Genomic DNA, 53608 nt, shown 5'->3' with positions numbered 1-53608 from the left:
TTTTAATTTAATTCTTTCTGTTAACAATGTTGCCAGAAAGTAACGGTTTATTCTTATAACCAGCTACGCCTTTTTATGTTGACCACTTCAACGTCCTTTCACGTTGGTTTATCTATCGTCATAATAATTATTTATCATTGTTTATTTTCTGAATAAACGAATAAAACACATACGATAATTCATAATTTATGCTGATAAATAGTTTAGTTTAAGAATTTAAATTACTGTGTACTTTGAAATAAAATGGCAGAGATTACGAAATGAGTTGCAAAGTATTGTAACAACATTACAATAATCTATATTCATAAAAATTCGTGAGTAAAAAATTTGAAGTTTTTTACTTGAACGAAGATATATTGCGGTCACAGGTGTTTATCGTATATCCAGTAAAATTAACAATTTCATCCACGTATTTTTTTGTGACGTCTAAATTTTGGTTCAGTTTCGCGTAACATATATTTTTGAAAAAAGAACGAAAAAGAACAAGTGATCATTTTATTAAAAATTCATAGAAATAAAGTTACAATAAGTACATTTAAAAGATACATTTTATTAAATTTAATAAACAAATATACAAGAAAGAAAATAATTCAAGATATCATAGCTTGATAAAAAATTAATATCTAAGTTGTTTTATTTAATAAAAGTGCTAAAATTATGCTGTAAGGACTAAACAATTTTACTTAAGCTTTCTAGACCTATTTCATTCAACTAAAGTACTGAAATTACGCAATAAAATTGAAAATAAATGAAAGTTAATTTATTAAACAAATATCCATTTTGCAATATGTTTTAAAACCAATATTAATAAATGGGCATTTTCATAGCAGAATTTCGGTACAAAAGCCTTATTAAAATAAGATTCATTATAAAACTAGAGTGTACTATAAAATCAACAAAAAATGAGTTTATTGTAACAATAAAAAGTGTATACATTTGCAACAATATTCTATGCATAAGTTTTTTTTAAAAATATTTTAATATGAAAAAAAGGAAGGGTATACAAACTAGCAATCATACACTTCGAAGACAAAACGACTGTTGATTATTTATGCAACACAGATAAATGGAGCTTTATTGATAGAAAATTTTTACGTAAGAATTGTCCCAGGTAACATAAACCACCTAGAATACAAAAAGAAACAACATATTCATATAAAACCACTGGAATACCGAATACCTTTAAACGCAGATGCACGGGATTTGGGACCAATAATCCAATACGTTAAAGGACAAACCTGTACCTTTACCCAAACAAACAGATTATTATGTACTAAATCGACGAATAGTCGAATACCAATGCAAAAGATGATAAAATCAGAAAAACCACCTTTTCAACAATACATTATACATATATCCTAACAAATTCAAAGGCAACATTTGTAACATATGCGGACAACACACTCATACTTACACATAACCAAAAACAAATTATTATTATTCACGATAATAATGGTTGCAACAAAGGATCAGGAGTAGCCATCATACTTACAAATAAATTATACTCACACGTTGGCGAATTCTAACTATTACATTAGGATTCAAAAAGAAAAATAGTTAAATATTATTTCCCTGTTACTTGCCGGTTAACACTAAAGATTCTAAACTTCAAATCGATTGTACTAAAGAACTATCAAATATAATTACATCACAAATCATCAACAATAATAAAAATAATGACTATAACATTATCATTGGGACTTTAATTGCCACAACAAAGACAAATCCAATTTAAATTATATAAATCGTTACATCATCATTTTGAAAACGATCCACCGCTTACTCATCAAACACAGTACCAATTCTGCAATACATCTCAACAACAGAATTTTTAACGGATTATAAAATAATAACAACGCAAACCGACCGTTCCTTTTTCTTCAAAAACGATAAAAATACACTACCTAGACAAAAATGAGTAGACCTTATTTTTTTATTAATTGCTCGATAACATACATAACAATATTACTTGAATTTTAATCTATAATAAATTAAGCATTAAAGAATTTGCTAATTTTCATACAACTACAGTATATTAATTAAAAGTTATAGAAACATATTTTTTTAATGTTTATCTAAATTAATAAAAGGTTTATAATTTTCTCAATATGAAAGCAATTGTTTTGGAGAATAGGCATGTGAATTATTATATTTTTACCTTTCCTAGAAAATTAGTAATTAAAAAAATAATAAAATTATTAAATTTTTTTAAGCCAATATCAAAAATGTATAATTTTTTAATTTTTAATAAATATAATTATATTGAAGTTAGCAATATGAAACTTTGTATATATGTTTTTTAGTGCTTGTTTTATTATATATTAAAATTTGAAATAATATTATTATGTTTTTGAGTAATTAGAGTCCCGTTACTTTTGTCCAGGTGGTGTATTTAATTAGTACGGTGGAAGAGACAACTCTAACACAAACCAACTCAAACCACGTGACTATAAAAAAATGAATCATTCACTTGGAATACAAAGTACAAAAAACTCTTTCCTTAACGAAGTTGGTCGTTTATTTTACCATTAAATATAACAAAAACTTTCGTTTTCATTAAACTAGAAGGATTTTAACATAACTACAACATATTTTATGATTTTTCACAACCACCCACACTACTTTATATTTTCTTTGCCATATTTTTCTTCCTGTTGCTCTTCGTGCCTAAAAGTTAAGAACAATCTTTGACTTTCTCGGTGCTATTACCATTATAGAACCATTTCTTCTTTCCTAACAGCTACACGAAGTCCTCCCGAAGTTTCTTATGTCCGAAGATACCAAGTCTAAAGCCAACAGAGGCCTCCTTCGACTATATATCGTCACAAGACTTTGCCCTTACACAAAGTGTGATAAACGTGGAAGCGGCACACTGTATGACTTCAAAAAAGCAAGATATTGCCTTTTACATTTAACCATCACCACAGATCTACCCCTGTCGCATAAAATTAGTTCGCTGTCTGTACAGAATTATTATCGCTAATAAACCCAATCTCAATCACATAATAGGGACATCTGTCTTTTCCATCAATCGTCAATTCTCAAAAGAAATAGTTACCAAATATTTCAATCAAATACGCTATTGGGTTCTCAAAAATAGAACTTACATCTGAAGCAGATAATTACTGCAGAACTAAAACTTTTATCCGGTTCAGTTCTGGAAAGCACGTGATTTACCTCTGATTTTATTACCGTTGCAATATGAATCTATCTAGTGAATTTATTATTACCAGCGTGGTAATATTTTTATTTTTTATTTTTATTTAACAGTAATAGTTAGCGAATACAAATTTTATAAACCAGCGTGGTAATATTTACGCTTATTCTTTCAATACCAAACGAATCAACCCATACGTGGTTAGGGACACACGTGGTAGTGGCACTCTGTATAACACTAAGAGAAGTAGATACTTCCTTCTTCAGCTAGCACCAAATGCTGATCTCAATCTAACAAAGGAAAGTTTTTTCAACGTCTGCACCAATGATAGTGAAATGACTAATGATCACCAAAGGATCTTCAATTCAACCAGTAAAAAAGTGAACCTCAATTACTTAATAGGGACCTACCTCACCTTCGTCTTTGCTATTAATCGACAATTTGCACCAGCTGTTGTAAAAAAATATTTCAAACGCTTATGCCAACTATTATTAAATAAAATGTTGGCGATTAAAAATAGAATTTCTCAGAAAACTAAAAATAGACAAACTAAAACTTTTATTCGTTTTAGTTCTGGAGCTCACGTGACTTAGGATATTATTTTCCCTGCGATAGTCATTGTAACCAACTGGCGGCCTTTATTCTTTTACAAAATCGATGGAAATGCAATAACCATCTTGGCCTTCTATCAAGACATACACCTAATAAAGGCAAACAACGAGAAGGAAAACTTCCTCAAAATCCTAGTTTTTATTATCAAAATTTAAGTCACGTGCCTTATAATCATGGGAAATCAGTTTTTTCAACACGCTTAGGTATTACCTATGATGTCTCCATTAAACGATACAATGAATGGAGAGGGAAAGACCCTTATTTGAAACAAGTAATGGAACCTACCACCAAGACTACAAAAGATGGCATATCTAAAACACGCCTTTACTACAAAGAATATGACAACTTTAAGGTCAATGATGTTAGAACCCACAACAAGTGAAACGTTGGACTCGTTTAAAGAAACTGGCCACTGATTTAGAACAATATTATTATTACTGGCCTGCGACTCTTTTGTTAAAAGATAATTCTATGGTGTTTAAGAAATTAGTCCATTTAGTGGACTGTACCCCTTCCATAAGTCCGATTTGGACAAAAGGATTAAAAAACACACTCAGAAACTGGCCAAAAATTGGGCTCGCCACATTAAAAAGCATAATAAACTCAAGAAACATTTACCTGACTTACCACCAAACTTCAATGGAAACCCCTGTTCTTATTATCATCAAACATATAACATCAACTTATATGCTTACAAAGTGAGACGCCGATTTGACGTATCCAGTATCTCTCATTTCAATTACGGTTATTCAAAAGCCAAGAAGCTCTATAACAGACATCAAAAATATCTACGTTCTAATCCTCCTGTTGCGAATCTTCTACATCAAAAAAGATTTGACGACAAATTTCTTACCGCTCTTCCAGATAGCTAAGTAAGACTCTATATTAAAGAAATGAATGCTTCTTCTAATGTCATACTGTCTACTGATCCTAACGAATCATACAAGGATTTCACCTCACGTCCCATAGTGCGAATTCAAAAAAGAAGAAATATTTTCGCGCCTACATTTGGGCAAGTTCTAATTAATCCCTCAACAACTAATATGAGTACTTTGAATCAAGACAATACTCGTCTTTGTCTTGAGACTCCTCCACCAGAACCTATCAGACCTAATTGTGATTTTACTCCAAAGCCTATTGTACGGCCTCGATCGAGAAATGAGTATACTCCACCCACGCCTGGGCAATATTAACTTTTATAATTTTTTTTTTTAAACATATACATATAGTAGTATTTTTTGTTCGTCTTTTTTTTTATTATTTGTTCTTATACTTAAAAAACAATCATGGACCTATATATATTACATTATTTTGTATATGACAGTATTTACATACAATAACTAGTATTTGTTAGTTAAAAGAAAAATGGTGATAGACTTGAACTCCTTTTTTTGTTTTGTTCATCCTTGAATTCATCGTTTATTCCCATGTTGGTAGTAGCATAGGATTAAACTAGATACTTTTTATATAGAAGTTCGGGTCCATTATGTAATGGATGATAGTAAGAAGTAGGATAAAATCCCTTTCGAGGGTATATATCCTGTTTAATTATCTATCCAAACTTCACAAAAAATAAATAAATAAATCTAGTGAATTTATTAATTGTGGGGTGCAGTATTATATTTATTTAAGTGTATAAATTTTTAAGTTTTTTTTATTTACTGCAGTCCGGAATTGACCTTAAACTATCGTCAATACCATCAATATCATCAAATAGGGTTTATTTGGAATTAATGTGGTCCGCAATGACGTAAAACTATTTTTGTAAATTATTGGTTAAGTAAATATTTCTAATTTGAAATTATAGAAATAATTTGACATTTTATTTAGATCAGAAAGTTATATGGTGAATTGCCATACGTGAAAGGGTATAAATAGGAGTGTTAGACAAGGAATTAGAAAAATGCCAAAGAAATTCATTGTAACTGCCTAGGGATTAGTTACACCAGAAAATATAACTCTAGTTTAGGAGATCATAACTCTGAGTTAAAAAAAATTATAGTCAATCCTACTGATAAAGACAACATTAGAACAGGACGTATTTATTACAAAAAATACTCCAAACTTAAATTCGATATTGTTAGATTACCTTAACAAACAACACGATGGAACTGTCTCACACAAAGCGTACTCAAACAAGAAAACCACTGGGGAAATCTCAAACCCTATATCTTAAATAGCCCAACATCACATCTACCCAACCCTACTGTTTTAAACAGATTCAACATTTACCACAGAAATACATATTAGGCTACAAATGACAACTATTATATTATAGGTATTGGCTCGGTGAATTCAAAAAAGACAAACAACAAGCGAAAACTGGTTGCACCATATTGAAAAAGTGTAATAAAAAGAAAAAATCTCTACCTCTTTTACCTCCAGGTACTTCTGGCAACCCTTTTTTCTATTATCGTGATACTTACAATATCAATCTCTTTGACTATAAACCAAGATGCCGTTTTGACGTCAGCTCTATCACTCAGTACAACTACAGATATTGGAAACTATACAACTCAGACAATGTTATCTGAAACGTTCAACTCTATATATAGAAGACATTACGTGAGGGCAATACACCAGTTAGAACCTTTTACAAAATCTTACTCAAATAGAATCTCTAAAGAAAAAGAATATTTTATACATGGATCAAACTTGCGACAAGTGATGGATGTTACTTGCTTACATGGAAAGAAATCAAAATCAATAACAAACGCAATTATAAGGATAAAATCCCTTCATGGTTCATGGAACTTGAAGAAAACCATATTCTCAGCAACCACCGAAGATTATCAAAACCGCTTTGTGACCACCAGTTATTCGACTTCAAAACCACAAATCACCCAAATTAAAATCCAACAAAAACTTTATTTCCGACAAATGAATGGTCTCATCATGGGAAATCTCTATCACAAGACTCCACAAGTGATTTGTCAATCACACATATAGAACACAATCAAAATTATACTAATCCAAACACCACGCCGTGATAACTTAACCAAATGCAATGGTTGCCATTTAAACTCATACTATCTGCACAATTTTGCACCCTAAATGCGTGATCACTAAGAATTTATTATTATTTAGAATCTTCAACAGAAGTTCTACTGAATACAAATACTTCAAGCAACGAATTGACAAACCTTTCCAAGTCTCTGCAAACCTTTACACAGTCTCAAATTTATTGCATTCCACTCATACAAATTGAAGCACAGCATTATCGCACCTGTGCCTCAAAGACTGTATCAAACTCATGCGATGACAACAAACTACAAATTAAAACATACTGTAGGTTCTGCAGATTGTAGATCAGGTTTAGGATGGATACAAACAAGCCCATCGGCACCAAAAATTTCATTCAACGGAAGTACTAAATTCTTACCATCATCAACGAAATCTGAATCTCACCGCCTTAATTAATAATTACACTCCTCACAGGCATATATAGTGATTCCGCAAATTGTATACATGCATTCAACAAATATATCACACATCAAATATTAGTACCAGATGACAATTAAAAATTAATAATTTTTTAATATGGAAACTCATATTTTTACTTATTCAACAAAACAACCTTATCATATATTCATATCTCTATATAAAGTCCAAGCGCTCGCCAATGATAATTACAACAATGAAGCTGACCAACTGGCAAAAAAAAGAATGTCTAACTACAGACAATAGGACAATTTATATATTATTGACAGAAATGTCAGAACATGGAGTAATACCCTCTCTAAGCACGAGATTATCCAAGTTTTAACAAATACGAAGAAATATTAAAAAATATTTTGACAAACAATAGTGACAGCTCATTCACATCAGACATACCCTACCGAGTCAATAATTCATCATTGTTTAAGAATATTAACGAGGCATCTAATGAATGACCGATCTTTGATCACGATCACCCAGTATTCCTATTAATTCACCATATAATACCAACATATTATCTTTCTTATTCCACAACTATTTTGGTAAACACAAATTATGTACAAAGATTTTTCTTCAATATATCTACTTTTTTCACAAAGACCTACAAGAGGCGACATGGCATAAATGCCAGACAGCGTTCAAAACTAGGAAAAGAGTATGAATATCACAAAAAAAAAAATTAATTATGGATCTCAATACCCGTCTCACAAAAAAAGGATGCTGGTGATTTCCTCCGGCATATACAGTATTAAGGACCACGATAACTACTTCGACACACAGGCCCATATTAGATGGTACTCGTCAAATTTTTTGCATTCAGGTAGTTGGTTTTCTTATAGAGATGCATTGTTGTTCGACGATCACAATATAACAATAGATTCTTTTTCTTACAATGAAATTTTATCAAATTTTACTATTTAATTTTATTTTTTATACAATATATATAGGATTTTTGTTTTTTTATATATTTAGTTTATTTTTCTTTCTTTCTTTCTTTCTTGCAAACCGTCTTTAGATTCCAGTGAGTCAACTGGCACTTTATTTGGTATAAAGTGGTCTTAGGGAGACGTAGTTATTCAGTTTATACACTCGGAAGCATAAAAAAAATAATAATAATAAAAATAACTTGAAAAAAATCTGTAGATAACTAAATATACAATTTTGTATATTTACACTTAGAAAAATTATATGGGTCTAAAAAAGTTGTGCGTATTTTATATAAATAAGTGGTTTCAGTAATCTATACTACTTTATAATATTATACTATCATAAAGTCCTGAATATAAGCACATCAGTAGTAGGTTTTTTGGCATGCATTTGGGTCCATTAAATATAACAGGTATTAAAAAAAAAAACATTTTTCTTAGGCCTATTTATGTATATAATAAATACCAAAATACTGATTATATTTTAATAACCTGAAATACTTCATAATCATCTACATTTGTACAGTTCGGTATGTTAATTGTAGGATAAGATGATGATCCATCATGGTACCAATTGTAAGGATCATCATCATAATTTATATATAAATCATTTAAACCAAATACTGGACCACAATATGAATAACATTGAATAGAATGATCATTATTTTGACTGTAAACTACATTTGCAGTCTGAAGGTTACTTCTATATGAAAATGAAAAAATAAAACTATCATTTGTTTGCTTTCTACTATTACTTGAATCCCATTTAAGTGGATTATATCCTCCAACTATTTGTTCTGAATTAGTAATTTTTACTACAACTATAGTAGCTCCTTTATCATCACATTTAGCGTGAAATGCTGCAGCTGTATTTCCATCTCTGCTAGCTCTATATAAAAGATTAAATTTATAAGGAATATCATTAATATATGTGACGTTTTCTTTCATTTTATCAATCCAATTTGCAAAAATTGTAAGCTGTTTCCGATTGATCATAATGGAGTCAATATAAAGATGTCTTGGCGTATATATAGGTTTGTATTCAGAAATCATATAAGATTTTAAAATATCATCTCTTAATTCTTTAGGTAAAATTTCTTCGTAGGGTTTAACTTTATTGAAGTAATCTCTAGCGGATATATCGTAAAATCTAATTAAAGGAATAAATTTGTCAAGAATCTTTTTAAAGGTATTAATATCATTTTGGTTCCATCTAGTGACGTTTTTATTAAGAGTTTGTTCTTGCGCCAATCCCCATTTGATTAAATTATCCCAAATTTCAATTTCTTCTAATTTCAAGTCATCACGCTTTAAAATAATTTCCAATAAAGGAGCAGGTAATTGAGTGAATTTATCAGATTCGAATAAATTATTTGAATCAGAACAGATTCTATCCAAACAATATTTTTGCAACTCAACAAATGTTTTACGACAATAAATAATTTGAAGAATTCCGACTGGGTCATTTTGCAAAAATTGTTGTTGTTCTTTAACAATAAAGTCTTCGGTAAGTTTAGATAATTTTTCCAACATACATTCATCAGAAGCAATCATAAGATCTAAAAGTTCGGTTCCAGTTTCGTTAGTAATGTTAATTTTACCGGTATAAAAGTACCTATATGAAGTAATAGAAATAAGTCTATTATAAAAATTTTATTTTTAGAGACATGCAGCTACTCACTTAAGAATAATGTCAAAAGCTTGAGGAGAAATATTTGGTCTCTTAATTATATATTTTCCATCACTTTCTTCAATATTTTTTGTAGAAAACAGGTTATTGAAATATTCGGACCTACAGCGTAAGATAATAGAATGCGCATGAAATTCTTTTGAATTAGGTTCTTTTCCAATGTGAACAATAACATTATAATCCGTTTCTGTTACAAGTAATTGTCCAAGCGCTTCAGTTACTTTAGATATAAAATTATGCGACATATTTTTAAATTGAAATTCCTTAATATCAAAATTTTTTTTTAAAAAAAATTTTTTTTTTTACGCAAGAAGGAGTTGAGACAATGAAATTGAAGATCTATATTAATAAAGTTAAATCCCGGATAAAACTCTCCGAACCAATTAGAATGATTATAATAATTAATAATTCTATAATTTCCGATCGGCTTAAATTCAGCCTAAGATATATTTCTTTTGCTCTATCTAATAAAGTTTTCTTCGAAACCATAATCATGTGACTATGCGAAACCTCAACAAATCCTTAAAATTCTGAATCATTTAATTGTTGCACTATAATTGATGGAGTTATAGAATTATTCGCAAATAATGCAAAAAGATTTAATAATAATGTTTGTTACTTATATTTAAGTGTAAGCGTATCTCGCTATCGCATTAGTAAAAAAAAATAATAGTCTTACTGTATGTAATGCGAATTCTAAAATAAATGTTGTTATTAGTTTATTCTGAAAGTTTCTTGTATATTTTATTAAGTTATATTTATCATAATTCATTCCTAACAGTAAATTAGTAATGATCAAAATGGCAAAATTCAATGATAGTCAAATATTAAATGATATTCGATCATTTGGCATTAACTAATTTTTTGATAAACTTAAAGGAAATTTTTATAAGTCCATCGCTAAATTTGATCTTTCTTGCAAGATAAAAATTTCATTTTAAAAATTGTCCAAAGTAATTATTTGATTTATATTTTTGTTAATAGATTTATTATAACTGAATATATATAATATATATATATTAAATATTATAAAAGATATTTAGCATGAAATAAATGTTGCAGCTGTATTGCCATCTTTACTAAGATCAAATTAGTAGTTAAGCTTTCCTTTTTTCTATCTATACAATTTGCAAAATTGGCAGAGTCATAATATTTCAGGTTTAAAACAGATCGTTATCAAACAAAATTCTTTTAAATTATTAAAAAATTTAAGAGATTTGAGATAACAAACCTTTTGAAGAATTTCAATGGAAGAATCTTGACAACCTATTTTGAGATTTAAACTATTATATGTAAATAAAAAAAAGTTAATTTTATTATTATAAATTAAAAAGAAAATTGTAATTTCTTCTTAAAGAGGCACCGATGTACGAGATTTATATATCGAAATTAATTAATATTATATCATCTTAATATTATATCATCTTACATTATTAAATTTTTTATCCTCGTTGACATAAGGTACAGTATATAAAAAATTATGCCAATTTTTTTTTTTTGTAGCAAACCACAAAGTATTTCAAAATATAAATCTAATAATTAGTATAAATAATGAAATTCAAGTAGAATCTGAATTAATAACTAAATTTTTCTGACAATCACTGGTCGAAATGAGGGGATCTGCATGAAATTTACAACCGAGAAATTTTATATACATGGCCCATTTACCAGCAATTTCAATTAAATCTAATAAGAATTTATGTCATGGAAATTAGTTGTAAACTTGTCCAATTTCCATAGGATTTATATACCATTTGAAATTAGCAAATTTCCACAATAATAAATTCACTTGAAATTACAATAAATTTTGTTTATATGTCATTTACATTTATGGTATATTGAGGCGCAATTTTATAAATCATAAGGAAATATAAATGAAATTCAATTTGTATTTGCGAATATGTAGTTGATATATTAATAATAAATGTATTAGAAATTATTATTACACTATAAAGAAATGTCAATAAAATTCCATTTATATTTGAAATATAATTAAGGAATACTAACGAAGTCAATTAATAATAGATATAATAAATATACAGTATAATATATTCTCTATATATCAATATCTAGTATAAGTATCGTGATCACGAACCAATGCAATTGAAACTATTCACGGCGTAACCGATCAACTAATCAATCTGTGCGACTGAGAAAAAAATTTTAACTGGTGGTGGTATGCGATAATATGATATAAATCTTCAGAAGGATCCCCATTGAAATAAATGGCCTGTGATTGCATACGCCTATTGAATATCAAGAGGAATGTTGTTAATTAGCGATCCCAGCAGCTTGCAGTTTGAAGCGTGTTAACTGGTCCATTCATGAGCTATAGAATTAAACTGACCACTAAGAATAATGAAACAATTGAAAGTGATGTTTTGCCATTTTTTTATTTTTAAATACATTTTCTTGAGTGAGTGGCAAACCTTTTTTGTTTGGTGATCTCTTTTTGCGAAACATCTAATTCCTGACGATCTTAGAATTGCAAAGTTTTCATGTCTTCATAACAGTTTGATATTATTGATTGTTCTTAGGCATTTTTTCTCACATTTATTTTGGAAAAATAAATAGAGGTACCGGTTCATTTACTGTAGCAAAATAAAATGTCACACAGAGATCGCATTGCATCTGCATCATAGATGCAACTGGTGTGAAGAATCTTCACGATTAAAAATCATGTGAACGATAGAACAAAAAACAAAAAAAAAAGCCAAAATAAGTAAGATAACTTATCTTTTCCATAAAGACACAAACTAAAACTAAAAAAAGAATAATAGCGAAGTTCCACTTCTCACATTTGCTATTCTCCTAGAATCTCATGGCGGAATTAAATCTTAATTAAACATACAAAATTAGTATGAGTAAAATTACATAGTTTACTTTAGAACGTATTAAATTCATGAAAAGAAAAACTTACACTTTACCAAGCTACTGCATCACTAAAACAAATGATTATTCATTTCAAACCCAAGAGAAAACGAACCTAAGATATATTCAAAAGTTTCATAATTAAATTTAATGCGTTTCTGCGTGAACCTAAGACAGAGGAAATTTAATAAATAATTAGAAATCAGTAATACTTGGTAATTGAATTAAGAAGGGAAAAAAATTAATAATTAGTAATTAGTAGGAATTGGTTAGGTGTAGGAGTGCTTTGGGAACGTAAGAGTGACGATCAGGGAACCTTATTCTCAAGTCTCGTGCTTGCATGAAAAAATTTTTTCGAGAAACAAATTTAGGTGCCCTGTCGGATCTCATTGGTTTGGATGAAGAACGTAGGAGTGGATCGGGGAATTTACTAATATTTGATTTTATAGGTCGGAAGGGTTGCGGGTCCTTGAGGTTGGAAAAGGTCGGGCTACCCGTTAACGAGTAGGAATCTTTCGTTAGACTTAGTCAGTGTTTCCGTTTTACTGAGGGGATTCGCCTATATTGGTTTGGAGAGATTAGTTATAGGTTTGTAGTGTTTTTTGTGAATTTTTGTATTAGGATAGATTATTTTTTGTTATAGAGGCATTTTGTGTTGCACGAATGAATCTAGGTATTTCTGTAAATTGATGTGACTATCCTAAATTAATAAAGAAATGCGTTACAAACCCTGTAAAAAATCTGATCCGTGTTTTATCTTTCCATGTTTTTTCCATGAATGTATCATTTTCATGGAATTAATAGCCTTAAATCATGGAAATTTTCATCTCGCTAACACGGATATCTGTGAATGTATCATTTTCACGGAATTTTTACGAAAGACATGGAGAAATAATGGAAATATTCGGATAAAAATTTTTTATAGGGAAAAAAAAAATAAAAAAATAATTAGTAATTAGTAATAAAGGAAATAATTAGTTTAAATAAACTAGGGAACGGAAACTGTTGTTAAGTCCGGAGTAACCTACCAAGTGACTTTTTATGCAGCCAATCAGCATAGACTAAATTATCAAGTGGGCGGACATCTGGACATCTTGAGTTATACTGCGTAGAATTATATAGTCCTTCGCTATACCCCGGACTAATAAAAATCGCTAGAAATAAAATTAGTAAAAAAATTATATTCAACTTTGGCGCTACTTATCATTTCCAGGAGAAACCATGTGAAAGGACCTAAAAGAAGCAATTGTCATTAAAATCAGTCTGTACAACTGACCCGTGTGACCAAACTGAAGACCTAGAAAAGTAATTAATTAGAAAAAAGCAAAGTAATGAATTTTTCATGTGCTGCTTAATTATTTTGCGTTTATCTTTGCAGTAAATAAAGCTGATGACATCGTGGACTTCACAATAGAATAATTCTTAACGACAAAATGTTTTTCTTGAGACAAGCGCACTTTTGCATTTGTCACATAACTTTATAAATTTCAATATAAATATTAACAAGAAAGTTAATGTTGATATTTTATTATTTAATCAAATTTTTGTGTTTTTATGAGAAAGAGAATAAAAGTTTGTTTAATTTAAATTTTAAAAGATATATATCGATTATATCGTGAACGAATGCCGATCATTCCTATATTAATCTAACAATAGAAAAGTTTCTCCACTATTAAATACAATAAGTTAAAAAAGGAGTAAAGGAGTTTATTTCATTAATGAATTTATTGAATAATCTGATTGGCTAAAGCGAAGCAAAGGAGCCTACGCAATAGGTGTTTCTCTGTCATGTCACATGTACACACACCAATAAAAATTTGTGGTTCTCAATAAACACTTTACATAATAAAGAGTTATCATATTTAAATAAATGATGTTAAATTTTATTGTTAAATTTGTTAAAGATTTATTTGAAATTTATACACTATAAATCAATCAATTGGATTTCCACTTATTAAATTTACGATAAATTTCACCATTTCAATCCGTAAGTCTAATTTAATGGAAATTTCTTAATGGCGCTCAAAATGAGTAAATGTGCTGGCAATTTCCGAGCTATAAATTTCATGCAGATCCCCCCCACTTCGACCAGTGAATGATTCAAATTTAGTATATATAGATCATAATAATTGTAATCCATGGTGTAAAGAATGTGTTCCTCGTTGTTGATTGAAGGATGGACCAATGGGAATAATTATATAAATGAATTTATCAAGGATACAATTTATAATTCAAAATAGTTGTTATTATGTATGTTGGTGAGAAATACCCATTATTTCTTAAATTTAAACAAATTAGTGAATGTGGATTTGCCGTCAAAGTGTACTCTGCAACTTGGATTGAACAGTGAAGTAAAAGATGTTAAACAAAATGATAGAAAAAGAATCTGAACCTATAAAAGTAGCTTTGAAAAGATTAAATAATATTTCGGCTGATTATTTAAATGAGGTATATTAATAATAGTAATTAAAATTGTAATTTTTTTTTTAATTTTAATTAAAAATATTAAAAATGTTTTACAATGTATTATGCTCAAGAAACCTTTTTTTATTTAGTGCGTTTTATGGTGGCCGATCTCTAAGAAAATCATAGTAATTGTTTATATTCGTTTTTAATTATTTTACTGGTATACAGTATACTCAGGACAACGTGCTTTGAACTGGAAATTGTACAGGTTATATCTTGCAAATAATATTATGTTATATAAAATCTGTAGTATAATTTATCAAAAAATTCGAAATTTTATTATTAATTTAATGAATACTGACAATAATACCTTCACATTATTCACCTATATAATAAAATATAATTGTTATATAAACTTTACCAAATAAGAAATATGGTACACGCAATCAATATGGTTATTTTTTAATAACTTGAAATACTTCGTAATCATCTACTTTCATACGTTTTGGTAGGTAAAATGTAGGATAAGAACTATGTACGTGATTATAATAATGATTCCAAATATTCCGACCAGTATTATAATTTAGAAATAAATCTTCATACCCAAATGCTGGTCCAAATAGCGAATAACTTCGTATGGAATAATGATTACCATTGCTGTAAACAACATTTGCACCTTGAATATTATTCTTATCTGCAATTGAGAACACAAAACTATCTTTTGAAGCCATATTAGTGTCACTTGAATCCCAAGAAAATGGATTATATCCTCCAACTATTTGATTTGAGCAATTAATTTTTGCTACAACTATAGTAGCTCCCTTGTTATCACATTTAGCATGAAAAGCTGCAGCTGTATTACTATCCCTGCTAGCTCTATATAAAAGATTAAATTTATAGTTAACCTTTTCTTTTTTTCTATCTATCCAATTTGAAAAGAGTCTAAGATGTTCCCGATTAATCATAATAGAGTCAGTAGAGTCAGTATTAAGATTCCTTGGCGTATATATAGGTTTGTATTCGGGAACCATATAAGATTTTAAAATATCATCTTTTAATTCTTTAGGTAAAATTTCTTCGTAGGGTTTAATTTTGTTGAAATAATCTCTAGTAGATATTTCATAAAATCTAATTAAAGGGATAAATTTATAAAGAACCCCTTTGAAGATACTAATATCATCTTGGTTCCATTTAGTGACATCTTGATTACGTACTTGTTCTTGTGCTAAACCCCATTTAATTAAATTTTCCCAGATTTCAATTTCTTCTAAATTTAAATCATCGCGCTTTAAAATAATTTCCAATAAAGGAGCGGATAATTTAACGAATTTATCAGAACCGAATAAAATTTTTGGTTCAGCACAAATTTTACTCAAATAAAATTCTTGTAAATTTACAAATTTATGATAATAAATAACTTGGAGAATTTTAACTGGATCATTTTGCATGAATCGTTGATGATTTTTAACTATATAATCTTCAGTAAGATTTGTTAAATTTTTCAACATCATTCTATCAGAAATAATCATGAAATCCAAAAGTTCAATTCCGGTCTTATTAGTAATATTAAATTGACCAGTATAAAGGTAACTAAAGAAAATATAAATATGTCGATTTAACCGAACAAAGTCAGCTTGCAAAAAAAATTTTTTACTGTTTTAGTAATGTAATAACTCACCTAAGAATAGTGTTAAAAGCTTGAGGAGAAATATTTGGTTTCTTAATTAAATATTTTCCATCTTTTCTCTCAATATTTTTATCAGAAAATATTATATCAAAATATTTGGACCTACAACGTAATATAATAGAATGCGCATGAAATTCTTTAAAATTAGGTTTTTCTCCAACTTGAATAATAACATTATAATCCGTTTCTGTTTTAAGTAAATTTCTAATCGCTTCGAGTATTTCATATTCAAAATTATATGACATATTTTTAACCGGAATTTTCAATACTAATATACTCCTTTTTTTAAAATTATTTTTACATAAAAGGTATATAGAAATAATGATCTATAAGAAAAGAACGCTAAGAACTTGTACAATATCAATTTGTTGTAAAGTCGTTAAATATTTTTCAAACGTTTCAACAAAGATTTAAGCTCAAAATTTTCTTTATTTTTGAACAGCGAATTAAATATTATGTTGGAAAAATAGATCTAAAAAAATGAACGTGAAATTAGCGTAAGAATGATGTAAAACCATCATAGTAAAAAATAATACGTAAAATTGACGTAAATTATTTCATAATACGAAAAGTGATGTAGATCATCAACTGCACTGTAAGAAAGAAGACAATACAATTAAAAATTATTTATTTATATAATAGCAAAACTTAAGAAAATCTCTATAAACCCGTTTATGTTTGATTCAGGTCCTGTTGCAGAATAAGTACAGAGAAAGCAAATGCTGTTACTGAGTTTGTTGAGGCGTAACACAGAATTAAATTATATATTTAAAATCGGATAGATATAATGTATTATTTTTTTCCAAAATATAAAATATTTTTATATATTAACAAAGTTAGGCTTTACGATTACGGAAGAATGTTGAAATTTTACATGATTTCAGAATGTAAACATCCTTTGCCGAGATGTCTGTTTACAATGTTAGAAAAGTGAAACGGAATCGTTGTTAAGTCCGGAACAAAGACCTAAAATTATTGTGGAGGGACATCAATCAGCATCGACACGCAAGTGAACATCCGGACATTTTGTATCACCTAGCGTAGAATATGTAGTCCTACGTTATACTCTGACTAATAAGCGTGGCAATAATTATTATATAGTAGTTGAGGTCCAACGAAAAGTACTAGTTTTATATTCTCGTTACAGAAAATAGTGCATCTTCGAAAGTAGAAATAACTTAACGCAGTGATGATGGCCCAAGAAAAAATTTTTATTTTCTCATATCATATATATCTTTTAATAACATAAGCAGATCACGAGAAAATTAAATTTCGATCGCTTGTCCTATTTTATTTAAGTTAATTCGATACTGCTTACTAGTTTATTTCGTCGCACAAACCCGTGTGATCATCCAGAAAAGTGTTACACAATAAAAAGAATGATGGGACCGGAACAAAATCAGGGGTTAAAACTCAATTTACTAATTCAATAATAGGTAAAGATAGTACTTCGCGACGCTCCGGGCCATTAAAGCGAACAACTATAAAATATCCTTTTTATTTATTTTATCGAATTAATAATCAAAATAATCAAAATTAAAATTAAATTCAAAATTTTATTTTCAATTATAAATTTTTTTTTTTCCTAATAAATAACTGTTTACTGGCTGGTAAGTAAATAATTATAATAATTATGGCAATAAATTAAATTATAAAAACCTCATCGATTCGACTTTTTTTTCACAATGATATGCAATTTTGATTTCCCGATTCAGAAAATAATTTTGTATTACATAAGGTTACACATTAACTAATTTAAGACTAATTCAGCAATCGTGCATCATATAATTCCAGTCAAAATTATCTATAATTTTGGCTGAAGCCGGTAATCAGCTACAATGCGCAGTTGGTGAAACGAGACAATCTTGTACTTCAAAAAAACAAATTTTTTTATGTTGTGATTCATTGAGTCACTTGTACCCTTTGATGCTGTGACACTTAAGGAATTTCATACACTTAATACCTAAATAAAGAATTTATTGACGTTTTACTTACGTTTTACAAAGTTTCCTTTCTTAAAAAAAAAAAAATATTTTTTTTTAATAGTTTTTTTGTTTTATTTATTTATTTATTTATTTTTTTTAAAAAAAAAATAATTAAATTTCTGATTTTACTATTTAATTAAATTATGTCATATAATATCGAAACTGAAATAATCAATGTTATTAAAGCTCTTGAAGGAATCCTCAGAAATGAAACGGATTATAACGTTATTATTTATATCGGAGAAGAACCTGATTTTAAAGAATTTCATGCACATTCTAATATCTTACGAAGTAGATGCGATCATTTTAATGAAATACTTTCCGCTGATGATATAGAAAAAATTGACGGAAAATATATAATTAAGAAACCAAATTTTACGCCAAAATCTTTTGATGTTATTCTTGAGTAAGTTTAAAATATTTAAAAAAAATTTTTATTATTATATGAAATTTTTTAAAATTTTTCATAATAATTTTTCTTTTTTCTTTTATTTATTTTATTTTATTTTGAAAAGGTACCTTTATACTGGTTATATAAAAAATGAAACTGGAATTGAACTTTTTAATATCATGATCGCTTCTAATGAATTAAAATTGGAATTATTATCTAAATTCACTGAAAAATGTCTTATAACTGAAAATAATCATTTATTAAGAAATGATCCGGTTGGAATACTACAAATTGTTAGTGATCATAAAATTTTTGATAAAATAAAAGAAGTTTATTTGGAAACGATTTGTATTGAACCAAAAATTTTATTCAACTCTGATAAATTTACTCAATTATCCGCTCATTTATTGGGAATTATTTTAAAACGGAATGATTTGAAATTAGATGAAATTGAAATTTGGGAAAATTTAATTAAATGGGGATTAGCACAAGTTCAAACTCTTAATCAAGATGTATCTAATTGGAATCAAGAAGACACTAATATTTTTAAAGAAATTATATATACATTTGTTCCATTAATAAGATTTTATGGTATTTCTTCTAAAGATTATATTATTAAAGTTAAACCTTATGAAGAAGTTTTACCAAAGGAATTGAAAGATGATTTACTTAAATATTATATGATTCCTGAATATAAACCAACTCTTAATAATTTAAAACCAAGATATTCAAGAATTTTTATTGATTCTAAAATAATTAATCAACAACATACTATACTTTTTGCAAATTGGATTGATCAAAAAGGAAAAAATTCCAGTAGGTATATTAAAACTATTCCTTATGAATTTAATCTTATTTATCGTGCAACTAGAGATGGATGGAAACCTACAGATTTTCATGAAAAATGTGATTATAAGAGAGCAACTATAATTGTAGTAAAGATTAAAAATTCGGAACAAGTAATTGGAGGATATAATCCACTTGAATGGGATTCAAGTAATAATCATAAATCTACAAAAGACAGTTTTATATTCTCATTTACAAATAGAAATTCTCTTCAGAGTGCAAAAGTAGGTTATAGTAATGGTGATTCACATTCTATAGGTTGTTTTTCAAATAATGGTCCATTTTTTGGTGGTAATAATAGTGATTTGGTTTTCCATAATAATGGTAATTGGAAAAGTAAAAATCCGAATTCTTATTCTCGAGTTGATATACCATCAAATTTTCGTGCTGATGATTATGAAGTTTTTCAAGTTACAGATACTAGAAGATCGAGTTCTTTTTTAGAAAAGGAAATTGAAATACCTCAAATAGAAAATGTTAAAAATTCGGGCAGTGAAGAGATTTTAAAATCGGAAAATAAAAAAAGTCCTTTAATTTCTTTATTTAAAGGAAAAAGATAAATTTTATCTATACTTTATTATAATATTTAATTTTCATCTTTATATTTACCATATATTTTTATCCATAGAATTTTCATAAGACAATACTATAATATATTTTTATAGACAAATAATTAAAAGTCATCATTAAATTATAATATTCTTGGTGGCCTAACGTTTGAGATGTGTATTATTTTGTACGAATAAATCCCCCAAAAAATATAAATATCGTTAAAAAGCGAATTTGAAGAATTAGATAGAGTTTATTTTTTTTTTTTAAACAATTTCCTAAGAACGATCATATCTTTTACAATTAATAAAAATTTTTTTTTTTACTGATAAAAAATAATATTAGTATTAATTATTCATTTTCAGTTGCCAAAAGTGTTGTTTTCAGAATCCGGTATTAAGAAATGGAACAATCCAGAAACTGAGTAAAGATGGTGAAACAAACGAGTCATGATTTGAATTTATAGAAAAGAAAGACATTTGCCATGAGTAATAGGCGATAATGATAATATTAAGATAAAAATTATTCAAATAATTAATGGCATAGTTTGTTCCTTTATTTACTTAAATAAAATAAGAGCCAGTAAGATGGTTAACCAGTTAAGACATCTATTTACCCGTTTAAAAATGGCTAAGTTAACCGGTTAATTTATTCGGTTAAAAATGGTTAAAATGTAAATCATGCAGATTATAATCATTTTAATAGTTATTTATAGAATTAATGATTTTCATATTTTTTTACACTTCAACAAGTGAAAAAAAATTCATTATTAACTATATTGGATCTTAATTTAAAATGTATTAACTCCGGTCAAATTTTTAATTCCGGTCAGAATCAAGTTTTCCGGTTAAGAAACTCTTTAACTGGTTAATTGACTGGTTTTAATAACCGATTAAGGTTTTTCAGACCGGTTCCAAGCTCTAATTTCAACATCCTTTAATAAATGGCTTAGGCCGCTTAGCATTAACTGACATTGCAATTCACGTGACTTTCACGCCGCTTCTCCCCATATAGTGGGGCGTAATCGGAATATTCTTTCCGTTAATTTATACATTGTTAAAAATAGATTTTCAAATTTAAAATTTCATTGTTGTAAAAAACTCATTAATTCCATTATTTGCGTTCGTAAAAAAAACTATTTAAAGATCATTTCTATCCCTACGAAAAAATCATTTTTAAAAATTTTGAAAAAAAAATGCTATATAATTTTGAATCTAATTTATCTGAAGCTTTTGGCCAACTATTAAAAATAGAGACGGATTATAATGTTATCATTCAGATTGGAGAAGAACCTAATTTTAAAGAATTTCATACACATTCTAATATTTTACGTTGTAGATCCGAATATTTTAATAAAATATTTACAGAAAATATCGAAAAAAAAGATGGAATGTATATAATTAAGAAATCAAATATTTCTCCTCAAGCTTTTGATATGATCCTTAAGTAAGTAGTTATAAAAAAACGTTAAACAAAATTTATAAATTAATTTATTTTAACACTTTCGTATTTTTTTTTTAGGTATCTTTATACCGATCAAATCGATATCACTAATAAAACTGGAACCGAACTATTGAATTTTATGATTGCTTCTGATGAATTAATGTTGAAAAAATTAACTAAACTTACTGAAGATTTTATTATTCAAAATCAACAAAAATTCTTACAAAATGATCCTATCGGAATTCTTCAAATCATTCAATATTGTAAACCACTTATTAATTTACAAGAATATTGTTTGAATAAAATTTGTTCTGAACCAGAAATTTTATTCAACTCTGATAAATTCAATCAATTACCTGCTTCTTTATTAGAAATTATTTTAAAACGTGATGACTTGAATTTAAAAGAAGTTGAAATTTGGGAAAATTTAATTAAATGGGGTTTAGCTCAAGAACAAGTACGTAATCAAGATATCACTAAATGGAACCAAGATGATATTAATATCTTTAAAAGGATACTTTACAAGTTCATTCCTTTAATTAGATTTTATGAAATCTTTATTGAAGATTACTTCAACAAAATTAAACCTTATGAAGAAATTTTATCTAAAGAATTGAGAGATGATATTTTAAAATTTTACATGATTTCTGGATATAAACCACAAAGAAATCCAAGATTTAATTCTAATTCTATTATAATTAAACGAAAACACATCGCACTTTTTTCAAATTGGATCGACAAAAAAGAGAAAATGAATATTAATGATATTAATAATATTCCATATAAATTTAATCTTTTATATAGAGGTAGCAAAGATGGCAATACAGCTGCAGCATTTCATAATAGATGTGATAATAAGGAAGCTACTATAGTTGTAATAAAAATCACAAATTCGAATCAAATAATTGGAGGATATAATCCACTTGAATGGGATTCAAATAACTGTAGTAAGTCAACAAAGGATAGTTTTATATTCTCATTTACTGATAAAAATGACCTTCAAAGTGCAAATATAGTTTATAGTAATGGTGATCAATATTCTATTCGAACTCATTCACGTTGGGGTCCAGTATTTGGTAATGACTTACTTTTAAATTATGATAATAGCCCAAATATTTGGTACCATAATAGTGTATATTCTTATCCTACGCTTAATTTACCAAAAAATATGAGTATGGATGATTACGAAGTGTTTCAAGTTATTAAAAAATAACTAGCATGATTTATAGTATTTCTGTAGTTATTATTATATAGATTTTTAATGGGTTGAGAAGTTGAATTCAGGCTACTTGACAAAGTGATGAAATAAAAAATTATTAGATTTGATCATGATTTAAATGATTTTAACTTTGAAATAAAAATTTCACTTAAAAAATTTCACTTAAATAAAAATTGAAAAACTTTTAACTTGCTAAAATTCCAAAAAAATTATAAAGATTTTATTTATTTTAAATCCATTGTAGTATCATTATCGAATGAATCTTATTTATTCATTCATCTGAGTATTATTAGTAAACATTCTATATATGTTCGACAACTTTATCCTGCTGTAGGCCTTAAAATTTGTCAAATCAATTTTTCGTAAAAAGTAATAAATAATTTAAAAATAAAATTTCATTTTTTTCGATTCCATACAGTACACAACATGAGATTTATCGTCAATAATGTTGTTATAAGAATTTACCAAACTGCTTGTTATTTACAAATCCACGCACGGAATTACCGAAAAAAATAGTTTCGATAAATTAATCATTCCGATAGAGACTAATGAAAGTACTTGAATAGTCAGTAATTATTATTCGATCGGAATTATTTGTCGAAAATGGGTCTTGCACAAATACATGATATTACAAGATTATTAAGCAAAGGAATTTTCTATTAATAAGCAAGGGAAGATATAGAGGCATTTCATTCATTCTCTTATTTAATTTCTCGAAATATGTAAGAAAACGTCAAAAATCATCGCGCGGTTATCATCTCACCAACATTAGCAAATATTAATGGGCGGAGTTCCATGCCATTTTTAATTCTACCCATAATTATATTCTAATTCTGGTAAGGTAACAATCATTAGCGGTATGTAATTATATGTCAATTTCACGTGTCCACCTGCATGATATTATTATTAATATAGTATTTCATTTAACTATAAATGAAGGTTCATTTGCAAAATTAAATGTTTGTTACACTTCGGTAATTTTTGAATTAAAAGTCCGATCAACGTTTCACACAACATTTGGACATTACTAATTTTATCTACCTGAAATTTAAAAAAAATGTCATTTGAATATTCTCAAGAGATTAGTAATGATTATGAAAAATTATTTGAAAATAAAAAAGGATATGATGTAATTATATATGCTGGTGAAAATGAAAATTTAAAAGAAATTCATGCACATTCACTCATTCTACGTACTAGGTCTCAATATTTTAATACAACATTCTGTAATAATTTGGTCAAGAAAGAAAATGGAAAGTTTATTTTTAAAAAACCTAACATTTCTTCAAATTTATTTGAAATTATTTTAAGGTAATTAAAATGAATAAAATGAAGCGTTATACATATTAAATGCGATGAAAATTCAATACAACATTTTTTTATTTTTAGATTCATTTATTGTGGAAAAATTGATTTGAAAAACTTGCAAGGTCCCGAAATGTTAAAACTTTCAATGGTAGCGGATGAACTTAACGTTCCAACATTAATATTCTGTATCCAAAAGTATTTAATTAAAGATCATTATGAATTTTTACAAGAAAATCTTATGGATATTTTTCAAACATTTTATCAAAATGAATTATTTATAAGTTTATTGAATTTTTGTTTTATTGAAATTGAAATTATATTTGACTCTGATAAATTCACCAGTCTAGAAGCACCATTATTGGAATTCCTTTTAAAACAGGATGATTTGAATTTAAGTGAGATTGAAATTTGGGAAGGTTTAATTAAATGGGGATTAGCACAAGATCAAGAACTTAATAAAGATGTTTCTAAATGGAATCAAGAGGATTTTAATATCTTTAAAAAGATTCTTAATAAATTTATCCCTTTAATTAGATTTTGTGGAATATCTAGTGAGGATTACTTTGATAAAGTAAAACCTTATGAAGAAATTTTACCTAAAGAATTACGAGAAGAAATCTCAAAATTTCACCTAATTCTCGGATATAAACCGTCATTTAATCTTTTATTACCGAGATATAGTATTGATTCTAATTTAGCTATTCGAAAACACTTTACAGTTTTTGCAAGTTGGATTGATAAAGAAAGGGGTAAATTGAATTACAAGTTTAATCTTTTATATAGAGCTAGTAGAGATGGTGATACAGCTGCAGCTTTTCATGCTAAATGTGATAACAAGGGAGCTACTATAGTTGTAGCAAAAATTACAAATTCAGAACAAATAGTTGGGGGTTATAATCCACTTGAATGGGATTCAAATAACTGTAGTAAGTCAACAAAAGATAGTTTTATATTCTCATTCACAAATAAGAATAATTTTCGGACTGCGAAAGTAGTTTACAGTAAAGAAGATCAACATTCTGTACGATGTTATGAATATTGTGGTCCATTCTTTGGTTTTGGTGATTTATATACAAATTATGCCTTTTCTAATGTTTGGAAAACTGAATTTAGAAGGTCTTATCCTACACTTGATTTACCTGATAGTATGAATGTTGATGACTATGAAGTATTTCAAGTTATCAAAAAGTAAGATAAATTGTGTTAATTATATAAATATTTATTTATGTATTCACCGATGTAATTCAGACAATTTAAATAAAGTTATGTTTTTAAAAACAAAATGAAACTTTTATCGTTTCATTCGGGTCCCAAATCGGGTTTAATAAATTTTGATATATACTGACTAGGATCTGGACTAAAGTGACAAGAATCGATTATGGAACCGAACCGGTTTTTCGGTTTGACTCTGCTAGGACCCCGAAATATGCATAAAAGGGTCAGGTCAGAGTTTGCGTATAATGAGTCAAAAAAATCATGTAGATCATTCCTTTTATGGATAATCCCAGCCAAAATAATATTTCCTAATTTAGATAATGGCTGAAATTATCGTAATTCCGGCCCTGAAAGAATGCGTATTTTGGACCACTTCTGGACCTGACCTCTACATATATATTTCGGGGTCCTACTCTGCTTAACTCGATTTTTCAATAGTATCGATCGATTTGGAAACGAATTGCATTCACGGAAAATGTAAATAATTCGATAAATTCCGTGATATGAAATTATTGTTAATTCCAGAAATATGAGCCTTTTATGGAAAAAAAGATGGAATATAAAAAACGAATCGACTTTTTTTACAGGGAGATTCGTTAATCTAACATTTTCGTTAATAATAAAAAAGATTAAATATTTCAATTTTAATAAATAAATATAGAGTTTTAGATTTTTCATCAATTTCCTTACTAATATTATCTATTATTATAATAACTACTAAGTACATTTAATCGATAATATAAATCTAAATGTTTACAAAAACTAATATAATTATAAAATACAGGTTTTGTTTCCTTGACTCTTTAATTCATCTGGTAAATATGTAATAATTACATTCCGTCATTAGCACACTCTGACGTTTCTGGTATTTCAAAGGATTTTTCCATAAAATGGAACTATTATTTCACACCAAGTTTTATTAACCATGAGACATGAAAAAGGGCTATCATATCTTCTAATCCCTTTGCTATTAATCCCTATAAAAACGAAATGTGTTAAATTTATTTTAAATTCGTGCTCATGAGTAATAAATGTCTAAAGAAGACATTTATTACACGTGAGCACAAATATAAAACAAATTCAACACATTTAGTTTTTATAGGGATATAAGTAAAGAACATTTCATTTAATTTGATCATTTTTCACTTTAATATAGAATATTTTTTGATTAAAAAGCGGCGATGTATCTAGCATATTGTAATGCACTTGTACTACTACACCGTGCTTTATCAACAATAATTGGACGGTGTGTAGTGGATATCTGGTGTGTATTGTCCTAATTGATATTATTTATCATCCGAAAAAGACCCGAAGGCAAATGAATTTTGCAGTGATACGCTGTACAATACCAAAAATGTAAGATATTATTTGCTACATTCATTGTTACACCTATTCCTTTATTCTTTTATTTATATGTAAGAAAATGTCCAGAAAATCACCGCGCATTGATCAGCATTAACAACTTTACTAAAAATGGCCAATTTTTTGAAATATTTTTATAGACCTAGATACAATGGCTATCAAAACAATTGTGCAATTATTTTGTAAAATTTTTAAAATATATCAAGATATATTTAAGGTATTTTTGAGATTAAAATATTAAAATAATATCAAAGTTAATTATATTATAATAATAAAATAATAACAAAAACATTAAAAAATTTTTGTGATATTATTTTGAGTTATTTTTATAGACCTAAATACAATATAATTACAAAATAATAACAAAAATATAATAAAAACATTTTGATATATTAAATGTATTTTTGTAGTATTTTAAAATTATTACAAAATCATTTCAAAAAATTGGCCATTTTTAGTAAAGAAATATTAATACTCTAATTCTGGTAGCGGTATGTAATTACTATGTCAATTTCACGTGCTCACCACATTCTCTATTTCAGAAATATACTTTTTATTTGCATTGTACAGCATGATATTATTATTAATACGGTAATTTGTTTAACCATAAATGAAGGTTCACTTGTAAAATTGAATATGTTACACTTTGGTAATTTTGGAATTAATAGTCCGATCAACGTTTCACACAACATTTGGACATTACTAATCTTACCTACCTGAAATTTAAAAAAAAATGTCATTTGAATATTCTCAAGAGATTAGTAATGATTATGAAAAATTATTTGAAAATAAAAAAGGATATGATGTAGTTATATATGCTGGTGAAAATGAAAATTTAAAAGAAATTCATGCACATTCACTCATTCTACGTACTAGGTCTCAATATTTTAATACAACATTCTGTAATAATTTGGTCAAGAAAGAAAATGGAAAGTTTATTTTTAAAAAACCTAACATTTCTTCAAATTTATTTGAAATTATTTTAAGGTAATTAAAATGAATAAAATGAAGCGTTATACATACTAAATGCGATGAAAATTCAATACAACATTTTTTTATTTTTAGATTCATTTATTGTGGAAAAATTGATTTGAAAAACTTGCAAGGTCCCGAAATGTTAAAACTTTCAATGGTAGCGGATGAACTTAACGTTCCAACATTAATATTCTGTATCCAAAAGTATTTAATTAAAGATCATTATGAATTTTTACAAGAAAATCTTATGGATATTTTTCAAACATTTTATCAAAATGAATTATTTATAAGTTTATTGAATTTTTGTTTTATTGAAATTGAAATTATATTTGACTCTGATAAATTCACCAGTCTAGAAGCACCATTATTGGAATTCCTTTTAAAACAGCATGATTTGAATTTAAGTGAGATTGAAATTTGGGAAGGTTTAATTAAATGGGGATTAGCACAAGATCAAGAACTTAATAAAGATGTTTCTAAATGGAATCAAGAGGATTTTAATATCTTTAAAAAGATTCTTAATAAATTTATTCCTTTAATTAGATTTTATGGAATATCTAATAAGGATTACTTTGATAAAGTAAAACCTTATGAAGAAATTTTACCTAAAGAATTACGAGAAGAAATCTCAAAATTTCACCAAATTCCCGGATATAAACCGACATTCAATCTTTTATTACCAAGATATAATATTGATTCTAATTTAGCTAATCGAAAACACTTCACAATTTTTGCAAGTTGGATTGATAAAGAAAGGGGTAAATTGAATTACAAGTTTAATCTTTTATACAGAGCTAGCAGAGATGGTGATACAGCAGAAGCATTTCATGCTAAATGTGATTGTAAAGGAGCTACTATAGTTGTAGCAAAAATTACAAATTCAGAACAAATAGTTGGAGGTTATAATCCACTTGAATGGGATTCAAATAACTGTAGTAAGTCAACAAAGATAGTTTTATATTCTCATTCACAAATAAGAATAATTTTCGGACTGCGAAAGTAGCTTACAGTAAAGAAGATCAATATTCTATACGATGTTATAGACACTGTGGTCCATTCTTTGGTTATGGCGATTTATATACAAATTATGCCTTTTCTTATGTTTGGCAAACTGAATTTAGAAGGTCTTATCCTACACTTAATTTACCTGATCGTATGAATGTTGATGACTATGAAGTATTTCAAGTTATCAAAAAATAAGATAATTATTTTTGTATTTACTTATGTACTAATTCAGACAACTTAAATAAAGATGTTTTTGATTAATAAATTTTGATATATACTGACACGGATCATTTCATTTAATTTGATCATTTTTTATTTTAATATAGAATATTAGAATTCAGACGATATGACAACAATAATGTACATATCGTAATGTATCACTTGTAACGATAATTGGATGGTGTATAGTAGATATTCGGTGTGTATTGCCTAATTGATATTGCTTATCATCCTAAAAAGAATGGTACCTGTAAAATACCAAAAAAGCAAGATATTACTTGTTACAGTTTTATAAACACCAATAATTAGTTTTACCAACAACATAAAATTACGTTATAATCACCGTCGACGGATCTACCCACAGCGATATATATATTAAAAGATTACAACATAGTCAAACTCATTTGCCCATAAAAATGTGACCCAAATTTTATAAAGATCAAAACAAGAAAATCAATCAAGCAGCTACTATATAATCGATTCAAGAAGGAAAAAGGCAAAGAAATGCATAACAATCGATATAGTGTTAGTCATACCATTCAATTAACTGCCGTTCTTTAAAGAGGTATTTAAAAATTTTCTGATTCGTATCACAGATCAGATTTGAATTGAACCAAAAAAACAACAGACCAATTTTCTTTAAATTGTTATTTAATCTGATTCCCTTTATGTTGTCCCACTCTCAAAAGAGAAAGAGCATTCCCTGCCCTGAAGGATTTGAGCAAAATTAGATCAAATTTCATTAAATCCTACCTGTTTGATCTGTTAGCAAAATCTAAAAATTTAATTTTGATTAACGTTAATAAGTATTTGTAAATATTTTTTTAATGATGATTTTTTGATAAATACAGTATATTTACTTTTTCGAAAAAATTCACCCATTTTGCTGATAACTATAAAATGATTTACAATTTTAATTCATTGTAAATTAATTATGTATGAGCAAACCATTCGTATATACGTCGATTACTTTACTAGATTGAATTGAGTCGAAATGTTTTTTAGCTAGCTTATCCAAAATTAAAGTGGAAGTAATAAAAAAAGATGCTATGAGATGAATTGTGGAGAGAGATTATTAGACGATTGTGGTTGAGATAAGGAGCTGTGAAGTTGAAGTTTGTTACTTTGAATTAGACGCATTATAAGAAATAGTGTTAGAGTGGGATTTGTGTATTAGATGAGTATTTGATGGGAAAGTTAAATTTTTGGCAAATTATGTTGTTAATAACGTGGACCGATATACAGTATATGTGAACGTTTTGTACGTTTGAAAAGGCGAAGCTATGATAGAAGGACGCTTTACCGTGGGACTCTATATTATGGTATTTGATTTGAGTTAGCTCGTTAACCAGAACGTGTACCAATTTATCAAGGACCCAGAAATATATACAGTATATAAGGGTCAGGTTTGAGTTTACGTATTTTAGATAATTTTTGATAATGCCAGTCAGAATTTTATTCCTATTATAGTAACCGGCTGACATTATCATAATTCCGGCCCTGAAAAAATGCGTACAGCTCATAGTAAAAAATTTTTTCATCACCTGACCCCTATATATATTTCTGGGTCCTGTTGATAGTTTCATTGAAAGACATTAAATTTTGTTATATCAGTCATTATACTATTAATATTTTAAAGAAACTTGTTGTTGAAGTCACAATTGAGAATTAATAAAGTCCGATGTGGCTTGCGCCATTGATCTGGTTGTCAAAAATATCAATAAAGATGATCAATATCGAGATCATGCATGTTTTATCTCAGTAAATACAAATAATAGTTTAATAGTTTAATTGAAACTCAATAATTACTAATTTATCTATCCATACATCTTTTTCTTCATAATGACTCATCCAAAGCTTGCCATAAAAAGGTAGATTGCAATCACAATACTGGTTATTATTTTTTTTTTTGCATAAACCTTTACTGATACTGGTTTTTTTTTTTGCTTTTTTTACTACGCTGATAAATCTGGAGTTAATTCAAAAGATATAAATATACCTCAAAAGCTCTCTCAAACTTCAAACTTCTTTTTAAAAATATACTTACTTATTTACTTCTTTTCAATATTTACGAACACCTCTCTCAAAACTTTTGATATTTTCGCTAAAAAAAAAAAAGTATCATGGTATAAAGTGCCTTTTAGTTTAATCTATTTACTTCCTTTTAATATTTACGAACACCTCTCTCAAAACTTTTGATATTTTCGCAAAGTATCATGATATAAAGTGTCTTTTAGTTTATTCTATTTACTTCCTTTTAATATTTACGATCACCTCTCCTAAAATTTTGATATTTTCGCTAAAAACAAAAGTATCATGATATAAAGTGTCTTTTAGTATATTCTTATTTACTCCTTTTTAATATTACGATCGGGAAGGGAAAGAGCAAGGAAATACAAAAACATACACCACCTACGCACAAACCCACACACAACAACCCACATACCTAAAGAAAGACGTAAAGAAAAGGGCTTAAGGCCTTCTTCCTAAAATTTTTGATATTTTCGCTAAAAAAAAAAAATAAGTATCATGGTATGAAGTGTTTTCTAGTTTATATTTAATATATTGATGATAATGTCGTATATTCTGATGATGAAATATAAATTTTTTTTGGATATTTTCTAACGGTTTATTTAGAATTTACATTCAGCGTATAACGAATTTAAAAATTGGAAATAAATTTGAACGGATATTGATAATATTGAATTTCTTCGCTATAGTGGTAAGTTGAAAACCAGCGACTTACTTTCTATGATAATTGTCGCCTTACTAGGGGTACCACAGATTATCCATAATATGTTGTATTTTTGTTGTATTTTATTTTTGTTATTTGTCGTTATTTGTATTTTTTTCTTTGTTTTTTAATTAGTTTAGTATAGGTTATTTGTATATTTTTTTTTGTCTTTTATTTAGTTTAATATAGTAATAATGGATAGTAACGGACTAGTGAGGGACATTAAGGAGAAACTGGCTTTCCTTGAGGAGGGTTAGCTTACCTTTCTCCTATTATAGGAAATATTAGTATGATTTTTAACCATACTAAGACCACTTTTTTTTGCAGCTTCTCTCATGTTGCCCTTGAAACTTTCCTAGAAATGGTTCGGTATTTGACTAAAGTAAGTATACATTACATTCTGCATATAACGAACTGAGGAGTTTCTTTTTTTCAAATTTCTTAAACTTAAAATTCTTTTTTCATGTTAGATTATTGTCATGCCATTATGGAATTTCAATATCTAAAGAAAAAAAATTAGATTTTACGAATATGGACATAATTTTATGGATCACTATGAATTAAATATGAAAAAAAACTTATTGTTTTGCATTTTATTATATAATTCCGGCCACGCAAACAAGGTTCTCATATTGGGCGTTTAATTTCGTAAAAAAAAATAAAATATTCACGAAATATAAATCATTTGATTTTCAGATAATCATTTTTTTTATTGGTCATATTCAGCATTGGAAAACTTTAGTATTGAACATAAATTTCTCCAAAATTATTAATTTTATAGGCAATATCATGATAATTTGCGAAGTTTGCTATTTTTAACATATTTACTATTTTTATATTCACAAGCTTGGGAATGAGCAACTTACTATGTATAAAATCTTGGTATACAGTACTTGCTTATACTGTTGTAGCACAACGAAGCGGATTTATGAGATTATAAATGGCTTTAGTTATACTTAAGCGCGAGATCAAAAAAAAATTTAGACAAAACATCAAAAATTTCTTTGTAAGCAAGGATATTGCAAATAGATATTGTAAACTCCATTCACGTATTAAAAAAATAAATTATCAATCATACAATATTTATTAATTACACTATGTAGCTGAAATTTGAATAATTTTATATTTTACATATCTTTTTTTTTTACAAAAGTATACAAGTATATATAATTATTAACAATGATACATTAGTCTTGATTTAAAAACACTAAAATCATAGAATTTTAAAAAATTTTCATGAAACATTGAAATATTAGGAGTTCGTTATAAAAGAATCACTTTCATCCCGCCATAAACAGAATAAAGCTGTAAACATTCTGGAATTTCGCTATCAACAATTATCAAAAATCAATAATTTCTGCTATACTCTTGTCGGTTGAAGTTTTCGTACTACAAGCAATTTTTGAAATCATTGATTCTTCGGCTATAACTGTATTTTTACTTTCGCAAATTTTACAAGTGAATTTACGTTTCAAAATTTTAAGAGACTTGGAGAAGACCTTTTTGACCTTATTAGGTGATTTATATTGTTTAGGCCAGAATTCGTTACCATCTAGTTTCTGGCCAATGTCAACAGTATGAGAATGTTCATTTTGTGTAATAAATTCAGGGATAAATTTTTTATCGAAGATCGAAAAGTTGATGTTGAAAATAGTAGTTTGCATATTAATTAAAGTTATTAAAAAAAATTTTTTTTTTTTTATTGTAAAAACAGATTTTCTTTTATAACTCTTGAGCTTCTAATGCTTAATTTTGTTCTCGTTAAAAAAAAGAAAATTTGGTTCCGAGCTAATCAAGAAGTTATTATTATTTTGAACAAAAGTACAAAGACAAAATCTTGTGAGAGCTGCAAGCTGTAGTATTACAAAAGTATACAATACATTATTAAAGATTTAAAGTAACTCATTGTTAAATAATTAGGAAGTTCGCCAGAATTATCATGTAAATTTTCTTTTTTTTTAAATAATTCTGACCAGAATTATGCATTGCTGGCCCTGAATGTTGCCGATCTTCTGCTCGGGTCCCGATCAAAGAATACGCAAGCGTTTTGAGACAATTAATAAAATTAACAGATAAAGAGAATAAAGATGGATAAATTGATCAATTATATCAATTATATCGTTATTCGCATTTTCAACCTTATTCTTGTTATTATATTTTTGGTTTAATATTTTTCATTTTTGTATCCAAAAAAAATGACTTTTTTTTGCAAATATGACCCTATAAAAAATTTTACCTGTCATTTTTGTAAAAACTCCAGCCTTTCACGGATTCATTCGCGGAGAATGAAAATAATTCGATAAATTCCGTGATGTAAGGTTACTAATTCCGGAAATATGAGTCTTTTACGGAAAAAAAGATGGAATATAAAAAACGGATCGACTTTTTTTACTGGGTGATAAATAGGAAGAGAATAAACATAATTATGTTCTTTTATAAGTAAATTTTTTTCTTTATTTAGAATAAAATTTATATTTCAAACTGTTACTTTTAGTAAAATGATGTCATTCCCTGTGCTTAATTTTTTTATTGGATAAGAAATATTCAAATTAGGTTATAGAAAGCTTGGAATTATATTTATTTTATTTGGTTTCTATATTTTAAATTTACATTAAAGTACTATTATTCATTTTAAATATATTATAAAAGAAAAACTATTTTATTGGTGAAATCGTTCTTTTATTTCATAAATAAATAAATATAAGGAAAATCAATAATTATTTATCTGTGAAGCGAATATACGGTCTGGTGTTTAGCTGCGTGTAACATAAAAGTGGCATCCACATTACATCATATTAGGAAAGGTCTTGATAAACATTTTATTCGCCGTAAATCTTATAAAAAAAAATTTTGGCTGAAATTAAGTTTGGTTCATCATAAATTAGGTAAAATTCTGATTGGTTCGGATTGTCCGGAATTTACTTTAAATATATTAGATCTTCAATGTCCATTATTATTGTAATTATTTCTTGCATAAAATTCATTTTAAAACAAAAGAAAGAAAAAAAAAAAATATTCCAATATTGAGAAAAGTTCGGTTAAAAATGTCATACAATTTTAAATCTAATTTATCAGAAGCTCTTGGACAATTACTTAAAATTGGAACGGATTATAATGTTATCATTCAAGTAGGAGAAGGATTTAATTTTAAGGAATTTCATGCGCATTCTATTATCTTATGCTGTAGGTCAAGATATTTTAATAAAATACTTTCTGATGAAAATATTGAAAAAAAAGATGGAAAATATGTAATAAAGAAACCAAATATTTCTTCTCGAATGTTTGATGATATTCTTAAGTAAGTAACCACGTTACCAAATTTCTTGACCATTATATATATATATATTTCCCTTTAAAATAAAATTATATATATATTTTTATTTTTAAAATAAAAATTATATACATATTTTTTTCTTTAAAAATAAAAAATTAAATAAATAAATAAATAAATTTATTCTCTTATTTTTTTTTTTTAGGTATCTTTATACTGATCGAATTAATATTTCTGATAAAACTGGAACTGAACTTTTGAATTTTATGATTGTTGCTGATGAATTAATGTTAGAAAGCTTAACCAAACTTGTCGAAAATTCCTTTATTTATAACTATCGACAATTCTTACAAAATGACCCAGTTGAAATTCTTCAAATTGTACATTATCGTGAAGTATTTGATAATTTACGAAACTTTTGTTTGAATAAAATTTGTTCTAGACCAAAACTTTTATTCAACTCTGATAAATTTACTCAACTATCTGCCCCTTTACTGGAAATTGTTTTAAAACGGGATGACCTGAATTTAAGAGAAATTGAAATTTGGAGATATATAATTAAATGGGGATTAGCACAAGATCAGATACTTAGTCAAGACGTCTCTAAATGGAACATGGATCATATTAATATCCTTAAAAGGATTCTTTACAAATTCATTCCTTTAATTAAATTTCATGAAATTTCTAATGAAGATTATATTAGTAAAGTAAAACCTTATGAAGAAATTTTATCTCAAGAATTAAGAGATGAGATATTAAGAAATTACAAGATTCCTGGACGTAAACAAATAACCGACTTAATATCAACCGATCTCTTAGAATCTGTTTTAGTTAATCGAAGGCACATTGCACTAATAGTAAGTTGGATTGATAAAAAAAGAGGAAAGAATAAATATAAACTTAATCTTTTATATAGAGCTAGCAGAGATGGCAATACACCATCAGTATTTCATGCTAAATGTGATAACAAGGGAGCTACTATAATAATAGCAAGGGTCAAAAATTCAAAACAAATAGTTGGAGGGTATAATCCACTTTTTTGGGATTCAAGTAATAGTTGTAATTCTACGAAAAATAGTTTTCTATTCTCATTTACGGACAAAAATGATCTTCAAAGCGCAAAAGTAGTTTACAGTAAAGGTGATCTGAATTCTATACGATCTTATTCACAATGGGGTCCTGTATTTGGTACTGATTTACATGCGGCTTATATTCCCACTATTGATTCTTGGCGTGCTAGTGTATGTTCTTATCCATCACTAAATTTGCCAAGCATATTTAAAATAGAGGATTATGAAGTATTTCAAGTTCATATTAAATAGGGTTGTATTAAGACATATGATCAAGCGATTAACCAATATTTTTTATTTATTTACTTATTTGTGATATTAAATAACATAATAGTACCTTAGCATTTTTTTATTTATTTAATATAAATATAATAAAATGATTATTTTACATCTGCAGATCGGATGTATGGTGAGACTTTATTGATCAAAAATGGAGGAAAGGTGCCTTAGTACAGTACATAATCGATTTTATCCAAACAATAATCAAGGATATGATTTTATTTGTATGTTGCTTCAGCAGTGTTTTTTATATGGGCAAGGTAGCAATAAAGATTATGATTAAAATTTCATTCATTTCGCAGACATAAATCATGATTCGGAAAATATTGTATCTATTCTACCATTTTTCTATAATCCCGACATTACTACATTTCATAAAATTACGTAAATAAATGATGCAAAGCAAACTATATAAACTAGTTTTATTCTATTAACAAATCAAAAATAATTTTTTTTGAAGTTCATGTGTAATAAATATATCAGGAACATCTTTGATTTTACCCGTATGATTTGGGGCACCAGATTTACCGCAGATATACACAATGTGGAAGTCCTCTACAAGTTCACCGTCTTTAATGACCACGAATTTCTTGGACGAGTCGATTTCAGCTTTATGAGTGCCACTAAAAGTACTATCCAGATATTTTTCGATTAGGTTTCTCGGGTCATGTGAACGTGTTTTGTAGGCAGGTGAGGAGCGTTCTCGATATTTGCTGAATCTTTGTTGTGTGTGGTAAAATCAAAATCGAAAGTTGGATGAATGTGCGTCCGAGAATGAAATCGAATCGTGGATGTCTCTGGAAACATCGTAACAGAACATTATCTTTGTTCAGAACGGGAGGATTTTGTAGCATTTTGACATATTTAAACTTAATGACCACAGGATTATTTGTTCACCCACAAAGTTAGTTGCATTAAGAGTCACATCTGGAAAGCGTAATAGCTGTTGAAAAAAAACATCTTCAAATTGCATAGGCGACATCGTACAAAATACTACATCTCGAGGAATTGGAATCTTCTTGTAAAATTATAGAAGAGCATGTCTAGCGGCGCCTCAATGCGCTGAGTTGCATCATAGGGTTAAGAAGTGGATGGACTTGGGTTTCGGACGTTAGATTCAAAGAGTGCGCCATGTTTGTCGACTATCATCAGAGTTTTTTCCTCTTGTTGGAACAGGTGGTTAATGATAAAGTTACTGCATTTACTATCACATCTTCGTCATTAATGAAATGTCCAGTTCAAAGTCATTAACCGTTAGAATGTCCTTATTAATGGCAAGAATGCGAGCACAAATTTCTAATGGTATATCGTAACTGGTTTCACAAACCAAATTGTTCGTATCCGAAACGTATAGTAGTAAGAGCCAACCTTCTGAATATGCTTTGGAAACAAGAAAGTATGCAAGGTATGACTTTCCGACGCCCATTATTGGGCCTGCTAAGACTCTTTTTATTGAGCTACTACTGTTACTTGCGAGTTCTTTCCATACTTCTACCATTTGATCCGTTACTAGGAACGGCATTCTCTGATAACCTTCTCAACGTTTTGGTGATTGTACAAGCAAAGGCAGTGTGATTATATTGCATAATTCTATGTTGTCTAGTTGCAATTTGAATTCATTACGTGATGCAGGCTCAAATATTTAATATTGAGGATTTTGACCAACGCAGGCGGCAAGTATCCTTGGCGGTGTATTCCACCCAGTTGGGCCGTTCAAAAAGCTAGCGCATCACGTTCGTGTTGACTAATCATTACAACGCTAAGGCTTGCCTTGATGTCCATCTAAATTGGGTTAGATTATCGAAAAAAAAGATTTAGTCGTAGCGTCAAACAAAAATAACGGCAAATATTTTATCTAACATACCGTATATACTTTTAAGAAAACTCTTTAAAATCTTTGTTGAGATTCTTTTGCTTTATATCTTATAAGGGCCGAAAAAAGTCTCCCTTCTTCTTCATAATTTTTGATTAGATATATATGTAGTCTATCCATCTTTTCTCCCTCAAGTTCAAGGCTGCCAATAATTTTGTAAAATTCAGACATAGCTGCCAAAGATATTCGTGAAAGAAGTAAATATAATAAATGTAAAACGATTTTTTGGAGAGGTTTACATTAAACTTATTGATTATATATATCATTGATTATTATTTGAGAACGCGTTTTGTAAGTCCGAACTCCAAAGTATAAGCTTTTTCAAAAAAAATATTTTTCTTTTCCTTTTTTTCAAAAAGATTAAATGTCTAAAGATTACCTGTCCTTTACATTCTTTAATGATTTTTTTTTGTATTAAATAAATAATTATACGTATCCAAAAATTGGAATTGTATAAGGTACAAGTGGAGGTTCGTTCTATAAATTAAGGTAAGAAAGTTTAACAGAAATTAATTTGCTATCATAATTACGAACTCATTTACTTACTCTGCCTATACGAGGACGTCTTATAAAAAAATTATCATAAAAATAACATAAAACTTCAATCATCTAGTGTAACAAATATTATTTGTTATACAAATTAACATTTTCGTAATACTTCACATGATTGTACTCGATCAATCGGACTCCACAGTCACTAATCATCAACAGCCCTAATTGGTTCGGAGAATTTTGTCCGTAATTTTGCTTTATTAAATATAGATCTACATAAAAAGGGTGCGGATTTCTTTTAAAAAAAAAAATAAATAAAATATTGCGAGTAAAAAAAAATGCCATATAATTATGAATCCGAATTATCTAAAGCGCTTGGACAATTACTCAAAATAGAAACGGATTATAACGTCATCATTCATATTGGAGAAGGACCTAATTTTAAGGAATTTCATGCACATTCTAATATTTTACGCTGTAGGTCCGAATATTTTGATAAAATATTATCTGCTGAAAATATCGAGAAGAAGGATGGAAAATATTTAATTAAGAAACAAAATATTTCTCCTCAAGATTTTAATGCTATTCTTAAGTAAGAAATTGATAGTAAATTATGAAGATTTTCAAACTTTTTTTTTACAAACTTACTTATTTTTTCTTTTTAAATTTTAGGTACCTTTATACCAGTCAAATTGATATTACTGATAAAACTGGAACTGAGCTTTTGAATTTTATGATTGTTTCTAATGAACTAATGTTAAAAAATCTGACTAAATTTATCGAAGATTTTATTATTGAAAATCAACAACAATTCTTGCAAAATGACCCAATCGGAATTTTTCAAATTATTTATTATCGTAAATCACTTGCTAATTTACAAGAATATTGTTTGGATATGATTTGTTCTGAACCAGAAATTTTATTCAACTCTGATAAATTCACTCAATTACCTGCTCCTTTATTGGAAATTATTTTAAAACGTGATGACTTAAATTTAGAAGAAATTAAAATTTGGGAAAATTTAATTAAATGGGGATTAGCACAAGAACAAGTACTTAATCAAGACATCTCTAAATGGAGTAAGGATGATATTAATATCTTCAAAAGAGTTCTTTATAAGTTTATTCCTTTAATTAGATTTTATGATATTTCTTCTAGAGATTATTTTAACAAAGTTAAACCGTATGAAAAGCTTTTGTCAAAAGAACTAAGAGATGATATTTTAAAATCTCATATGATCCCTGAATACAAACCAATATATACGCCAAGGCATTCAAAGAATAATATTAATATTGATTCTGTTATAATTAATCGAGAACACATTGTACTTTTTTCAAATTGGATTGATAAGAAAGAAAATATTAAATATATTAATGATATTCCTTATAAATTTAACCTCTTATATAGAGCTAGTAGGGATGGTAATTCAGCTAAAGAATTTCATGCTAAATGTGATAACATGGGGGCTACCATAGTTATTATAAAAACCAAAAATTCAAATCAAATAGTTGGTGGCTATAATCCACTTCAATGGGATTCAAGTGGTATTCATAAGTCCACGAAAGATAGTTTTATATTTTTATTAGCAGATCGAACAAACCTTCAAACTGCTAAAGTAGGTTATAGTAATGGTGATAAATATTCTATAGTTTGTTACTCACATACGGTCCCATACTTTGGTTATAATAATTTATACTTAGAAAATAGTAGTTGGATTTGTAACCCAGTTAAAGAAAATAATCAATATTCATATCCTGAACTTGATGGTATGAGAGGAACTTATGATGTTGATAATTATGAAGTTTTTCAAGTAATGAAGCAATAATTACTTTTAATTTTTTTTTTTGAAAAAAAGATTGAATATTTTGAAATCTTTATTTTGTATTTAAATTATTTTATTATCCATAAAATATCTACTTTTTTGGAAAAAATCTAGTTTGTAATAATATTTTTTTTTCTTCAATAATTTAAAAAATGTTTTTTTTTCATTATGGTATAGCCGGTCTCATTGGTCAATTACGACAAGAATGTAATGGCATAAAAAATTTGGCTTCATCATTTTATTATCCTATTGATTTTATTCTTTCTGTATTGATTCATTTTCATTTAATCCATTATTATATTAATATGAAAATATTTTTACTCATCTGTTAATCGAATGTTAGTACGTAATTGATTATTTGTAAATTTAAAATATTAATTAAATGAATTCTGATATTATATTTCAGAAAATTGTAAATTATTATTTTCGTTATAAAATGCAAGTATTCGTGTAAATTTACAATCCTGATTACAATATTCCATTCTTGTCAAATACAAAAATGTGGTTATAAAAAAAGAATGATAATGGTACATAAGAATAGAACTAAATATCAATAAAGAAGATGTTAGCCGAATAACATTGGAAGATAAGTCAAGGGTACAAACATTGGGTACAATTACTATTAAAGTATGATTTGGAAATAAATATGAAAGATATCCGAGATAAGAGGATAAAAAATTTACCGATGACCTTATTTTTGTATGGAAACAATTATGATAAAGAAAATAAACCTTTTGATTTCTTTGAATTAATAAAATAATAATTTCATTACTTTATTTTAAAAGTAGTTCAATAAAGTATTCTAAACTAATAAAATTAAAATTAAACAGAATTAAATAACGCAAAAAAAAACTGTAATAATTTAACTTACAATTAAGTAAATATTTTATATTAAGTAACCTAACAAGAAAATTTTAAAAAAATTATTAAAAGTTTCTTTCGCATTTTTAAGATTTTAAATTTCCATCCTTTCTTGACTACTTATTAATTGATTATTTGATTCCATAATATTTTCAACAGAACAAATAATAAATTTAATAAACCAATATTGAACTCTAAAAGTCATTTATTTCATGGTTGAAAATGAGAAAAATTATGAAATTTACTAGATAGGATATAATGTTATAAGTTTTAATCTTCTAAATATTGATTACAATAATATTTAAGATATAATTTATAATACAAAGTTATTCTATAGATAGAGTTCAAATCTAACAATTTATTTTGCAATAGGAAAACATTACAAAGAGTTAATTTTGGTGCTGATATTTAATGTGTATATTTCAAGAAAAGTAATTTTATAATAAGCTATTCTTAGTATCAAATATATCTCTTAATACAGTAATTTTAACTCTATGATTCAAAATCATGAAGTTCATCTACTTACCAAAATCGTGAATAATATGCACTGTATATATTTTATAAAATTTGTCACAGTATTTAACTTATGAGTAGCGTATAAGAGAATTGAAATATTAAATATTTGCATCCTTATTAAGTTTTTGATTTTTAAAATGTACTATATATTGTAAATATAAACGGAAGTGTATAAAGAAAATCGTGTCGACCAAAGTCAATTATATAAAAAATGTGATATTTATAGCTTATTAATTATAACTTAAAATTGAAAGTTTTTAAAAAAAGTCGGAACAAATAAACGAAGAATAATTACAATTCCAATTGAAAGAATTATTCTAATTTCTGCAAAAGATAATTTTTATATTCTCGCTTACAAATTTGGGTAGAAGGAAAAGGATATCAAAATCTTGATCAATTTTTTTATGCTCACATTCATATATACAAATTACATAAAAAATTTCTACAAAGAATATTCTACAGAGACGTATAATACTGACTGTCACCTAATTATAATGATCAATAAAACATAAATATAATGGATTATTTCGTATAGTCATATGGATATCGATCATACTTTACATAATTTCTTTTTATATTCTTATTAGTACTATAAATTAATTTAACTATTAATACTACCTTAGAATTTCCATGATGTTTAATGAACTAGTACTAATTTATTGAATAAAATAATGGGATTTAAAAACGGGTTAATTTAAAATAATATTGCGGACAACTTAAAACATTTCGTCAATGATTACGACAATTCTGGCCGAGATTATCAGAAATTTTAGCCGAAATTGACCTTCAGTACAAATTACGTGATCATTTTTTAATAATTTAATTGGTTCGGAGAATTTGTCTATTTTGTCTGTAATTTTACTTTATAAAACAGCGATCTTCAAAAAAATCTCTTTCTTTCTATTTTTGCGCAAAAAAATTTTCATTGACAAATTTCGAATAAAAATGACTTATAATTTTGAATCTGAATTATCCGAAGCGTTTGGTCAATTACTCAAAATAGAAACGGATTATAATGTTATCATTTACATTGGAAAAGAACCTAATTTTAAGGAATTTCATGCCCATTCTTATATTTTACGCTGTAGATCTGAATATTTTAATAAAATATTATCCTCAAAGAATATCGAAAAAAAGGACGGAAAATATATAACTAAATTAACAAATATTTTTCCACATGTTTTTGATGCTATTCTTAAGTAAGTAGCTGTTCGGAACGTTTTTAAACTTTTCAATTATAAGTTTTATATAATTACTAATACTTTCTCATATTTTTAGGTACCTTTATACTGGTAAAATTGACATTGTTAATAAAACTGGAATTGAGCTATTGAATTTTATGTTTGCCTCTGATAAATTAATGTTGAAAAAATTATCTAAACTTATTGAAGACTCTATTATTAAAAATCAACAACCATTCTTGCAAAGTGACCCAATTGGAATTCTTCTAATTATTTATTATTGTAAATCACTTGCTAATTTACAAGGATATTGTTTGGATAAAATTTGTTCTGATCCAGGAATTTTATTCAACTCTGATAAATTCACTCAATTACCTGCTCCTTTATTGGAAATTATTATAAAACGTGATGACTTAAATTTAGAAGAAATTGAAATTTGGGAAATTTTAATTAAATGGGGATTAGCTCAAGAGCAAGTACTTAATAAAGACATTTCTAAATGGAACCATGATGATATTAATATATTTAAGAAGATTCTATCCAGATTTATGCCTTTGATTAGATTTTATGAAATCTCTACTGAAGATTATTTTAACAAAGTTAAACCCTATGAAGATATTTTTTCTAAAGAATTGAGAGATGATATTTTAAAATTTTATATGATTTCTGGATATAAACCAAAATATACACCAAGGCATCCAAAATGTGATGTAGACTCTATCATAATTAATCAAAAGCACATTACACTCTTTGCAAATTGGATTGATAAAAAGAAAGAAAATGACGAATATAATAATGATATCCCTTATAAATTTAATCTCTTGTATAGAGCTAGCAGGGATGGTAATACAGCTGCAGCATTTCACGCTAAATGTGATAACAAAGGAGCTACTATAGTTGTATTAAAAATTACAATTTCAGAAAAATTAATTGGAGGATATAATCCACTTTTTTGGGATTCAAGTAATGGTTCTAAGCCTACAAAAGATAGTTTTATATTCTCATTTACGAATAAAAATGATCTTCAGAATGCAAAAGTAGTTTACAGTAATGGTGGTCGATATTCTATACAAGGTTATAAAAATTATGGTCCAATATTCGGTTATGGTGATTTATATTTAAATTTTAGTAAAGGACCTAATGTTTGGAACCATAGCCATAGATCTTCAAATTCTTATCCTTCACTGGATTTACCAGATATTATTGATGTAGATGATTATGAAGTATTTCAAGTTATTAAAATATAAATATAATAGTTAAATTATATATATTATTGTTATACATTTTAACGTATAGTTACTTTATATAAATTATATATTATAAGTAAACATTTATTTTATATGTATATATATTCAAAAAAAATAAATTATTATAACTTATTGGAAAGTCAAGAATATTTAAAATTATTCATCTTTATTTTGCAGTTATTTCTTGGCAGATTAACAGCAGTCTTTTATTAATGATGTGTGTTAATTATAACTGTAGTCATTAATAATGAATTGTTTAGTAATCAACTAATCATTAAAAATGTGCCGATTTTTAAATTTAAGTTGAGCGAGTTAGAATCTCCAGGATAATTTAAATTATCATTAAAAAAAAAATTATGATCATGCAAATAACGTTGAACACAGAATTTTATAAGCAAAGGAATATTACCTTGATCCCATTATCATAAATTAAATAAAAAGTGCGTGAAGCGACTGATACATGAATATCAACTATGCTTTACATAATTTCTTTTTGTATTCTTATCACTAAAAATTGAATTTAACAACTAATAATACTTTCTTTAGTTGATAAATCAATAATGGGATTTAGTAACGAGTTAATTTTTCGCCGATGATAACGACAACTTTGGCCGAGATTATAGTCAAAAATTTTAGCTGAAATTGATCTTAATTTCAGCCCGATTGCGTACTATGGGCGGATTTGAGTCATTTGACTCACTTGATGATCGGAATGTCGATCAACTGACATCAAAAAATCATTTTTTATAATATAATTGGTTCGGAGAATTATGCCCATTCCGTCCATAATTTTACTTTATAAACAAATTGCTGACAGGGCGTCAGGGGGTTCTAAACTGTTCAATATGATTGAATTAGAAACAGGAATTGTAACTGAACATTTATTGTTAAGAATAATACTAATAAATAACTATACATTGTATTACAAATGTTAAATTCTGTATTTATAAAATGAATGTTTTTGGTAAAATCTTATAGTTTGCCAAACCATTGACAAATCCACCATCTAATCCTTTGGGTTTGACTTGCGATAATACAGATACTGCTGATGGCATATTTTTTTTTTCTTTCTTAAAAAAAAAAATTCTAAAGTGCTATGAAAAGAAATGGTTTAGATATATATATTATTGGAAAAAAAATTTTTTTTTAATATATAATTTAATTATTTATTATCGTTATATTATATTATTTTTTTAAATTATTTAGATCATCTAAAAAAATCTTTCGTAAAATTGTATGTTGATCATTTTAGTACGAAAAAAGGTCAAAAACAATTATAATTATGATTATTTAATAAAAAAAATCTTAGTTTAATTTTAGTGTGCGTGGGAAGAAAGATCTAAACATTTTAGATAATTATTTGGGAAAAAATTCTCATATTAATTTTAGTATGATCTTGAATAATTGTACGATAATTATAAAAAATTTAGATAATCATTTGGGAAAAAAAATAATCTGTTTTATTGTAGTAAGACTCCAAACGAAAAAAGATTTTGAACAATTATAATTATGTCTTTTGTTTTTTATTATTAATTTTGGGAAAAAAATTCTCATATATAAATAAAATAATAATTTGTTTTATTGTACTTTTTTAATTGTTTAGATTATTTGAAATAAAATCTTTCGTGGTCATTTTAGTATGACTCTGACGAAAAATATACAATTATAATTATGACTTGTTTTATTTAAATAAATAATACAGTATCTTAGATAAGACTTATCATTAATTTTTCAGATAAAGATTTTTATATTTAATAAAAAAAAAATCCATCCTATTGTACTCTAATTATTCATAACAAATATTGATCATCATACAAGACTATAAAAAAGATCATATTTTTTTTAAATCATAAATTTTTTAAATAATATTTTATTTTTATTCATTTTCTTTAGTGAAAACATTATTTGATCTTATTGTATGACAAAGAATCATATTTAATTGTATAAAATACATGATTATGCAATTTTTAAAAAAAGAGAACTCATACTATCTTTTTTTAGTTTAGTTAAATTGGAATTTTAAGAATAATATGCTTTTAATTACCTAATTTAGTTAATAAAGATTATGCAAAGTTATTGTGTATTAAAAAAAAAAAATATCCCATGATTATTTTTGGTATAATTGATGGTCATTTTGGCTTAATTTTTATGACGAAAAAAAGTATTTAAATAATTTTTTTTTTTTTACAATAATAATAATAAATTACAATTGTTTTAGTTACTTCTTTTAGCTAACTTATTAAAGATAGTTTAAAATCACTATCCCACAATTTTTACAAAAAAAGAAAAATACTATATGGACGCACCTCATCCGGGTGGTGGGTAGGTCGACTAGGTCGTCATGCTAAATATCAAATATATATATATATTGCACATATATATTAGATTTGCCACTGAGTGATTTCCTTTTTATTGTCTGACATTCAGACTTTATTTAAATCGATCAACAAATCTTTTATAGTGATCAAAAAATTCTTTTTTTTTTCTTTTTTCTCAAAAAATTTACATTGAGAAATTTCAAATAAAAATGACTTACAATTTTGAATCTGATTTATCTGAAGCGTTTGGACAATTACTCAAAACAGAAACGGATTATAATGTTATTATTCATATTGGAAAAGAACCTAATTTCAAGGAATTTCATGCACATTCTTGTATTTTACGCTGTAGATCCGAATATTTTAATAAAACATTATCCGCTGAGAATATCGAAGAAAAAGATGGAAAATATATAATTAAATTACCAAATATTTTGCCACGAGTTTTTAATGTTATTCTTAAGTAAGTAGCTATAGAACATTACTTAAATTTTCAATCATTTTTTTTTTCTTTCTTTTTTTTTATAAATTTTACCTAATAATGTCTTTTCATATTTTTAGCTATTTTTATACTGATAAAATAGATATTGCTAATAAAACTGGAACTGAGCTATTGAATTTTATGTTTGCTTCTGATGAATTAATGTTGAAAAAATTAACTAACCTTGTCGAAAATTCTATTATTAAGAATCAACAACAATTCTTGCAGAATGACCCAATCGGAATTCTTCAAATTATTTATTATTGTAAATCACTTGTTAATTTACAAGAATATTTTTTGGATAAAATTTGTTCTGATCCAGGAATTTTATTCAACTCCGATAAATTCACTCAATTACCTGCTCCTTTATTGGAAATTATTTTAAAACGTGATGATTTGAATTTAAAAGAAATTGAAATTTGGGAAAATTTAATTAAATGGGGATTAGCTCAAGAGAAATCACTTAATCAAGACGTCTCTAAATGGAACCAAGATGATATTAATATATTTAAAAGGATTCTGTATAAATTTATTCCTTTAATTAGATTTTATGAAATCTCTACTGAAGATTATTTTAACAAAGTTAAACCCTATGAAGATATTTTTTCTAAAGAATTAAGAGATGATATTTTAAAATTTTATATGATTCCTGGATACAAACCAAAATATACACCAAGACATCCAAAATGTTATGCAGACTCTATTATAATTAATCAAGAGCACCTTATAATTTTTACAGATTGGATTGATAAGAAAAAAGACGTTAAATATATTTATAATTTTAATCTCTTATATAGAGCTAGCAGGGATGGTAATACAGCCAAAGCATTTCATGCTAAATGTGATAACAAAGGAGCTACCATAGTTGTAGCAAAAATTACAAATTCGGAACAAATAATTGGAGGATATAATCCACTTTTTTGGGATTCAAGTAATGGTAATAAGAATATAAAAGATAGTTTTATATTCTCATTTACGAATAAGAGTAATCTTCAGAGTGCAAATGTTGTTTACAGTATTGGTAATTGCCACGTGCAGTGTTATCCAAATCGTGGCCCAATATTTGGTAATGATTTAGGTTTAAATTTTTCTAGCGGTCCTAATATTTGGACCTATTGTTGGTATTTACTAAATTGTTATCCTCCACTGGACTTACCAAATAGTATTAATGTAGATGATTATGAAGTATTTCAAGTTATTAAAAGATACTAGTTAAACTATATTTAATGTATAGTTGCTTTATTAAATTATATATTATGAGTAAATATTTATTTTATAAGTTTTTCTTGAAGTACCAAAAGATGAATTATGATATCTACTGAAAAAGTTAAGAATATTTAAAATTATCCATCTTTATTTTTGCAGTCATTTCTCAATAGAATCAGCAGTTTTTCATTAATGATATGTGTTAATTATAACTAATTCTAGTAGTCATTAATAATGAATTGTTTAGTAATCATTAAAAATGTGCGATTTTTAAATTTAAATTGAGCGAGGTAGAATCTCCAAGATAATTTAAACACAAAGAATTTTATAAACAAAGGAATGTTACAATATATAAATAATATTTCCACTTAATATTACTAATTTTTTTTTAAAAGGAAGTTACCGTCAGTAAGGTTAAATTTTTTTACAAAATCTTATACATGTGTGGTTTTGGGTAACGTCAAAATTCGATACTAACGAACATAATGATGAAAGTTTTATTAATCAATAAATGGATGTATATCAATAGTGAAATGTAGCATATTACCTCGATCCCATTATCAAAAATGCATCTATAAATTAAATAAAAATGCGTGAAGCGACTTATACACGGATATCAATACTACCTTAAAATTACTATGTTATTTAATGAAAAATACTAATTTAGTTGATTAATCAATAATGGGATTAGCAACGAGTTAATTTAAAATAATATTGCAGACAACTATAGCAAATATTTCGTCGAGATAACAACAATTTTGGCCGAGGTTATCAAAATTTTAGCTGAAATTGATCTTAATTTCAGCCTCTATTACGTAATCATTTTGATAATATAATTGGTTCGGAGAATTATGCCCATTCTGTCCGTAATTTTACTTTATAAAATAATGATCTTCAAAAAGTTCTTTTTTTTTTCTTTTTTTTTCTCAAAAAATTTACATTGAGAAATTTCAAATAAATATGACTTACAATTTTGAAACTGATTTATCCGAAGCGTTTGGACAATTACTCAAAATAGAAACGGATTATAATGTTATTATTCATATTGGAAAAGAACCCAATTTTAAGGAATTTCATGCACATTCTTGTATTTTACGCTGTAGATCCGAATATTTTAATAAAACATTATCCGCTGAGAATATCGAAAAAAAAGATGGAAAATATATAATTAAATTACCAAATATTTTGCCACGAATTTTTAATGTTATTCTTAAGTAAGTAGCTATAGAACGTTACTTAAATTTTCAATCATTTTTTTTTTTTTTTTTTTTTTATAAATTTTACCTAATAATGTCTTTTCATATTTTTAGGTATTTTTATACTGATAAAATAGATATTGCTAATAAAACTGGAACTGAGCTATTGAATTTTATGTTTGCTTCTGATGAATTAATGTTGAAAAAATTAACTAAACTTATCGAGGATTCTATTATTAAGAATCAACAACAATTCTTGCAAAATGACCCAATCGGAATTTTTCAAATTATTTATTATTGTAAATCACTTGTTAATTTACAAGAATATTGTTTGGATAAAATTTGTTCTGATCCAAAAATTTTATTCAACTCCGATAAATTCACTCAATTTCCTGCTCCTCTATTGGAAATTATTTTAAAACGTGATGACTTGAATTTAAAAGAAATTGAAATTTGGGAAAATTTAATTAAATGGGGATTAGCTCAAGAGAAATCACTTAATCAAGACGTCTCTAAATGGAATCAAGATGACATTAATATGTTTAAAAGAATTCTGTATAAATTCATTCCCTTAATTAGATTTTATGAAATCTCTACTGAAGATTATTTTAACAAAGTTAAACCCTATGAAGATATTTTTTCTAAAGAATTAAGAGATGATATTTTAAAATTTTATATGATTCCTGGATACAAACCAAAATATACACCAAGGCATCCAAAATCTAATGTGTACTCTGTAGACTCTATTATAATTAATCAAGAGCACCTCACACTCTTTTCAAATTGGATTGATAAAAAGAAAAAAGATGACAAATATATTAATGATACCTCTTATAATTTTAATCTCTTATATAGAGCTAGCAGGGATGGTAATACAGCTGCAGCATTTCATGCTAAATGTGATAACAAAGGACCTACTATAGTTGTAGTAAAAATTAAAAATTCGGAACGGATAGTTGGAGGATATAATCCACTTTTTTGGGATTCGAGTGGTGGTTTTAAGATTACAGACAATGGTTTTATTTTCTCATTCTCTGATAAAAATAATCTTCAAACTGCGACAGTCGCTTATAATATTCTTAGGACACGTTCTATATATTGCCACAAAACATGTGGTCCAGTATTTGGTTGTAATGATTTATATATAAATTATAGTATTAATCCTGTTGATGTTTGGTGTAGTACCTGTACAAGTTGCTATCCTACATGTAATTTCCCAAGAAAAATGTATGTAGATGATTATGAAGTATTTCATGTTATTAAAGATAGTTAAATTATATTTATTATATAGTTGCTTTATTATAAGTAAATATTTATTTTATACATTTTTCTTGAAGTATTAAAAAGAGAATTATGATAACTTACTACTGGAAAGTCAAGAATATTTAACTGTTAATTCTAGTCATTAACAATGATATAATCCTAATTGTTTATACAGTAGTGGTCATAAGTATCCCACCCCTCATAATTTTTAAAATCAAATAATAACACCTATTAAAATTTTTTGGGATTCAGTATAATACTAACCTTGATCACGTGTAAAATTTTAAGTTCGTATGATGTATATTATAGGAGTTAGATGATTGGTGAATTTTTAGCTGCAAAATGCTGATCTTTTTTAATAAATAATATTTTGCACGTAAATATTCAATAGTACTAAAGCGAAATTTTGAAAAAATAGTTACTTACATTCATTATAGTTAGGATTATAATTTTTTATTTGGCCAAAAATACCATCAAAATAAAGACATAATAATGAAAAAAATCATGCTATCTATAAAAAATCCGTTATTTTAATCATTTTTTTAGCTCTGAGATTTAGTAAACCAATTTTTACTTAAATAAAGTTTTGACACTCATTTTATGCATAGTACCTATAAAGGAGATCTCTTGGCTTATTCCTATGATATTTTTAGCAAATATAACTTAGAATGAACCTTGCATAAAGTTGATAATTCAAAACACAATCAAAAATTATGAATAAATAAAAGGAAAAATATGATATAATTGAAATTTCCCAAATATGTATTTTATCTGGTAAAAAATTTAAGGAAAATGTGTAGTAACTCTTGAAATTAATATATTCAAAAAAAAAATTTATATATTTAGAAGACTAAGGCATGAAATAATAAAGGAATGAAAATATATGTGTAAAAAAAAATAAAATTTTTAGAGACACAAAATTTACTGATCATCTAACTCCTAAAATATGCATCATACAAATTTAAAATTTTACACACGATCAAGGTTAGCATTATACTTGAATCCCAAAAAATTTTAGTGGGTGTTATTAATTGATTTCAGAAATTATGAGGGGTGGGATACTTATGACCACTACTGTAATTTTATTGTAAAGATAAATTTCTTGCACACGTATAGTTTTGAGTTAGCGTTGGAGTTCGATACTAACGAGCATTAATGATGTATATTTTATATATATTAATAATGAAATGTAGCATATCATCTCGATCACATTATCGTCAAAGTATCTGAAAAGTACATGAAGTGTATCCCTATTTCTATATACTTAATAAATAATCTTATTTGTTTAATTACATAGAAAAATTCATCTGTATTAACAGTCTGAACAAACAGGGCGGACATGCTTATTATCATTTTGCCGATCATTTGCCGATCATATATATATTGATTATCACGTTTATTTTGAAGCTCCAAGCAAAATCATATTTGCTAGAAAAATTGTACTAATTATTTTATTTGGTAGTTTGAGATACCCAAAATATACTATAAAATTATTGTGGCAAAAAAAGATAAAGTTAGCTTTGAGCCGAAATTTTTAATAATTATAGTATTAGCCAATCATATGCCAATTTGACTTTGAAGCTTCGGGCGAAGCCACAGATGTTAGGGCGAAACTTGAAACTTTTATAGTATATTATTTAGGTATTTAAGAATCCATGGCTAAAATAATTTTTGATAAACAAGTTATCATTAAATACATGGTTGCAATTATTGTAAGATTAACTAATATAAGGCTAATATTTGGTAAAATCTTCATGAACTATTTTATGAATTAATTTATTAATAGTATATAAATAAAGTAAATAAAATCAAAATTTTATACATTATTATGTAGAATTTGTAAAAAAAATAAACTCAACGGTATTTTTTTGTGACAATATTGGACAAATGATCGGCAAAATGATCGGCAATATCGTGATAATATGAGATGTCCGCCCTGTTTTAGTCTGAACCAAGAAATACTGGTTAATAATTAAGAATCTCGCTAGCCATTTGATTTGTGATTGAGTTACATATAGCCCGTGATATAGCTAATAATAATATTTAACGTTAAAGTCAATAAAGTAAAAGAATAAAAGTTGTGTAAATTAAACTTGTATGATCCATAATACTCAAGAAAATTTATAATTTACTCACGAATAAAATTTTACGGTACATGAAAAATTTTATCAATAAACTCGTATATTTTACGAATCACATCTTTTAATGAAACTTGTCTTTTATGTCCTAATTTCTAAACATTCAGAATTTTATTTTAATCTAGCTAAGAAAACATGATTATAACAAAATTAAATTGCAAATTAAAATATCGGATAGTTAAAACGTTTCAACCTACGTGGTTTCTTAGGAGTTGGAGGTCTGTTCAAACGTTTCATGTCTTCAATAGAGTTACTGCGTATGCTGCGGATTTAGCCATCAATACCGCAGTAAAATAAGGTCGTAACTTTCCTGAATAATTCGTAACAAAGTAACAAAAAGCCAGTATAAATTAACG

The 53608-nt window shown here is 26.8% G+C and overlaps 7 protein-coding genes across 7 annotated transcripts; 5 read left to right on the top strand and 2 right to left on the bottom strand.

The window, feature by feature from the left end:
- Positions 1 to 4662: 4662 nt before the first annotated feature.
- OCT59_004928 (uncharacterized protein) lies at positions 4663 to 4962 on the top strand (the record flags this gene model as incomplete). The annotated part of the gene is made up of 1 exon (XM_025313217.2): positions 4663 to 4962. One exon carries the CDS (start codon positions 4663 to 4665, stop codon positions 4960 to 4962), a length of 300 nt encoding a protein of 99 aa, XP_025187746.1.
- A 547-nt stretch (positions 4963 to 5509) lies between these two features.
- Positions 5510 to 6718, top strand: OCT59_004927 (uncharacterized protein; the record flags this gene model as incomplete). The annotated part of the gene is made up of 1 exon (XM_066138034.1): positions 5510 to 6718. The coding sequence occupies exon 1, from the start codon at positions 6293 to 6295 to the stop codon at positions 6716 to 6718; it is 426 nt and encodes a 141-aa protein (XP_065997219.1). The 5' UTR covers positions 5510 to 6292.
- A 12624-nt stretch (positions 6719 to 19342) lies between these two features.
- On the top strand, positions 19343 to 21075 carry OCT59_004926 (uncharacterized protein; the record flags this gene model as incomplete). Its single annotated transcript, XM_066138033.1, has 2 exons — positions 19343 to 19456; positions 20225 to 21075. 2 exons carry the CDS (start codon positions 19343 to 19345, stop codon positions 20567 to 20569), a joined length of 459 nt encoding a protein of 152 aa, XP_065997218.1. The 3' UTR covers positions 20570 to 21075.
- Positions 21076 to 33378: 12303 nt separating this feature from the next.
- Positions 33379 to 33702, bottom strand: OCT59_004925 (uncharacterized protein; the record flags this gene model as incomplete). The annotated part of the gene is made up of 1 exon (XM_066138032.1): positions 33379 to 33702. The coding sequence occupies one exon, from the start codon at positions 33700 to 33702 to the stop codon at positions 33379 to 33381; it is 324 nt and encodes a 107-aa protein (XP_065997217.1).
- Positions 33703 to 35316: 1614 nt separating this feature from the next.
- OCT59_004924 (uncharacterized protein) lies at positions 35317 to 36967 on the top strand (the record flags this gene model as incomplete). The annotated part of the gene is made up of 3 exons (XM_066138031.1): positions 35317 to 35336; positions 35515 to 35598; positions 36427 to 36967. 3 exons carry the CDS (start codon positions 35317 to 35319, stop codon positions 36629 to 36631), a joined length of 309 nt encoding a protein of 102 aa, XP_065997216.1. The 3' UTR covers positions 36632 to 36967.
- Positions 36968 to 37865: 898 nt separating this feature from the next.
- OCT59_004923 (uncharacterized protein) lies at positions 37866 to 38180 on the bottom strand (the record flags this gene model as incomplete). The annotated part of the gene is made up of 1 exon (XM_066138030.1): positions 37866 to 38180. The coding sequence occupies one exon, from the start codon at positions 38178 to 38180 to the stop codon at positions 37866 to 37868; it is 315 nt and encodes a 104-aa protein (XP_065997215.1).
- Positions 38181 to 39329: 1149 nt separating this feature from the next.
- On the top strand, positions 39330 to 41175 carry OCT59_004922 (uncharacterized protein). Its single transcript, XM_025329975.2, has 2 exons — positions 39330 to 39615; positions 39696 to 41175. The coding sequence occupies exons 1-2, from the start codon at positions 39362 to 39364 to the stop codon at positions 40846 to 40848; spliced, it is 1407 nt and encodes a 468-aa protein (XP_025187754.1). The 5' UTR covers positions 39330 to 39361; the 3' UTR covers positions 40849 to 41175.
- Positions 41176 to 53608: the final 12433 nt, after the last annotated feature.

The sequence above is a fragment of the Rhizophagus irregularis genome, chromosome 13 (genome assembly GCF_026210795.1).
Source record: "Rhizophagus irregularis chromosome 13, complete sequence".
NCBI lineage: Eukaryota > Fungi > Glomeromycota > Glomeromycetes > Glomerales > Glomeraceae > Rhizophagus > Rhizophagus irregularis.
The sequence above is the reverse complement of the archived record's forward strand: the minus strand, read 5'-3'. Positions and strand labels throughout refer to the sequence as shown.

Bases quoted from the DNA above. Each gene is read 5' to 3' on its own strand.
- OCT59_004922 (XM_025329975.2), top strand. From the start codon at position 39,362: ATGCCATATAATTATGAATCCGAATTATCTAAAGCGCTTGGACAATTA. The intron at 39,616-39,695 runs GTAAGAAATTGA...TTTAAATTTTAG, and splicing joins GATTTTAATGCTATTCTTAA to GTACCTTTATACCAGTCAAA.